This window comes from Salvelinus namaycush, chromosome 12, assembly GCF_016432855.1.
Source record: "Salvelinus namaycush isolate Seneca chromosome 12, SaNama_1.0, whole genome shotgun sequence".
Taxonomy (NCBI): domain Eukaryota; kingdom Metazoa; phylum Chordata; class Actinopteri; order Salmoniformes; family Salmonidae; genus Salvelinus; species Salvelinus namaycush.
In genome coordinates this window covers 31,964,456-32,028,861 of record NC_052318.1, presented here as the reverse complement: position 1 = coordinate 32,028,861, position 64,406 = coordinate 31,964,456, and the positions used below count along the sequence as shown (strand labels likewise).

The following is a 64,406-nucleotide window of genomic DNA, read 5'->3' as shown; positions in this document are numbered from 1 at the left end:
TCATGTAAATATCTATACAATTCCAATCTACAAAATGTATAGAAATTCAATAGGAGAAAAAAAACATTGAAATCCTATAGGATCCTATAGTATTTCAATTCAATGAGCCAATTCGAATCCAATTCGAATCCAATAGAAAAATCATATCAGATTTTGGAAGCAGCCCTATTGGACTCCCATGGGATTATAATCTATATGATTTATATACAATAATCTAATAGAGAGTTTTTTTCAGGTTGCAGGAGTCTGGTGTAGCGGTCTAAGCTCCTGACTCTGGACCTCCTTGATGACGTGTGTTTGATCCCTGGCTCAGCTGACTGTCTGTGCCCTTAACCACTTTCTGTACTCACATCTGTCCTGTCAACCAAATTATTCTGATCTCACAAAAACACATTTTACCCTAGTCTAAAAATCCTATAGGATTCCAATAAAAAAAATCCTATCAGATTTTGGAACCAGTCCCATTTGACTCCTATAATCATTTATGATAGCTTCCAAAATCTGCTAGGATTTTCTTTTGGATTCTAATAGGATTTTTTGGGAGGGGGGGAATCCAATAGGATTTTTGGACTCGGGCAGAATCCTGATTTAACAGCCTGTCAGGAATGGCAATATATTATCCACAAAACATTGTGTTATATACATATCAGTTATGCAAGCTAACAACCAGCATAGATAAAAAGCAAGCTTGCTAGCTAGCTCACAAGACTAGCCAAGTTAGCTGCTTTATTCCTTGCATGCGATTGGCTGTGGTCTTGGGTTCGGCACCCAGCCTGGAAGACAGGGCTGTCTGTCAGGCATCATTCAGGGCTTAAATGTCCCACGAGTGCATAGTGATCAACGCAGCCACAGGGCTACTTGATGAAGTGCATATGAATGAAGGATGCATGGTACTTTTGATTATCTCTTAATCTCCACAAAGAGACCTGTCTTATTCGCGCCCATCTCAGTGAACTAATCGATTGCGGAGGACGAGACTAATTCATTGCGGAGGCCGCAGGGATGGCACAGTCCAGGAAGAAGGGGGGTGTGGCTGCACAATGCACTTCTCTCTCCAGAATGCGCTCTCTCCCGCTAATTTGTGCACGTTCATTGTTTCATAACTTCATTGTGTCAATTGTTTGCGTTTGATTGTTAGTGTCTATCCATTCCGAATTACATAGGCCTATATCACCAGTAGTTAATTTACCATTAATTCCTATAATTTCTAATCTACAGTGTTTGTTTGGTTGTAATGTCTGTTAATGCATTCAATATATTATTATTCTAGATTTTACCGTTCTCATTGTCGGACTGGACATGTGGTTTGCAGAGCGCACAATCTATGCTACACTTGTGATAAACACGTTTTGGTTTTATTCCATTTACGAGTTTTGTCAATTTAGTCATTGTCTTTTGTTTGGAGCCTCCTGTCAATGTGGAGTAAGGATGCACACCTGTTTATGCATAGAAGTAGGCCTATAGGCTACCTGGTTCGTGTGCAAATGTAGGCATATAAATGTTCCCATTTGGGGATCTGATGGTATTTCTGATTGGCTTAATGCACAACCACTAATGAGCTGTGGAGCTTGTTAAAGTCATGTTTTCTTCACCTCAAACAGCAAGCAAACAAAGTCTGTTTTTACATCCATTGAGAATGACAATAATTCCTCAATTTATTTGAAAAATCTTTCCAGCTCTTTCCCTTTTGATAACCACTCAGTATGAAAGGGAAAAATGTCATCCTCTGATCCAGTGGAAACATCATAAAATAGGCCTACCTGATTACTTCTTATCCCTTGAACAAATAGCCTACAGCTTTGTCTATCCCGGGATCCCAATGTTGCATGCAGCTTTAGGCTGGACCCAAGTTAATAGTTGATATGTTTTAAGTTCGTTGCAGACAGTCCATGCATAGCCAATGTGATATTTATTTTTATCAGGATATTTTCTACCTGCAGGCTGAAATGTGTTTATTTGTTGGCTTTATAAGCTATTTCTACAAACTGTAGTTGGCAATGGCAGTAGAATTAACTTTTTAGGTTTGTATAATTTTCATTTAGATTTGGACAGAATTTTAATTAACCATATGACAATGATTTTGAGATACGAAGACATTATTATAAATGAAATGAATCTGTTCCACGAAAATGTGCATATGAAAACCATAACTGGCACACATAACGGTAGAAATGGTAAGATAAATTGGCATTCCACATGAGAAAGTTTACCAACTCCTTGTGTAGCCTATTACCGGCAACTTCAGGAGAGTAATGGCAGAATCTACAAAAGCCAGTAGGAGCGGAAGGAGAATGGTCGGGACAGCTTCAGTTCTCCCTCTTCTTGTGATATTGATCTCTGGTTCCCTCTTGAGTCATTTGTGTGTAATTTCATCAAACAGTGAGCTTAAAGCATCAGACAAGCTCAATAGTTTATTTTATTAAAACACATAGGGTATTGTCTAAATATGGAAAAATAGACGTTCAACATTTTCGACCAATCAATTGGTTGAAAGAACAGACGAAGCGCTGATGGCTTGACTGCTTTTTGCGAGTGTCGGCTCACTTGACCGCAGTGTAAATATCACAGTAGCCACTAGCCAGTAAGCAAAAACTATTTAACAATCCAAGCAACTTTTCTTTTAAAACATAGCTATTACACGGTTGAGTAATGCAACCAAACCATATTACACTCTTGAATAATGCCACCATTCACAAGCATGTGCAGATAATTAAAGGGTTTATTTTCTCCTCCGTACACATTAGCTGACAATACACAGCTAACTCCTGCTAGTCAAGCAGTCAAGCAAAGAAACATAAAAAATACAGTTGAGATTTAAAGGTACAGTGACAATTTCAGAATGTTACAGGCTGTTATTACAATTTCAGGTAAAAACTCAATAAAACAAGTCTTAAAAATAAGGAAAATATATGTACATTTAAGCTGTTTCAAAAACATTGTTCTGCTATTGCAATTTGTACTGTAAGAGTGTTGGCTCAACAATACAATTCTGTTTACACTGTCCTGCTTAGAGGGGGGCAACTGTCAGGCGAGTGTCGTGCGCTACTTCCGGAGGTACTGGTTGAGACGTGACAAGTTTGCAAGTTTACATTGCAGTAATATGTGTAGCCGAGGGTATTTTTGCGTAAAGTCTACTAATTGTGAAGTCCCTCTAAGTTTGTTTCACAAAGCCTATATTTATGGAGTGTGACCAGGCAGCTGGCTGACCCACTTGATTTCAGCAGCCTGCTCCACTCTGCTCTGCCCTGAAACATTTGGATTTATCTGGATTTATGCAACAGGCAGGCCCCTGGAAGTCCTGGCTGTACTCACATTATGGCGACCTTAATACAGATCCACTGGTTCTGCCCATTAAATCTTGCTGGGAATTAGTAGCGACCTCTGATTTACTCTTAACCTTATAAAGAAGTATTGAATCTTTAAATTCCAATTGTGTCCCGATGGTGCCTTGAACATGAACTTAGGTCCCCAGACCCTCATAGTGACCCTTTAACAGTTAAACGATTTCCCTGTAGTTCTACTCCAACATTGCATGTCAGTATATAATTGCATTGTTACTTAACTGTATAATGTTCAACCTACATAATGAATTACGCAAACTCACTCAAACAATCACATGTAGTTTTAGCCTGCTTATTAGTTTTCGAGTCATTACTCATAACCTACAGATGCAGTATCTTAATTTGATCATCCTTTTGTTGCAGGAATTTTCCTGCAGCAGGAAATGCAAACTTGCAGTGTATTTAAGCTTTAAAAAAGCTTCAAAAGTTTGTCATTTGATTTGCCCTAACGAAAAATGCATCAACCCCTACAAAAAAATGTCCATTCATTATAATCCACATAATAATTCATATTTCCTGTTGCTGTAAGATTTTTTCCCCCGGTAGCAATTGGCTCAAATTAAGATCCTACATCTGTACAGATTAATACTGAAGCCAGAATAGCTCCTATTACTGCATTAAGATCTTTGATGGAGTCACCCGATCAATATGAGGGGGGATGGGTGATGGGGGCTGTCTGCCGTGTACCTAACCTGCTTTCGTGTTCCCTCCTTCTACAGGTCTGCTTAATAGCAGCTGATTAATTCAATTTGACTTAAAGCTTAGAGAAAAGGAGAGAAGACAAAAAGAGAAGGCAGTCCAAGACAGATCATCCAAGGATTTTTGCAACCAAACCCATTGTCAATTGACCATGCCTTTGCCTACTACCGCTCGTCAGCCTTTTACTATTTTAAGGAGCGTTGCCTTCCAATATCACTTTGCACTATTTGTTACTGCTTCACTTTGTGATGTAGATGGATGTGTGTAGAGTGTAGATGGATGTGTGTAGAGTGCATTGGTACTCTCATTGCCCTCGATGATCTGACTTTACAGTGCTATTACTAGACTGTATGAAGACCAAATTACACTTTGACCAGAGGCTCATCATGTGTCAAAAGAGTGTGTTCTCTCCTTGCCCTTCGGTCCTGGGTGCTCTCTCTGTGATAGCTATAGCGAAAGGGTCAGTGTCAGGGCTTTGCTATCTGTGGGAGGCTCTATCCCTAAGTGTAACCTTGCTTTGAGGTGATCTCTGTCAGTGCTGTCAGCCTGCCTCACATACTGCTAAGAGGCTTGCAGATAGCGGCCCAGTTTAGCAGGACCCCATCGGACTAATCTTATTAGGTCAACTGGACTCTATCAATCTTAAGATAGAAGAGCACACAGTCATACTACAGACCATGTGGTTAGCACATGACACGTGACACTTGTGATCATACAATCAGAAAGCTGTATGAGAGCATTCTCATGATATGTGTGTGTACGTGTATGAGTGCGTGTGAGATTTTTTTCTATAAGAAGCAATCACAGTCCAATAAACGGTGCCATTCACCCCACCCCTCTGGTTTTTCCAGGAAATCCAGCTGTATAGCAGGCCATTTCCAGATATCCATGTACCTACCATGTACATTGCTGCATCTGTGGACTGGCCTGTGTCAAAAAAATAAAATATATTTTCAGCCCACTATGGGGGACGGACCATCCCACTGGCAAAAACTGGTTGAATCAACATTTTTTCCATGTAATTTCAACCCTAATTGGATTTGAAAACTAATCAACGTCAGGGAATTTCATATTATTTTCACCCAACTTTTTACCTAAATCCAATGACATGGTGATTTTTAATTTTTTCACGTTGAATTTATGACAACTCAACCAAATGTAAATCCAAACTAGACGTTGAACTGACATCTGTGCCCAGTGGGATATGTCTGTTTGCTGATAGCTTTATCACTGTCACCGCCTTGAACTTTGTCCTCGATATACAATGGCATCTTATGAGAGGGTTCTCACAAAACATCCTCTCGTACTAAATACCACTTAAACAATACTAAAGCCCTCTACCTGTACCTTGCATATAAGCTGTTTTTCTTTCCTTAAGCCCCCCTCTCATCCTCAGTTGTCTCCTCTCTCTGCCATTATGTGGGGAGCATCTGTAACCAAAAGGATGCAATCAAGATCTTAAAGTAATTGATTTGGTGTGATGACAAAGGAAGCTATACTTATCCATTTCAGGAAGTGAAATCCCCTTCGCCATGTCTCACAGCCAATCCAATGGAATGGTTGTTAGGCGGTCGTGCGGAGCAAAGAACAGGGGAGTGAACAAGGAGGGACACCAAACCAATCAAAGCCCATCAGAGATTCTTAATTGGGAAAAAGTCTGTCCTCTCCTAGACTCCTCAGTCCTCCTCTCTCCTCCAGTGAACCGGAAACCGATAAGTGGTTGCCATATGTAGGAGAGTGTCAATCATTTTTTCTCCAGTGGAGGATGCTCAGGTGTATCATACCGTGGAAGTTTTGAAATCCACGCACCCCCTTTCAAAAAGCTGTTTAAAAAAAAAAATGCTTATTTTCTTTTTATCAATAAAATGTCTAGCATAACTATACATTTCTTTACACTTATATTTTGGGATTCCACCTCAGTAAATGTAATTTGCCTGATGACGCGCTAGTGGCGAAGTAGTCTCATTTCATACAAGTGCATTTGTTTCTACCTTTCCTCTGCTCGCCTCTTCTCCCCGATTACTTTTTACCTTTTTCAAAAGGAGGCAAGGAGAGGACGGAGGAGACGATGCAAGGAATCGAGGAAATCCAATTGAGATTCTCCCCATGAGATTTGTTTTAGCACGCAATGTCTGTGTCCCTCTAACTTTTCACCACCTGATCAGTCTAACCACTAATGAGCATGTCCAGGTTTACGTTGGGTTATGGCAGCAGTCTGCACTGTTCGTCATAATGACAAAGACATATGTAGCATAATCCAAAACACATATAAGCATGCAAGCTTTCCTGCCTGAACCAACACTGTGTAGAAGATGCACAGCTGTGCACAGGTCATCTAACAGCTTTCCTGCCTGAACCAACACTTTGTAGAAGATGCACAGCTGTGCACAGGTCATCTAACAGTTTTCCTGCCTGAACCAACACTTTGTAGAAGATGCACAGCTGTGCACAGGCCATCTAACATCTTTCTGCTCTGGCACGTTTAGTTCTAGTCGTTTTTCGGTTTGACACTGCCTCCTTGAATAAAACTTCCATTGTTACTCTGGCCTTGGTAGAAGCCACATGATTATCTTTGAGTTCTAAGTTCTTGTAATAAAATAACATTTGTTGTGTGACCCTGGGATAGGTAGAACACATTCCCTTTCTTTCCCCCTCTTTCTCTTCCTTTCTGATCCCTTCTTGCTTTCCCTCCCCCACCGAGCCTTAACTGCACTCTCAGGGCTCCAACACTGTTACTTATGGATTAAAAGCTAAAGCCAGTTGAGAAGTCAAAGCTTCCCTGTCCCCCCAGCCCTTCCCTACCCTTCACCTGCTCTCTTTCACCAACTATCAGTCTATCTATTTGTTACCAGACTGGGTGAATCTCACCCTTCTTCTCACGTCCCGATTAGTCCCTTGCTCCTAGGTTTGGGGCAGGTCCCAGTCCAAAACAGGGGTAGTGACCACAGGGACTAAATTACAGGAAGCCTGTGGATTTTTTTAAACAAGAGAATTCTAAAAACAAGAGGAAATATGTAAAAAAAAAAGAAGAAGCAAAAAACCCCCCACCTTACTTGGATTACTATTTATTTTAAATGTTCATGCCAAGATACTGCACCTGCTCTACTGCTGAATGTCAATCTGCTCATCACCTGGATTCCTGCCATTCAAAGACGGAGAGCATTGATATGGCATTATAGACAAACTACTCCAGGTCAGCAACACTTCCAATCAATATGATTTAGTTGTACTATGTTTCAGTACTAGGTAGCTAGTGTTTTCATTTCAGTACATTCCAACCTAACTTTTATGCTGTTGTGCTGTTTTATGTGGTCAGTGGTTGAAATACTTACAAATTACTTAGAACTTTTCAGGGTAAAGTTTGTGACATTTTTGGGCCCATCTGCACAGGTGTGTGATCAGCATAGGTGTATGGCCAATATCAGCTATGAAAGCTGCAGTGATATCAGGATAGCTGGATTACACCCTAGACTAACATTTCAGATTCATAGAGGAATTTGTTTTTGATGGATTCAATAACCCTAGAGTCACAGCATCACATTTTAGTTGTAAGATCAGTAAATGTCCCCAAGAGACATTGTGCTGGATTTTTCATTCTATATCTATCCAGTATTGCTTTCTTATAATTTGTTTCATAGCTTAAGTCCTCACAGCTAATATCAGTCAATTGAAATCAATGGATTTCAAGTCATAATTTGAATAATATACAACAAACATTTTATATGATGCTTGTGACATCCCTTACTGTAAATTGTACCAGCTTGTTAGCAACTTATTAGCTATTACCACTATTAGCTTTTTAACAATAGCCATGTAGCTTAGCTACTGTTTGTACACTGTGTGTTCACTGTATGTGCTGGCCAGGGTTGAGGTTAATTCCATTTCAATTCCAGTCAATTCAGGAAGTACACTGAAATTCCAACTGTATTTTAATGTCAACATGCTAAGTGAGAAAGTAACGCATTTAACAAGTCCAAATGAAATAAAGTGCAAAACAACTAAGTGCCCCAAATAGAAAGGTCCATACAAAAAATACAAAAACACAAACAAATTTACACGTAAACGATGCCGTATTTGTTCCAAGTGTAAAATCTCCTAAACGACAAACCCAGTAGACTTTGACTCATTGTCCAGACGAATTGCCCTCTTCTTCTCCTTTTCAGTCTTCTTTTCTCCCTTCACCTACTCCTTCTCTCCCACTCTGTCTCTCCTCAGGATCCTCAGTGGCCAGAGAGAGGGGTTGAGGTGGTGGTCATGCTGACTGGCCGTGTCACAGCAGGAGTCACTCTTGTCTCCAGTGAGGAAGTACAGGAGAGCGTTCAGCCAGGCATTGCAGGAAGCCAGTGGCCTAGTGACCTTGTAGCAGATTGAAATTGTCTTCATGGCATTGCAGCCCCCCATGTGACCCCTCCTGAGTAGCAGGAACAGTGTCCGGGTAATGTGGAAAGGGAGGAAGCAGTGCAAACAGGAGAGTGATGGTGACAATGCTTTTGATGGACTTGCGGCTCCTGCGGATGAAATAGGAATGCTGTGAGCTGGAGATGGAGATGGACGTCCTTTCCTTGCGCCCCTCTGACCCCACATTACCTCCCTCCTCGTCTTCTCCCACCTGGGAGCTGGATGGGGAATGCAGGGTCCTAAAGATGGTCCTGACTACCTGGGAGTAGCACCATGCGATGATGGTGAATGGGACGAAGAACCCCAGTAGGTGCAGGACAAGGCCGTACAGGACATAGTCTGCAAACTCTTTATCAATAGCATCATCCCAACAGTTCACAAATGCCTTTGAATCCCCACCGATCCCCTCTCCTCCACACCCCTCCTCTTCAGACCCATTCCCCCACTCCCCTTACCTCCCTCCACCACCTCCTCCTCTCACCACATACCCTGTCTGTGCAAACCTGAAGATGGGACAAGTAAGCACAAACACCACCACCCACACCATGGCACAGGTCCCCTTCACGGCCTTCTTGCTCTCCAGGGTGATGGTCCTCATAGGGTGGCAGATGCCCAGGCAGCGGTGGACGAATATACAAGTGAGGAAGAAGATGGAGCAGTAGAGATTGAAGTAGAACAGGAAACGCACCAGGCGACACATGAAGTCCCCAAACACCCAGTGGTCTCGCAGCACATATCTGGCCACCAGGAATGGCAGGGACAGGCCATACATTAGATCTGTGGCCGCCTGGTTCACCATGTAGATCAGAGAGGTGGTCCAGCGGCGGTGGGTATTGCCATGGCAACAGCCGCAGGACAATGGAGTTGAGCGTCAGGCTGAAGAAGAAGGTGAGGGAGTAGCAGAGAGGGAGGAAGATGTACTTATAGTACTCATCAATACTGCAGGGAGAGAGGGAGAGAGGGTGGCTGGGGTGAAGGAGGAGAAGGTCCCTGTCACAGATGTGCTCTCTGTGGTGTTGGAGGCTTGGCTTATCATCATGGTTGACTGTGGTTGTTTTCCCTTCTTTTGCAGAGTCTCATGTTCCTTTTTCATCACGCGCTCCTTGTGGCAAATTCTTCTGCTTGTTTAGTGTTCCTGTCGTTTGCTCTCTCTCAGGTGCGGTCATCTTCTTATCTTTACTCTGCAGATGGTTTGAGGGAAGGAATATTCTGTGCAAGAGGGAGAAAACAAGTGCTTTAGTTTGGAAATACTCACTAGGAATGTATTTAGCTGATTATGGATAATTCTCGGTCCATTAGCTCTTCAATCAGTAACACACTCTTCCGGAAACTCTCCATTCACCCATGTTACATATCTGATCCACTTTGACCATGAGTACACTGAAGCCCATGTTCTGGAGTACTGTAGATTGATCCACTGTCCAAGAATGTGACATACAGTATTAAAAAGTCTATCCTAAGTGCCAAGAATGCATGTTTTGGAAATGGAACCAATGATAGTGGGTTCTCTTTGTGTGTTGTTGTGCACACTGTGTGTGTTTTCTTTAGATGATTCATGTAAATCACAGCTAAATTAGTTGGAAAATGTTGTTTATGTGATCAATGTTAGCTCCCTCATGTTTATCTTCTATGTTGGGAGTGTTTATCACACAGAACTCTCTCATGGCCTTGGTTAGTTATTCCAGAAGTCTTCTTATTTATATATTTCTAATAACAAGTGGATCTGAACATTTAAAGGAAGACATAGCATCTTGGTGATGGGGAGGGTGCAGCTCAAAGTGTCTTTGTCCCGATCGACACAGGGTCCTACTCCTATGACCTTCGCTGGCACTGTAAATAATTGATATCCATTCAGACAGATATGCAGAACGGAAACCCAATACAAGCAAGCAGCTGCAGGCGCTACTACTGGAATGTTACTGCAACATTGAATTATCAATGCTTCGATTTATGTTTATTGACATTTTTCATGAACCCTTTTGTCAAATCAAAAATGTGTGTAAATTGGGTATTTATATCATTGTAAATCTTACAACAGTAAGGAAAATCCTCATTCATCGTTCTCTGTATGTTTGTGGTGGTGTTGATATTTTTGCGTATTTAATGTGTACAAATATAATATCTTACCTGGTTTTCTGGTGATATGAAAGATTGTCCTTTGTCACTTTAAAATATACCAGCCTGTTTTTTCCCTCTTGCCTTTGTCCTCGTAGCCAGTGAACTCATCAGTAAAACAGTGTTAGCATACAGTAACAGTAACTTTCTCTCACCTTTCACACTATTATTTTATTCCTCTCCTCCTCCTGCTCTCTCTATCTCTCATCTGGTCAGTCATCCCTGAGTCTGTTGCGCAACCATCCTCCTACCTCAGTTTTTCTTTATCCTCATCTCTCCCTCCCTATTCGTCTATTGTTGACCTCTCAATCATTAGTGCTGAGCTAGTCAACTGAAGGTCCCACTGGTACACACAAGTTTACTCGCTCGCACACAAGCACTTAAACTATAGATTTTAACAAATATTGGAAATATTGTATGGTGTGCTAGCAGCAGCAAAGACAAACACAGTGCCAGCACACAACATTAAATAACCTTACAAGGTTTATTGAATGCAAAATTATACATTTAAAAAAAGTGAATAATGAATAATACTTCAGAGATGAAAATGTTCAATGTTACTTCATAGCATTCACCCCTTTCCCATGGCCATGAATCTGCTAAAACAGTTCATTGTTTCATCATACTACAAATACACACGATTATTGGAAGTACCACATATAATAATTGCTAGTTAAGACACAAGAGGTAATAAGGCCAGGAGTTTTTCCTGATCATGTGACTTGAAGAGGAAAGACTCTGGGCCTGGTGTTTGTCCCTGGTGAGGTCACATGGTCAGGAAAATATACCTCGTGTCTTAACTAGCAATTATTATATGTGGTACTTCCAATAATCGTGTGTATTTGTAGTATGATGAAACAATGAACTGTGATAGCAGGACAAAGACAAGAGGGAAGAAACAGGCTGGTATATTTTAAAATGGCAGACAAATGACAATCTTTCATATCACCAGAAAACCAGGTAAGATATTATATTTATTATTAATATCTCAAAAGAGGCCTTTTTGGTTTTGCTTATTTTTACACATTGTTTGGAAGAATATACTTTTCAAACATCACATTCCCAGAGTGGGCTCTCTACCACTTTTGAAGAAATGATAAATGTTATATACTGAACAAAAATATAAACGCAATATGCAACAATTTCAATTATTTTACTGAGTTACATTTCATATAAGGAATTCAGTCAATTTAAATAAATATATTAGGCCCTAATCTATGGATTTCACTTGGGAGCCAGGCCCAGCCAATCAGAGTAAGTTTTCCCCCACAAAAGGGCTTTATTACTGACAGAAATACTCCTCAGCAATCCCACCCTCAGACGATCACGCAGGTAAAGAAGCCAGATGTGGAGGTCCTAGAGAAATTAACATTCAATTCCCTGGCAACAGCTCTAGTGGAAATTCCTGCAATCCCTCAAAACTTGAGACATCTGTGGCATTTTGTTGTGTGACAAAACTACACATTTTAGGGTGGCCTTTTATTGTCCCCAGCACAAGGTTCACCTGTGTAATGTTCATGTTGTTTAATCAGCTTCTTGATATGCCACACCTGTCAGGTGGATGGATTATATTGGCAAAGGATAAACGCTCACTAGTAGGGTTGTAAACAAATATGTGCACAAAATTTTGAGATAATTAAGCATTTTGTGCATATGGAACATTTCTGGGATCTTTTATTTCAGCTCATGAAACATGGGACCAAACCTTTACATGTTGAGTTTATATTATTGTTCACTATACAAAGAAATGTACATTATAGGTAATTAACCAATCACAGCCCTACTGTAGGATTGCACATTCAGCAAATCACCAGCAGAAGGAGTTCCCTTTGAATCATAACTTTAAAAGTAACAGAGAGCCCACTCTGGAAATGTGATGTACTAGTAAAATAGATTGTTTAAAACAATATGTCTAAAACTGAACAAAATCAAAAAGGGTACTTTTGAGATAATATTAATAGTTTTAATATTGAATAAATTAATGTGTAAAATTGTATTTCAGAATGTAATGATAGTCCATATTTTAGAGCTATTAGGGGTATAACGACACCAAGGTGTTGTCATACATAGGATTAAAAAGGGCCTAAAATTGCCCCTTCCATCATGATAAAAAAAGATCTGATTTGTGTTACAAATGTAAAAAGCACATCAAACATCCTTCATCCCAATGAAGTTTCTATGTGAGAATTGCCAGAACAATCTGAGAAACACAAAATATTTTCGGGTTATGCTGGCATGGAGTCAATTGACCAATTGCAGCTTTGTAGTTTCCTATGCTGGTGGTAGTTATAGTTATGGCTGCAAACCAGGTATATCATAAAATACATAATGGCAATACCCACAGGCTTATTGGCACTATGCAGACAATTCCCTTACATCAACAACTACATGAGGCTTATATTATACATCAGAGGATAATTAGCAACAAAGAAACTTCTCTACCAAATTGTTACAGGACAGTTCCCTTTAGCCTGAATATGTAACTCCTTAGCTTGTTTTAGACAGGCTATAAGTGGACAATTCCCTTAAAGTAGTAAGTCAAGGATATTGCAATGTTTACACAATAAAACTTATGTAAAGCTGTATCCCTCATATATGTAAATGATATAACTCATTGAATGTTGGGTTACACTATGGCTGTGAAGGTTCTCCATCTGACACCCCCAAGATAAATAGGACTTTCTTACCACAGGCAAAAGACTATGAGTCAGATATTACTAGAGATGTTTCAAACAACATCACAAATGGCTTAAAACCCTCTTTCTGATATTAAATATTTTTGGTTAAGTGCATGCGTAAGTCAAAACAGGTCCTAATACAGTACGTTCTCCACTAATGATGATGAAGATTATGCTGGTCAAGATCAGGTGGGGATGATGAAGAGAAAGTTATCCATCCATCTGAGAAATATGGATTGTATTATGACACTGGTCCAAGATGTTGCTTATCAGTTGCTCATAATCAACATTTCTCCTTTACGAAAAATCATATTGAGTAGGCTACTATGGCAATACTTCTGATGGTCTCATAGTGGCATATCTGGGCCAAAATCACTTTATCCACTATTGGTCACAATGACTTCATGTCCTGGTACCCTGTCCATGGCAGTGGGGATGTCACATCCGGTGCACCTGTGGGTCAACATTATGTCAGATCCTGTACATCCAGGAGCATGGCATCCTGTTTGGTCCTCAGCTGGTCCCTTATCAACAGGTGACCCACCAACTCAGAGCTCAGGTCTACAAGAATAGAATATAATATTACTAGTATTACTACTATTGTCACATGCAAAGCACAACAACAAGGCACAAATACATAGAGCCAAAAATGCACAAACTGTACAGCAAGCACTCACATGCCAGTGCACTTACTAACAAGTTATTACCATGTAACAACCACTTTTTTCCATGTAATGACCAAGATTTCCATGTAATGACCGCCTACTGACCGTGTATGTCGTGGTTGAGTGAGGTCCTGAGGGAGCTGAGCTGTTGTATTGAGCAGATCTGCAGGTCACAGCATTCCAGATGCTTCCTCTTAGTGATCTCACACAGGCGAGGTGCTGAGACACACACACAGGAATTATTCACACATACCAATCTTCACCTCTCTCTCAGACAATGCTCAGTGTTTTCCTCTATCTCCACAGTTCACACTTACAGTCTCCCTTCTCCATCCTTCTTACCTTCTTCTCTTTCTGTTCAGCGAGCAGCTTGTTTTTAAGCGCACTCAGTGCGGCCCTCACCTCCAGCTTCAGGCCAGAGGGATGGTAACCATGGCTACCTGCCTCTTTAGAACCCTGACAGTAAACAGGAAACACAAAATGGCATGAGTATGGATGCCAGGGTTGGGGTCAATTCCATTTAAATTCCAGTCAATTGAAAAAGTAAACCAAATTCCAATTCCAAATTTTCATAATTGAAAAACATTGAACAGAGTTGGAATTGGAATTTCAGTGTACTTCCTGAATTGACTGGAATTTAAATGGAATTGACCCCAATCCTGATGGATGAATGAATGATACATCGCTGTAGAACAGAGTTCTTCACACCTCGTCCTAGAGTGCCGCAATGTGTGCAGGTTTTTGTCCCAGTCTTGAGCTAGACTATAATACAGGAGGGAATCGCTCACCTCTTTGCCAGCCCCCTCCTCCTTATCATCATCCTCGCTCTCACTGTTGTTGGTGTAGCATAACTGTAGATTTCTGTGGTTGTGGAATCTGTAATAAGAAAAGGAAAAGGCAACAATTGCATGAACAGAAAGAACAGAAATTAGATGGTTTCAGCGAATACAGAATGAAGTTGATAATGAGATTTTTGACATTTGTTACCTAGATGAGAAAACAGTAACTCGACACCTTCCATAGTCCTCCTCCTCCCATTCCTCTCTCCTCCGAAGCCCACCCTGCCTCTCCTCCGCCCAGCTCTCTGACACACTCCCCTGTTCCGACCCACACGTACTCTGAAAGAGAGGAATAGAGGGAGGGATCAGGGATGGAGAGATGACATGGGAGGAGGGAAGGGGTGGCGATTTGTGGTGGTGGGGTATTTAAGAGTGTAAGGGTGTCATTAAACCCATCTCTGCAGTTTTTTTTCAAACAGACAAGTTCAGCTTTAATGCCAGGGGTTCACAGGGTGTTATTCCTATCATCTTATTAACAGAGGTTATTACTGTGATCTCGGGCTCCAGCTTTCAGCCTAATACCAGTAGATGACAGTCACATGTGTAAGGCAAAGAGAGAAGTAGGATGAAGTTACCCCTAGATTCTGATCTAAGGTCAATGTAGTGCTGTTCCCGCAAATTGTTAAGGTCTTGATTTGGGGCAGATAAGCTAATCTCAGATCTGTCGTTAAGGGCAGAGCACGTCTACTCCTTCTCTTTATGCCTTCTGACCTTTGCCCTCTCCCTCCTCTCCTCCTCCTGTTTCTCTAGCTCGGCGATACGCAGGCTCAGGTCCTCCCACTGCATGATGGGTAGGTCCTGATCTTCATCTGAGGACCCTCCGCTCTGATGAAGTCGCCCCACCCCTTCCTCACCAGACAGCTCTGTGCCATCACCCCCCTCCTCCTCTGCTGTCTCTTTCTCTGTATCTCCCTCCATCCTTCACCCTATTGTTGTGGGCAGATGACAGAGAAAGGGATGTCAAGGAAGAGGATTTGATAAATTTTTATTTTAAAGTGATTCAGGTGGGTGGTCTCTGATATATATAAACAAATATATATATATATATATATATATATATATATATATATATATATATATATATATATTTTATCAAAAAGAAGCTGCCAAGATCATTATACAATGTGCACAATCTTACTACAGGATAAAGCGGAGTGTATCAACAATAGGATACCAGGATAGCCTACTCAGGAGAAAAACACAAAGCATTCCTTAGAGAAGTTCGAAAAACACTGACTGAACTGTAGGCGAGGCTAGTCTATTTCGTAATAGTGAATTTTTGTATCTTTCCCATTATCTAAACTCGGAAGTATGCATGCACTAGCCTATACCGGAAAATTCTCAATCTGTTTTAAAAGGTTGCATTTTAAATACTTTTCAGACTCACTCTGACTGTAGAACGAGTGCGCTCAGATTTCTTGCCATGAACGTGCTGCCTGGAACGCGCGCACGACACGTTGAATACAAAGTATCTCTTCTCTTTTGATATAACGCATATGTATGCCACACACACCATGAAAGATTTGTTGTTTACAATTTTAATATTGAGGGGGGCTGGTGGCAAGCGGATACTTTGACTTACCTATTCCAGACCGTGTCCTATTCCCGACATCGAGGTCTCTTTCTCTTGTTAATATCTTATATAATTAGATAACTTTCGGTTTCCCAGTTCTCCGCGGTGTAGGCTATCGTTTTAATAACTCACAATAAGCTATTAACTTCTGATTTAACTCTTCCTTTAAGTTAAGAAAAGACCCTGCCTGCCTTTCTACTGTACCCTTTCCCATTCCTCCCGCCCCTCTCTTTCCTCTGACCCGTTCCCACAGCTTTTTAACCTCTACCTTCTGCAGCCGGGAAAAGATACGCCCGCTTTTCCTACATCCAATGTGCCACTACATCCCTCCATGCCTATCCCTTTTAAATAGCGATGCTTCGGATTCCTGGAAGTGTTGAAATTACATGCGATATCTATTTAAGATTAAAACAATCGGGTGTGGTCTGGCTCTGGTTCTACATTTCGAACTAAAAACAATTGTAAAGGAGGGTTATAAAGGTTAAGAATGTACTCTTAATTAGTGTCCAATTTCAACATTTTGGGATATGACTACTCAAACCAGATGGGAAAACCCGGGAGAGAAAGTCATATTACAGCATTTGGAGCAAAACTGAAACACATACATATCTCAATGTCTTTTAAAATAGCCTGACATGCAGGCCAGATGGCTATTATTACATTCATGTCATTCGAATTATAAAAGAGGGAAATCCTAAATAAACTAAAATAGTCATATTAAAAAAAGTGGACAAATTGGTTTTCTAATATTCCCATGGCATTTTTTTATTTCCTTGGAGCTTGGCAGTTTTGGCATTGGAAATACATTTTGAAAAGTTCATTAAGGAGTGTATTGATATAAAATATCCTACAAATAATTCAATATTGAGAAATCTGACAGAGATATGACATGTTTTCTGTTTACAATAAGTGAAAGAAAAGCTGGTGAGGTACATTTGATATAGGCTAGGCTACTAACATTATCTAAAGAATTGTGGGTGAAATTGCATATATTATTTACATGAGTCCATACATTACAATAAATTATGTCAAAGTAAGATTTCAGTAAAAGGCCTACATCATTCTGTCCATTTATCCAAGGATGCTCAGTCATTTCCTCTCCTCCTATCCTATTCCTAACCTCGACTTTCCTCTCCTCCTCATTCACCAGCATGCAGTTCCTGTTGCTCCCACTGTGTGTCACTGACGAGTCGATAGTTCAGCTGCCGGTAGTTCTGTGGGTGAACCTGTCTCTGCCTCCATACCTCCTCATACAGGCTCTGTGTGACTGGGGGTAGAGGGGCGAACCTCCCAGTCTGAGCTAAGGTCTGGGCATAACCCCACTGTTCCTTGTCCAGCTTCAGCATGTGTCTGAGCTGCACCCCCCTCTCCACCTTCCTCGCCATCTCTCCCTGGGCCTCCTCTTCCATCTCAGCCCGCGATGGCAGGGCCACGGAGCCCTCCAGCACTGCCAGGGCAAACTGGACCTGAGAAAAAGAGGGGAAGAGCGAGAGAGAGAGATTGATAGAGAGAGAGAAAGATGGGAAAGAACAAAAAAGCAATAAGAGAGAGAATGAACAAGATATAGTGAGGGAGGGATGAGGTAGCCAGACATTTTGTTCCACAAAAAATAAGATAATCAACATCACCATCAACCTCACCTGGCAGTGGAAGTGGGGGAAGGGGCAGATTATTTTACAGATGCCTATGATGAAGAGTGAGGGGAATGCTGGGGGCATCAGGAACCTGTAGAGCGGGGTTACCAGGTGCTCCTGAACCTCCAGGCCCAATCGGGCTGGCTCCAGGAAAGGGTAGCTGAAGTTGTAGCCCGTGCAGAGCAGCAGGACCTGGGCCTGTGTAATGGACCCATCCTGGAACCGCAGAGACCCATCCTCCTGGATCTCCTCCACAGGGGTGGCCTGGTGGACTCCATAGGGCAGAGGAAAGGGTAGGGTGGGCTTACCGTGGCTCAGAGTCACCTGGGCGTTGGATCGACCCAGTTCTAGTGAGATGTCAAGTCCTGAGGCCCCAGCGCCCAGCACCACCACTGACTGACCTGAGAAGGGTTCTGGGTGGCGGTATGAGTGACTGTGGATCACTTTGCCTAGAGAGAGAAACAAGGGGATGAGATGAGATACAGCTTCAGAGAAAGAGAGAGATAAAGAGAAATGGCATAAGATAAAAGCCATGAGTTTTTCCTGAACACCTAACCTTGCCCAGACATTTTCCAGTTCAGGTTGCATGGTCAGGAAAATTCTGGGCATGAGATATAGGTAAAGAAAGAGAGGGATAGGGATTGATGACTGTGGTGTACACCTTTAAATCGCTCTAGCCCAGGGATGGATGGGATGTGGGGGTCAGAGTAGTGCCTACAGGGAAAGGAGACAGGGGTTAAGAGTTAAGGGTTAGGGTGTAAAATACATTGTAAATATCTAAAGCACATGCACATCTCTTACCCGCTGCAGATGAACACGGAATCAAAAGTTTCAGTGTTCCGTGATCCAGACTTGTCACCTGACGTCACCTCCCACGTCGTCATTGGTCCTTTACCCTCTGTCACCACAGGGCTCACCTCATCCACCACAGTGCTGAACTAACAAAGAGTGGGGGAGAGATGGGCTTTAGACTCTTGTCCTGTGAAACGGAATAAACATTTTCCTTTTTTCACCTGAAATTGATGAGGGTGGACCTTCCTTCTCTACCCCTGACAGAGGACCATGTGTGTGAGTGGACGGTACCTACCCTAATATGTGGTGTGATGCAGTGGCTCTGGCAGTATCTCTCCAGATACTTCTGTACTTCCTGGTGTGGCAGGAAGGAGGGCAGCTGGGGGTCAAAGGGGAAGTCAGGGAACATCATGACCTCCTTGGGCAGGTTGGTCCTGCATAGAGTTAAGGGAGTGTAAAACATGAGACACACAAAATAAGACCTGGGTCAAGTCAGAGAGAGAGAGAGAGAGAGACACAGAGAGAAAGAGAGAGAGGGTGAGGTTAGTGTTACTGTACCTGAGGTTTCTGTACATGCTGCTGTGAATGGACAGCCCGTTGTCATAGCTACCGGTGCGTTCCTCGTAGAACCATGTGCCGCCCACGTGTTCCGCGAGCTCGTAGACGACGGGTGGGGCAAAGGTGTCTGGGCGGGACAAGATGTGACGTGCGGCACACAGACCTGCAGCTCCCGCGCCCACCACCGCAACTCGCAGCTGCCGCATCCCCACGGTCCTGTGCGAGGACATGACAGACAGACCTGGAATACAATTACATCAGGGACCTATTCAGGAGGGTGTTTATAAAAATACAGCTAGAGAACTGACTAATAACACTAAAGAAAACAACAGACCGGTACTGTGAGACAACACTGAGACCAAATAGACAAATGACTCTGTCGCTGACATACCTACACAACAGACACAAACACTACCCACTGTCTGTCTCACACACTGTCCAACTGGGTAACATTGTATATGATGCCAAACAGATACATCTGAGCTCAAGCGAGAGAATGCACATAATCTAAACATTACAGTGTGTGTTTGAGCTGTGGGGGTTTAGTGGGAGGGGACTGCGGGTGTTTCAAAGTTCACTTACGTGTGAAGCCAAAAACCGCTGTGCGTTGAGCAGGGTTAAAACAATAGAAGAAAAGTAATTTCAACAAAGACAAGAAGGAAAAGTCAAAATACTTAATCTCACAATCCTTCAGCGGTACAACACAGAGTGAAGTGAACATTGATCTCGAGACAAAAAATGGACATTGGGAGAATCTCAATTGTTCCTCCTCACCTCAAATCCCATTGGAGGAGAAGGTCAGAGGGGCGGGACCTCTGTCTTTCTCCTCCAATGGGGTTTGAGAAGGAGGAGAGGAGTATACAATTGAAATCCTACCATTATTTATAGAACATCACGTGACAAAGAGTAGTCATTTTTAGGGAAACGTCATAAACCAGAGGTGTGGCAGACCCAAAACACACAGCCACAAATCTTTGAGATGAACATTTACCGGGTGTTAATAAACAACCATCCACAAATGTATTTTGGAGCAAATTAGACAGAACAATGAGAAATATTTTTTTCAACTTCGCAATAATCCGTGCTGTGACCTTATCAAATTGTTCAACAGCAGTTTTTGTTCAGTAATCTTCCGGTTTTGTGACAACTCAAAACGTTGGTTATATTTTGCGCCATCTTGGTAAGGGACTACGAAATAGATTAAAAAGTATCCAATTACAGTGATACATTCCAAATGCATCATAATTCAGAAATAATACATGTTAATTGTGTGCATGTTTAAGTTTACTAATGTAATACTATTAATTGTACACAATTGATTGAGAAGTTGTTCACGGTCTTTACCCATCTTGGAAATAGATTAATACAAGAAGCATCTCGTCATTAGCAGATTGAGAGCTCTAATCCATCTGTAAAATTTGAAGTGTTATAGATTCTGCGATAGAAATGTTAAGGTAAATTCCGATTGAGTGGACATAAGCACTATTTACCGTGAATGCAGTCGACGCTAAAGTGGGTACATTGCCATCACACTTATCACGCTGTAATGCTTAACTTCATGATGTGAATTGAATAGAGGCCTGAATCAGGGTGACAATTTGTTTTACATACGCTTACAACAGTCCCATATTTTAATGTGTATTATATTTCTCCATAAGTGTTTTTCACTGCTTATATTGTTATTTTAGCTCTTGGTTGCATAATATCCATTACTGACCTTAAGTATCTATCATAGTTTTCTAATACTAACCAAAACTGCTGCCTCACTCTCCCTGAGAAATTAGGAGTAAACAATGCTGTCCATTTCCACCACTGTTCTATTGAGGTCAAACAACAAAGAAACAGCATTTTAACCAAAAGTTGTATTTATTTTCCAAAGCAGAAACATAAATAAGAGCAAAAAGAGACATCCCCATGATCCATATCACAAATACATTTCCAGGAGGCTGAATTGACATTTGAGTCCATGTCCATTCAAGTTCAATCATCCTGTTTTTTTTATGCCACAGATTATCTCTCTCATTTAGCAGTAGCATTGCCATGAGGCAGCTGTTGCTGCTGTTGTTGCTCTGCCAGAGCCTGCTGCAGACGGGTGCGTTTCCGGGAATAGTGCTGCCAGTGCAGTAATTGCTGCTCGTCAATGAACTTGGCACATTGTGCATTCACAAGCTCCTTCCTGAAGTGCTCGTACTGAAGCAGCTCCAGCATGTGCAGGCAGTGGGGGTATCTGCATAACAAGGGAGACATATACAGTGCCTTCAGAAAGTATTCACACCGCTGATCTTTTTCCATATTCTGTTCTGTTACAGCCTGAATTTAAAATGGATTAAATTGAGATAAAATGTGTCACTGGCCTACATATAATTACCCATAATGTCAAAGTGGAATTATGTTTTTCATTTTTTTTAAACAAATTAATAAAAAAATGAAAGCTGAAATGTCTTGAGTCTATAAGTATTCAACTCTTTTGATATCACAAGTAAAGATGTGCTTAACAAGTCACATGGACTCAATGTGTGCAGTAATATTGTTTTACATCAGATTTTTAAATGACTACCTCTTCTATGTACTCCACACATAAAATTATTTGTAAGGTTCCCCACGTCGAGTAATTAATTTAACAGATTCAACCACAAAGACCAGGGATGTTTTCCAATGCCTCGCAAAAAAGGGCACCTATTGGTAGATGTGTAAAAATAAAAAAAAGCTGAAATTGAATATCCATTTGAGCATTGTGAAGTTTTAATTACAATTTAGATGGTTTATCAATACACCCAGTTACTACAGTTGAAGTCGGAAGTTTACATACACTTAGGTTGGAGTCATTAAAACTCGTTTAGTTTTGGCAAGTCGGTTAGGACATCTACTTTGTGCATGACACAAGTAATTTTTCCAACAATTGTTTACAGACAGATTATTTCACTTATAATTTACTATCACAATTCCAGTGGGGCAGAAGTTTACATACACTAAGTTGACTGTGCCTTTAAACAGCCTGGAAAATGTCTGAAAATGATGTCATGGCTTTAGAAGCTTCTGATAGGCTAATTGACATAATTTGAGTCAATTGGAGGTGTACCTGTGGATGTCTTTCAGGGCCTACCGTCAAACTCAGTGCCTCTTTGCTTGACAACATGGGAAAATCAAAAGAAATCAGCAAAGATCTCAGATTTTTTTTTTTGTAGATCTCCACAAGTCTGGTTCATCCTTGTGAGCAATTTCCAAACGCCTGAAAGTACCACGTTCATCTGTGCAAACAATAGTACGCAAGTATAAACACCATGGGACTACACAGCCGTCACACCGCTCAGGAAGGTGACGCGTTCTGTCTCCTAGAGATTAATGTACTTTGGTGCGAAAAGTGCAAATCAATCCCAGAACAACAGCAAAGGACTTTGTGAAGATGCTGGAGGAAACAGGTACAAAAGTACCTATATCCACAGTAAAACAAGTCCTATATCGACATAACCTGAAAGGCCGCTCAGCAAGGAAGAAAACACTACTCCAAAACCGCCATAAAAAATCCAGACTACGGTTTGCAACTGCACATGGGGACAAAGATCTTACTTTTTGGAGAAATGTCCTCTGGTCTGATGAAACAAAAATAGAACTGCTTGGCCATAATGATCATTGTTTTGTTTGGAGGAAAAAGGGGGAGGATTGCAAGTCAAAGAACACCATCCCAACCGTGAAGCACGGTAGTGGCAGCATCATGTTGTGGGGGTGCTTTGCTGCAGGAGGGACTGGTGCACTTCACAAAATAGATAACATCATGAGGGAGGAAGATTGTGGATATATTGAAGCAACATCTCAAGACATCAGTCAGGAAGTTAAAGCTTGGTAGAAAATGGGTCTTCCAAATGGACAATGACCCCAAGCATACTTCCAAAGTTGTGGCAAAATGGCTTAAGGACAACAAAGTCAAAGTATTGGAGTGGCCATCACAAAGCCCTGACCTCAATCCTATAGAACATTTGTGGGCAGAACTGAAAAAGCATGTGCGAGCAAGGAGGCCTACAAACCTGACTCAGTTACACCAGCTCTGTCAGGAGGAATGGGCCAAAATTCACCCAACTTATTGTGGGAAGCTTGTGGAAGGCTACCCGAAACATTTGACCCAAGTAAAACAATTTAAAAGGCAATGCTACCAAATACTAATTGAGTGTATTTAAACTTCTGACCCATTGGGAAAGTGATGAAAGAAATAAAAGCTGAAATTTATCAATCTCTCTATTATTCTGACATTTCACATTCTTAAAATAAAGTGGTGATCCTAACTGACCTAAAACAGTGAATTCTTACTAGGATTAAATGTCAGGAATTGTGAAAAACTGAGTTTAAATATATTTGGCTAAGGGGTATGTAAACTTCCGACTTCAACTGTATATATCATGTTTTGGGTGCCATTTTGATTCTAACAAGGTAATAATGTACTATGGTTGGATTTAAAGCTTCAGCTAATAGTTGAGTTAATTTGTGTTTTCATTCCTCCCTAACACAGAGAACCACCAGGTGATCAACTGTAAGATCCTCTCTGTCACCCAGGTGAGATGATCTGTCAGGATTTATATAGACTCCCTCTGTGAAGTTCTATGCATGGTCCATGTCTTAGTTTATGTTTCTAAACTAGTGTATGGCTCATACAAAGTCATAGCTTTTAATATTTGGTCATTATGTGAAAAATATAATGGTAACGTTTAGGAGATTAATGTTGGTGTTGTTGATCATGATGATGATGATGCGGATGATGATGATGATGGGGGTGAAAGAGGATTCTGGTGATTATGGAGATGTTGGTGATGGTACTGATGGTGTTATCATTCCTCAGATGACCAGACTGGTTCTCCCACGCATGGTTGCAAGGTACATATGCATCATGGTGATATCAATGAAACGTGAATCTTAATGATGTCAATCTATGAAATTGTCCCTTTATTCACCTGTCCTGGCTTTCCCAGAGGGAACGGTCTGATCATCAACATGTCTTCAGAGGCAGGTGCTCAACCACAACCCATGCTGTCTCTCTACTCCGCCACCAAGGTGCCTCTCCCTTTCACTTAACTTTCTCTCACTCAAACAAGACAGGGAATTTTTACCAGGATTAAATGTCAGAAATTGTGAAAAACTGAGTTTAAATGTATCTGGCTAAGGTGTATGTAAACTTCTGACTTCAACTGTACACAGATACAGGCGTCCTTTCTAACTCAGTTGCTGAAGAAAGGAAACCGCTCAGGGATTTCACCATGAGGCCAATAATAACTTTAAAACAGTTACAGAGTTTAATGGCTGTGATTGGAGAAAACTGGATTGATCAACAACATTGTATACTGAACAAAAATATAAAACGCAACATGTTAAGTGTTGGCCCATGTTTCATGAGCTGAAATCATACTCACAAAAAGCTTCTCAAATTTTGTGCACAAATTTGTTTACATCCCTGTTGGTTAGCATTTCTCCTTTGCCAAGATAATCCATACACCTGACAGGTGTGGCATATCAAGAAGCTGATAAAAACAGCACGATCACAGGTGCATCTTGTGCTGGGGACAATAAAGGGCCACTGAAATGTGCAGTTTTGTCAAACAACACAATGCCATAGATATTTCAAGTTGAGGGAGCATGCAATTGGCATACTGAATGCAGAAGTGTCCACCAGAGCTGTTGCCAGAGAATTTAAAGTACATTTCTCTACCATAAGCAGCCTCCAACATCATTTTAGAGAATTTGGCAGTATGTCCAGCTGGCCTCACAACCGCAGACCACTTGTAACCACGCCAGCCCAGGACCTCCACATCCAGCTTCTTAACCTAGCCATCCAGCTCTGATTGAAAGCGGTTCCTTGCCTGCTCCTCTGAGACCAGCCACCAGGACAGCTGATGAAACTGAGGAGTATTTCTGATTATAATAATGCCAATCTAGTTCTGTTATAATCTCCACCCGGCACAGCCAGAAGAGGACTGGCCACCCCTCATAGCCTGGTTCCTCTCTAGGTTTCTTCCTAGGTTTTCGACTTTCTAGGGAGTTTTTCCTAGCCACTGTGCTTCTACACCTGTATTGCTTGCTGTTTTAGGCTGGGTTTCTATACAGCACTTTGTGACATCAGCTGATGTAAGAAGAGCTTTATAAATAAATACATTTGATTGATTGAACTGCACCTCAGATTGCAGGCCAAATAAATGCTTCACAGAGTTCAAGTAACAGACACATCTCAACATCAACTGTTCAGAGGAGACTGCGTGAATCAGGCCTTCATGGTTGAATTGCTGCAAAGAAACCACTACTAAAGGACACCAATAATAAGAAGAGACTTGCTTGGGCCAAGAAACACGAGCAATGGACATTTGACCGGTGGAAATCTGTCGATTGGTCTGACGAGTCCAAATTTGAGATTTTTGGTTCCAACCGCCGTGTCTTTGTGAGACGCAGAGTAGGTGAACTGATGATCTCCGCATGTGTGGTTCCCACCATGGAGGAGGAGGGGTGATGGTATGGGGGTGCTTTGCTGGTGACAATGTGTGATTTATTTAGAATTCAAGGCACACTTAACCATCATGGCTACCACAGCATTCTGCAGCAATACACCATCCCATCTGGTTTGCTCTTAGTGGGACTATCATTTGTTTTTCAACAGGACAATGACCCAACACACCTCCAGGCTGTGCAAGGGCTATTTGACCAAGAAGGAGAGAGATGGAGTGCTGCATCAGATGACCTGGCCTCCATAATCACCCGACCTCAACCCATTTGAGATGGTTTTGGATGACTTTGACTGCAGAGTGAAGGAAAAGCAGCCAACAAGCGCTCAGTACGTGTGGGAACTCTCAAGCTGGTTGAGAGAATGCTAAGTGTGCAAAGCTGTCATCAAGGCAAAGGGTGGCTACTTTGATAAATATAAAATATATTTTGATTTGTTTAACACTTTTTTGGTTACTCCATGATTCCATATGTGTTATTTCCTAGTTTTGATATCTTCACTATTATTATACAATGTAGAAAATAGTAAAAATAAAGAAAAACCCTTGAATGAGTAGGTGTGTTCCAACGTTTGACTGGTACAGTAGATTTTACAAATATTAAAATTGTTCTTCCACTTCGACAGAGTATTTTGTGTAGCTCATTTACCAAAAAAATGACAATTAAATACATTTCAATCCCACTTTGTAACAACATGTGGAAAAAGTAAAGGGGTGTGAATACTTACTGAAGGCACTGTTGTACATACATTATACATATTGTTATACTACTGTGATTGATGTATATGATGCAGAAGGAAAAACAACAGTGAATCTTACTTCAGGAATTTGGCATATTCAGGCTCCTTCCAGTACAGTAGGTACTTCAGGTAGTTCACAAAGGGTTTTTCTCGCAGGTAACCCCTCTGAGCCAGAACTGGAGGGACACAGAGGAACAGAGACGAGTCACAAACAATGCTAGCTATATCTCAAATCAAATCAAATTTTATTGGTCACAGACTTTTCCCCCCCAGATGTTATTGCAGGTGTAGCAAAATGCTCCAACTGTGCAGTAGTATCTAACAATTCACAACAATACACACAAATGTAAAATAATGGAATTAAGAAATATATAAATGTTAGGACGAGCAATGTCGGAGTGGTACTGACTAAAATCCAGTATATACATATGAGATGAGTAAAGCAGTATGTAAACATTATTAAAGTGACTTGTGTTTAATTTTTAAAGTGACCAGTGATATCTGCAGGTTATAGTAACGAGTGTCTTTGGTTGTTCTGAGTGACAGAAAATTGAGGATAAGTTAGCTAGCTAGATAACCCACTCACAGTTCAGATAATTCGGATTGGCCAAGCATTGGATGAACTCCAGCTCTGATTGAAAGCGGTTCCTTGCCTGCTCCTCTGTGAAATTAGACACACAAAACAAGTTAGAGTAACATAACATTACAATTGACTTTGGGGAAAGCAGTTTGCTAGCCAAAACAGATGGCTAGGAAACCATGGGTGTGTCCAGTTCATATGTTGCATTACAGTTTATATCAAACATTTTTCCCCAAAACTGTGCGCACCTTTCTTCAACAGCTTTTGAGGTAAGTTCTCTCTAAATATAGGTGTGACTATATGAAATTGCATAACTCGTACAGCACACCATACACATACGCCTTTTGGGCCACCATAATCACAACGTTCTTCATCTGGTCGAGCAGGACAATACCGTTTCCGTTTACTTAAACGTTACACACCGTTCTGTCGTACTGAACGCGTCCCAGGGATAACTTATTTTATTTTTTGTAACCTTTATTTAACTAGGCAAGTCAGTAAAGAACACATTCTTATTTACAATGACGGCCTACCCCGGCGAAACCAAACGACGCTGGGCCAATTGCGCGCCACCCTATGGGACACCCAATCACAGCCGGTTGTGATACAGCCTGGAATCGAACCAGGGTCTGTAGTGACGCCTCTAAGGCTGAGATGCAGTGCCTTAGACCGCTGCTACAACGTTAGCTCGAGCTACACCAAGATATCAAATGTAGCTTACATTATGTGGACATTAGTCTTAAAAAAAAAAAAAAGCAGCGACAAAACATCCAGTCCGCTAGCCACTTTATAGTTGTTTGTAGCCTACTTTGTCTAACGAGCTAGTTAGCTAACGTTAGATAGCGAGTTGGTTATCTTTATTACCTGATTCCATGACGCCTGCCATTAAAGGTGACTGGGTCTGCACGAAAACAACAGGCTCCTTAAAACGGAAATATGTAAGCTGTTTAAACGAATATATTGTTAGTTTGCTGAATTAATTGTTGTGGTCTGGTCAACAACAAAATCATTTCGATCATGTCGCCATATTTGTCGTAAACTGCAGCAGTTTAACTTTTTACGACAATAGTAGACTGCCATTCTCAAGTTCACCACTAGAGGACAGTATTCGCACAGTCTTCAAATACAGTATGTCTGTCTGATAGGAGAGACTATGTCTGTCTGACAGGAGAGACTTCACAGACTTGTGGAATGCTTTATTTTACATCCAGTACAATCATTTTCACCAAAGCTTACGTTGGACACATCGAAATAAGGCAGGATTTACCACCCTGGAGTCTAGGTTATATGTCGATTTATCTTGATTTGTGATTGATACTATAAGGGCTATCTACATACAGTGCTTTCAGAAAGTATTCACACCCTGACTTTTAACACATTTTCTTGTGTTACAGCCTGCAATTAAAATGAATAAAAGTAGAGATTTTGTGTCACCATAATGTGAAGGTGGAAGTATGTTTTTTAGAAACGTTTACAAATGAATTACAAATTAAAAGCTGAAATGACTTGAGTCAATAAGTATTCAAACCATTTGTTATGGTAAGCCTAAATAAGTTCAGGAGTAATAATTAGTCACATAATAAATTGCAATAAATGTGCTATAATAGTGTTTAACGTGATTTTTTAATGACTACCTCATCTCTGTACCCCTCACATACAATTATCTGTAAGGTCCCTCAGTCGAGCAGTGAATTTCAAACACAGATTAATTTACAAAGACCAGGAAGGTTTTCCAATGACTCACAAAGAAGGGCACCTATTGGTAGCTGGCTAAAAATAAAAAAAGCAGACACTGAATATCCCTTAGAGGATGGTGAAGTTATTAATTACACTTTGGATGGTGTATCAATACATCCAGTCACTACAAAGATACAGGCGTCCTTCCTAACTCCGTTGCTGGAGAGGAAGGAAACCACTCAAGGATTTCACCATGTCAATGGTGGCTTTAAAACAGTTACAGAGTTTAATGGCTGTGATAGGAGAAAACTGCAGATGGATCAACAAAATTGTAGTTACTCCACAATACTAACCTAAATGACAGAGGGAAAAGAAAGAAACTTGTACAGAATAAAAATATTCCAAAACATGCATCCTGTTTGAAATGAAGCATTAAAGTAAAACTGCAAACAATGTGACAAAGAAATTAACTTTATGTCCTGAATACAAAGCGTTATGTTTGGGGTAAATCCAACATAACACATCACTCAGTACAACTATTCATATTGCTAAGAATTGAATGTTCCTGAGTGGCCTAGTTACAGTTTTGACTTAAATCGGCTTGGAAATCTATGGCAAGACTTGAAAATGGCTGTCTAGCAATGATCAACAAACAACTTGACAGAGCTTGAAGAATAAAAAAAAAGAATGAAGTTAAAATATTGTACAATTCAGGTGTGCAAAGCTCCTAGAGACAGCTGTAATCACTGCCAAAGGTGATTCTAACATGTATTGACTTTGTAATTATGTGGTAATTATGTGGTATTATGTGTAGATGGGTGAGACAAAAATCAATGTAATTAATGTTGAATTCAGGCTGTAACACAACAACATGTGGAATAAGGGTATGAATACTTTCTGAAGGCACTGTATCACTGCACACTGCTCCCACTGTAGCACTTCCTCTGGCCCCCTGCTGAGTTGTTTTCCCACAGCTCTACCTGCCCCAGACAGACAGGGCCATAGTTCAATACACCCTCCTGTTCTTACAATCCTCTGAATTATTAAACGTATTTAAAAACTCCTTCAACCAAAGCATCCAATAACTTAACTGCCTGTGAACGATTAATTATACACTTTTGAGATTCTTTGACTGAATGACTTGAATCCCCTGAGGCTATCAGTATGATATAGAGGGTTTGTTATAGTCAGTCATGTTCTCAGACGTGAGTGAATAGATAAGTCATTTCTCTTTTGGCGTCAGTGGACTTTATCCTGTCCTGCGGCGTGTTGTGTGTGTGTGGAGGAATACGCTTCTAAACATTTAGGCTGACTGACTACACACCATATCTCATTCTGTTTGCTTGATGAGGTAACACTGAACATTTTTGTGTGTTTGAGAGAGAGAGTGAGAGAGAGAGAGAGCGAGAGAGAGAGAGGGGCAACAGCAGGCTTCTGTAGTACTGTGCTCAAGCTTTGCCTTCGAGACAGTAACTGTAAATTACTGTTTTGCTGTTCCTCACTAACTTAACAAGGACTTACTACGTTTCAAAACATTTGTCAAGGAATTCTTATCCAAATGATATTTGTGTCTGTCGTACTAATGCATGGTATATACACTGCTCAAAAAAATAAAGGGAACACTTAAACAACACAATGTAACTCCAAGTCAATCACACTTCTGTGAAATCAAACTGTCCACTTAGGAAGCAACACTGATTGACAATAAATTTCACATGCTGTTGTGCAAATGGAATAGACAAAAGGTGGAAATTATAGGCAATTAGCAAGACACCCCCAATAAAGGAGTGATTCTGCAGGTGGTGACCACAGACCACTTCTCAGTTCCTATGCTTCCTGGCTGATGTTTTGGTCACTTTTGAATGCTGGCGGTGCTGTCACTCTAGTGGTAGCATGAGACGGAGTCTACAACCCACACAAGTGGCTCAGGTAGTGCAGCTCATCCAGGACGGCACATCAATGCGAGCTGTGGCAAGAAGGTTTGCTGTGTCTGTCAGCGTAGTGTCCAGAGCATGGAGGCGCTACCAGGAGACAGGCCAGTACATCAGGAGACGTGGAGGAGGCCGTAGGAGGGCAACAACCCAGCAGCAGGACCGCTACCTCCGCCTTTGAGCAGGAGGAGCACTGCCAGAGCCCTGCAAAATGACCTCCATCAGGCCACAAATGTGCATGTGTCAGCATATGGTCTCACAAGGGCTCTGAGGATCTCATCTCGGTACCTAATGGCAGTCAGGCTACGTCTGGCGAGCACATGGAGGGCTGTGCGGCCCCACAAAGAAATGCCACCCCACACCATGACTGACCCACCGCCAAACCGGTCATGCTGGAGGATGTTGCAGGCAGCAGAACGTTCTCCACGGCGTCTCCAGACTCTGTCACGTCTGTCACATGTGCTCATGTGCTCAGTGTGAACCTGCTTTCATCTGTGAAGAGCACAGGGCGCCAGTGGCGAATTTGCCAATATTGGTGTTCTCTGGCAAATGCCAAACGTCCTGCACGGTGTTGGGCTGTAAGCACAACCCCCACCTGTGGACGTCGGGCCCTCATACCACCCTCATGGAGTCTGTTTCTGACCGTTTGAGCAGACACATGCACATTTGTGGCCTGCTGGAGGTCATTTTGCAGGGCTCTGGCAGTGCTCCTCCTGCTCAAAGGCGGAGGTAGCGGTCCTGCTGCTGGGTTGTTGCCCTCCTACGGCCTCCTCCACGTCTCCTGATGTACTGGCCTGTCTCCTGGTAGCGCCTCCATGCTCTGGACACTACGCTGACAGACACAGCAAACCTTCTTGCCACAGCTCGCATTGATGTGCCATCCTGGATGAGCTGCACTACCTGAGCCACTTGTGTGGGTTGTAGACTCCGTCTCATGCTACCACTAGAGTGAGAGCACCGCCAGCATTCAAAAGTGACCAAAACATCAGCCAGGAAGCATAGGAACTGAGAAGTGGTCTGTGGTCACCACCTGCAGAATCACTCCTTTATTGGGGGTGTCTTGCTAATTGCCTATAATTCCCACCTTTTGTCTATTCCATTTGCACAACAGCATGTGAAATTTATTGTCAATCAGTGTTGCTTCCTAAGTGGACAGTTTGATTTCACAGAAGTGTGATTGACTTGGAGTTACATTGTGTTGTTTAAGTGTTCCCTTTATTTTTTTGAGCAGTGTAGTTTGATAGGCTAGTGTGAGAGAAGATGTTTTGTGGTCAACAGAAAGAGACTATGTCCCAGGGACCATATCTGCTCAAACAGTAATCAGCACAACATCAAAAGTCCAGGCTTTATTCAGCAAAAAAACAAAACAAATACAGTACAATGACAAAACCATAATAGGTTGTTATCGGAATGGAAAAAACAACTCTAAACTCTTACAAAAGTCAATCATTTACATTGATAACTATACAAAATATCTAATTAATTACACTTACTGAAAAGCATTTATCATAATTTATGTAATATAACAGAGTTCCCTGTTATGCTTCTACACCTGCATTACTAGCTGTTTGGGGTTTTAGGCTGGGTTTCTGTACAGCACTTCGAGATATTAGCTGATGTACGAAGGGCTATATAAAATAAACTTGATTGATTGATTGATTGAGTTCCCCAACTGGCAGCCCGCAGATGATTTTATTTGTCCCCCAAGTTTTCTGTGCAAAAATTATTATTTTCTTTTTTTGATTGTTGGACATAAAAGACTGAAAATGCCAGAAAATCAGCTCCAAGTGATTTTAATTAGGAAAATCTGTTCCAAAGTATTCCCACGGATAATAGAGCGATATGTGTGATCGTATACAAATGTAAGCAAGGTTTGAAATTATTATGTTTTAGTCAAATATTATATTTGTTTGGGCTTCTGGCAGTCAATTTGTAGTCTCCAAATGATTTGTAATTATGTTCCAGACCCCTGACCATCCACTCAAGAGAAAATTAGCCAGTGGCTAATATTAGTCGATGATCCCTGTAATATAATACAATTATAGAAAATAAATTGATATAACAATATTGTCAGTAATACAAATATAAGTTACAGTATTACAGCATGTCTTGGCTTTGCAAGTTATTTATCATCCCTGTTCCCTAAGGCTCTCTAGTGTCATAACCATATAATATAAGAATAAGTCCTGAACTGTAGAAAATACACTGATAATTAACCAGTACGGTGATGGCACAGCTGGAAACTATCCCAGTGTGTGTGTGTGTGTGTGTGTGTGTGTGTGTGTGCACACACATGTGTTCACCAGACCATAGCAGTGCTCTCATGGCCAGCCTTCTGTTGCCCCAGCGAGGCTTGTAGTGCTGTTGGAGAAAGATCCGTGGTCTCTTGGTAATACTCCCCCTTCCTCATCCCCTTTTGGCATCGGTAGCAGTGCAATGGCAGTACAGGGGCGTATGGTGGTATATTTGGGGTCATTTCCCCCCTCCTCCCCCTGTAGTGATGTTAGCGGTGGTGTTGGCCCAGGAGGGGAAGGTGTCCAGGTTGAACATGGCTCTACCCCAGCTGTTAATGGCCAGGGTGATGCACAGGATCCCGATGATGTTCATCACTATACCCGTTTTAGCCTGTAGGAGAGAGAGGGGGTTAGAGTTGAGTTGGTGGTAGGTTGAGGGGATGGAGGTGAGGGTGGATGAATAAGGTGTAAGGAGGAGGTTTAGGTTTCGGGTTGGGTGGCAGGGTGAAATATATATACATTTTTTTATTTGATTTATTTCACCTTTATTTAACCAGGTAGGCTAGTTGAGAACAAGTTCTCATTTACAACTGCGACCTGGCCAAGATAAAGCAAAGCAGTGAGACACAAACAACAATACAGAGTTACACATGGAATAAACAAAAAAAAGTATATATACAGTGTGTGCAAATGAGGTAAGATAAGGGAGGTAAGGCAATAAATAGGCCATAGTGGCGAAATAATTACAATTTAGCAATTAAACACTGGCGTGATAGATGTGCAGAAGATGAATGTGCAAGTAGAGATACTGGGGTGCAAAGGAGCAAAAAAATAAATAACAGTATGGGGATGAGGTAGTTGGATGGGCCATTTACAGGTGGGCTATGTACAGGTGCAGTGATCTGTGAGCTGCTCTGACAGGGGGTGACCAGTGAAATATAACTGCTGGAGCGCGTGCTACGGGTGGGTGCTGCTATGGTGACCAGTGAGCTGAGATAAGGCGGGGATTTACCTAGCAAAGACTTATAGATGACCTGGAGCCAGTGGGTTTGGCGACGAATATGAAGCGAGGGCCAGCCAACGAGAGCATACAGGTCGCAGTGGTGGGTAGTATATGGGGCTTTGGTGACAAAACGGATAGCACTGTGGGAGACTGCATCCAATTTGCTGAGCAGAGTGTTGGAGGCTATTTTGTAAATGACATCGCTGAAGTCAAGGATCAGTAGGATAGTCAGTTTTACGAGGGTATGTTTGGCAGCATGAGTGAAGGATGCTTTGTTGCGAAGTAGGAAGCCAATTCTAGATTTAATTTTGAATTGGAGATGCTTAATGTGAGTCTGGAAGGAGAGTTTACAGTCAAACCAGACACCTAGGTATTTGTAGTTGTCCACATATTCTAAGTCAGAACCGTCCAGAGTAGTGATGCTGGACCGGCGGGCAGGTGCGGGCAGCGAATGGTTGGAGAGCATGCATTTAGTTTTACTTGCATTTAAGAGCAGTTGAAGGCCATGGAAGAGAGTTGTATGGCATTGAAGCTCATCTGGAGGTTAGTTAACACAGTGTCCAAAAAAGGACCAGAAGTATACAGAATGGTGTCGTCTGTGCAGAGGTGGATCAGAGAATCACCAGCAGCACGAGCGACATCAGGGATGTATACAGAGAAAAGAGTCGGCCTGAGAATTGAACCCTGTGGCACTCCTATAGAGACTGGCAGAGGTCCGGACAACAGGCCCTCCGATTTGACTCTGTCTGAAAAGTACAGTAGGTACCTATGGTAGCCTATCTCTCACCATGTCTGACACCTTCAGGTATCCATAAGAGAACACGATGGCATTAGGAGGCGTGGCCACAGGCAGCATGAAGGCAAAAGATGCACTGAGGGTGCAGGGTACCATCACATACAGCGGGTTCAACCCTATGGACTGGGACTGCAATAGAACACACACATATTAACCAACACACACTCGCACTTACGTGCATACGAATGCATGCACATGAGCACACACAAGTAGTACTATCCTGTAATGTGGATGTGAATAGGATGAATAAGAGTGTGTTTGCATGTGGCTCTGTGTGCTGGATCAGTTATCAAAGCTTCTCTTCACTGAATCAACAGAGCTGAGAGCTCTACACAGTGCTGCTACAGTCTCACTGTCTGCTCTCTAATGTGACCTATGTGTGTGTGTGTGTGTGTGTGTGTGTGTGTGTGTGTGTGTGTGTGTGTGTGTGTGTGTGTGTGTGTGTGTGTGTGTGTGTGTGTGTGTGTGTGTGTGTGTGTGTGTGTGTGTGTGTGTGTGTGTGTGTGTGTGTGAGAACCTCTTAAGTGATAGGCCTGGCTCAGATCCCCTATTGACCAGCTCTATTCAGTACATTTACATTTACATTTAAGTCATTTAGCAGACGCTCTTATCCAGAGCGACTTACAAATTGGTGCATTCACCTTATGATATCCCAATACATTCCAATTTCATCAAGAGGAAACTTGATCCCAGAATGAGGGTGCAGAGGGAGTGTCTGTGTGAGAGGGAGGGGTAGAAAGAGAGACTGTGTGTGTGTGTGTGTGTGTGTGTACCATGGAGGCGAGGATGGGCAGGAAGAGTGTAGCGGTAGCCACGTTGCTGGCACACTCAGTGAAGGTGGCGATGAGGAGACAGAGGATGACAGCGATGGCCCAGGGAGGGACGGAGCAGAAAGGCATCATCTGATCACCCAGCCACCGCGACAGACCAGACACCTAGATGGATACACACACACATATTGAAGCTTACACACACACACACACACACACACACACACACACACACACACACACACACACACACACACACACACACACACACACACACACACACACACACACACACACACACACACACACCTCGCTGCCCTTAGCCAGTGCGAAGCCTCCTCCTAGCAGCAGTACAATGCTCCAGGGCATCTTCATCTGGGTCACCTGCCAGGTCAGCAGGGCAGGGGCGGGGCCGCGGGGGGGCTGGGGCTCTGACGGGAGGGGGCACACACATGTCAAGCATTGTCTACTGCAGAGGTTTACAAACTTTTTGGCCCCAGACCCCATTTTGATATCTGAAAATTCTCACAACCTAAACTATGTGAAAAAAGAAATATACTTAACAGCCAATGTTTACTTTATTTGCAGCTATGGCAGTCAATTGAATATTAGTCTGACATAATGTATCTTATCAGACCACTAATGAGATGGGTGTGCTTGATGCATGTTGCGTCGGAGCTTCTCAAAGCCTGGGTCGACTGTGCACGCACACCTCATCTCTGCTGTCATATCCAACCTGGATCAATATTTGGTTTTAATGCAGACGAGAGCACTGAATCTGGCTTCACACAGATATAGCCTACCATGAATTTTTGGTGCTTTCAAAGTCAAATCATGATGTCAGTGATCTTAAGGTTGGAAAGTCAGAGCTCTAGAAAGAGGCCAGAGTTCTCGAGTTGGAATTCTGAGTTGGAGTTTCAAAAAGGGTTTTCACAGTCGGAGCTCATGTCTTTCCGAGTTGTCAGTTGTTTTGAACACAGCATTAATGCTCAGAGGAAAAAGGCAAGGTATTCCCTTTGAGTCAGGAACCAAAACTCCTGTGTTGTGACCCGTGAATGCATTCGGTCACATGACAACTCGATCATTTGTATGATTTCACTTACCGGCATGTCAACTGAGCCAGGATCACAGTCAAACGGATTGGGAAGTAGGTCCCAAAGTGTTTTTCCAAGCGTTGGAGGTGAGCAGTCATCACTCTTGTGGGACACTTACTGATGCTGTTTTCTGTTATTTTCTTTTCATTAGACAGAAAATCAACCAAACTCTACCATAAAGGCCTGATTGGTGGAGTGCTGCAGAGATGGTTGTCCTCGAAAGTCTCCCATCTCCACAGAGGAACTCTAGAGCTCTGTCAGAGTGACCATCGGGTTCTTGGTCACCTCCTTGACCAAGGCCCTTCTCCCCCAATTGCTCAGTTTGGACGGCTCTTGGAAGAGTCTTGGTGGTTCCAAACTTCTCCCATTTAAGAATGATTGAGGGCACTGTGTTCTTGGGGACATTCAATGCTGCAGAAATGTTTTGCTACCCTTCCCCAGATATGTGCCTCGACACAATCCTGTCTCGGAGCGCTACGGACAATTCCTTTGACCTCATGGCTTGGTTTATGCTGTGACATGCACTGTCAACTGTGGGACCTTTTATAGACAGTGCCTTTCCAAATCAAGCCCAATCAATCAAATTTACCACAGGTGGACTCCAATGAAGTTGTAGGAACATCTCAAGGATGATCAATGGAAACACGAGTTCAATTTCGAGTCGCATAGCAAGGGGTCTGAATACTAATGTAAATAAGGTATTTCTGTTTTATATTTGTAATACATTGGACATTTTTTTAGAAAAACCTGTCTTTGCTTTGTCATTATGGGGTATTGTGTGTAGATTGCTGAGGATTTTTATTTATTTTATCCATTTTAGAATTTGGCTGTAACATAACATTTAAAAAAATTCAAGGGGTCTGAATACTTTCTGAAGGCACTGTATAATCTTTTGCCGCAAGTTGCTCTCGGTGTATCATACAATGCGTCTATATGGCAGAGGGAGACACATTCAAAACTAGACTGCAGAGGCCTGCCTACCGTCCCGCCATAGATGGAGCCTCATCTGTGCAAAAGCCTACCATTCGAATCTGTTTTTCATCAATATAGCTCCGCAGCACACTGAACATCCCCTGTGCTGTTTCATGCTCGGGAATCGTGAGACAGAACAATATGTCCTGACATGTAGCAAACAAAAGTCAATGCATCTTGGCCCTCACAGTTAACATCTATTTGGAGACCATAAGCTGGGGAGTCGTTCAGTTAGAGCATTCATTTTTGGTTTAACAGTGTTATCTGACAAAGGTATTGATGTGAGTTTTGGTGCCTCCCCACACATTGTTTTCGCCATATCAATTGCGGCCAGCAATATCAAAGTCTCTGCAATAGTGTGTGGTGTCATAGCGTAGCGGACCTAGTCATTCACAGTGGGAATGATTCAAGTGTAACGGTCAAGTGCGACCTTTTCCCATGATTTAAGGGCTCGCTCTCGTTGAATTTGATATTATTTTGTCAGGCTTTTGGAAATTCTCCCGCGACTCCATTTTCATATCAGGAGCCCTAGTTTGGGAACCACTGGTCTACAGTGTATGTGTGTTGTGTGTGTGTTTATGAATGCGTGTGTGTGTATCACCTGTGTCAAATCTCTGTGTTCTCCAGAAGCAGAGGTAGCGGGGGGGCTCAGAGGGCAAGACGAACAGCAGCATGGCAACAAACACTGCCACTGTGGCATCAGTTACAAACCTGGAGAGGGAGAGGTGGAGGGTTTAGGAGAGGATGGTTAGCGGTTAGGTGTTAGACTGTGTGGGGTTAGGGGGCAGCAGGGTAGGGGAATACAGGGGTTAGGAGTTGGGTAAAGGTGCAGAGGGAGGCCGGGGAGGGGCCCTCCAATCCTTTTTTGAACACTAACTAATTCTTACCCAATGGCAATGTGATGACAGAGGTGATTGACGTAAAGGACAGAGCATGTTTGATGACCTTAGCCCCAGTTTGATCCAGGATTCTGTTAGAATCAATGCCTGTTTCCATGGTGATGTGCCCATTCATAAATTGACAGATGTCACATATGCCCCATGTGTTAGGCAGGTCACATGACCAGATAAGAGAGAAGGGCATTTCCATGTAAAGGACCCATGTGCACCAACATGCATGTAAAGTTCATAGGAGCATGTCACATTGCGTGTCAAATGAAAGCTAACAGTCTATATTTTTGAGAAATTAAGGCATATATACATTTTTATACTACCTATCCCGTTCAGCTCATAGCAGATTTGTTTTATCTTTCTGTCGTCTGGTGGTCAAAGCAAGACTATGAAAACAGTCTCGACAACCCCTCCCCACTCTCACTCTCACTCTGTTTCTCTGCCGTTCTCTCTCTCTCTCTCCAGGTAATGCCACCTCTCCTGGCTCTTACTGACACCTACCATGACACCCTACCACCTACCCTATTTCCATTTACTTTATCAAGCATCCTCACCCACTGAGCACCGACCAACACCCGACGTTCATGGATGTTGAAAAGGAGTTGAAATTTGGTCAGTCCTCCCTGTCCGGACCAGATCTGAAACAATTCTAGAATTCTAGAGAAAAGTACTGTATACTACAGTAGAGCACACACGCGTAGAGTACAGTATAATGTACTGTTGGACTCTACTGTGTTGTACTGTGATATCCAAACTTTTGAAACAGATGTTTAGATTGTTTCAGGATTTGGTCTGGTCCAACCAAATGTGGTCTTGTTTGAGGGCGGAGCTCTTTACAATCAAAGCCAGTGTGTAGAATAATAAGGAAGGGGGATACCTCGTCAGTTGTACAACTGAATGCACTCAACTGAAATGTGTCTTCCTCATTTAACCCAACCCCTCTGAATCAGAGAGGTGCAAAGGGCTGCCATAATTGACATCTTTGGCGCCCGGGGAATAGTGGGTTAGCTGCCTTGCTCAGGGGCAGAACGACAGATTTTTACCTAGTCAGCTTGGGGATTCGATCCAGCAGCCTTTCGGTTACTGGCCCAACACTCTAACCACTAGGCTACCTATTTTTTTTATTTATTTAAACATTTTACCTTTATTTAACTAGGCAAGTCAGTAATACCCCAAAATGCAAAAAATATTATATAATTATATCCATAATTATGAATTCCTGTATAGTACAGATCATGGACCCATGATGTAATTCCGTTACTGAAATTGTCACCTACTGTAGTTCAATAACCATTTTATAATTTCTAACTCCAGGTGTCATGTCATAGCTGACACCCCATTCTTTCTGCAGGAGTCTTTGAATCTTAATTCGGAGCAGACATTTAAAGGGGCAATATACAGAAATCGCTCCACCATTTCTCAGTTTATTTGACCAAACAAGCAATGTATTGTATAGAGAATCATTGTACCATCTAAACCGCTGTGAAATATATTTTCAATAACCAAAAATACTGTATTTTCAGCTTTTTGAAGTTGGAAAAAGCGAATGTAAAAGAGACAAAAATTAAACTTAAGAACGGGAAGCATAGAAAAGTACACATAGAACAGATCTACCGCTTCTTAGACTTCCTTTCAATGAGATTGACAAATCTATAACTCACATTCTATGTGAATTTGGTGGGGTCGCCCAAAAAGTTTTTGGAAATGGTGGTCGCATAAACAACTGAGGGAGAGTTTACCGTAATTCTGTTACCAAACTTTGCATTTGCACAGGTCTTCCAGTAAATGGGTTTTTGTGAAATTTTCTGTGTAAATTGTACAAAGTAGTCTTTGAAATCAATTATTTTTGTTTGGCATACATTTGAAAGTTAATCTGAGTCAAAGCGTAATTGCGTTATCGTGGAATTGCCCAGAATGTAGTGTGTGCCTCTCCTGCCCATCGATCTGTTTGTCATAAAGAAGTGTGCTTTTGTCTCTCATTCACTCTAGTGAGATCATGTTTCCCGGACTCTGTGTGCTGGTTGCAGCGTATGTGTGTGCCAGTGAGAGTGTGTGTACGTGTACACGTGTGTGTTCCTGTGTGTCAAAGTTCAGAACACGTGTATTGATGCAACACAGATGGTTTACTCTCTGAACGACATATTTTGTCCGTCTGTGTTTGTTTTATCCTGTTCCCCATGTCCTGACATTTGGTCTAATGGAAGGTTCTGGGACTAAAGACAACTCAGGTCACCTATCCTTCAGATCAGGCTGGTGTTACTGTGCATGTTTCTGCATATTTCCACTTGCTAGTGTGTGTCTGTGTGGTTGAGTGTGTATGGTGTGTACAGTATTTCACTGTGGCGTGTGCTACATACGGTGCGTTGGCATTGAAGACGTGGGTTGCCCATCCATCGATGAAGCCTGGGCTTCGTGTGAACCAAAGCACCACCAGCAGGATGAAGAGCCCCAGGACACTCAGCTCTCCATAAGACATGGGCCCCAGACGACGATGCTCCTCACGGATCAAATCATATGCCGCAAACTCCTTCTCTGACTGCACAGCACCACAGCCCCACGTACGCTTCAGACTGGAGAGGAGGAGTGGGAGACAGGGAGACAGGGAGACAGGGGTGAGAGAAAGAGAGACTGAGTGAGAGAGAGAGAGATTATTTACAATAATAAGTCAGATAAGAAGCAGAGTGAGTGAGAGAGACATTACCCCTATTTTGCCTATGCAAACCTTTACATATATCATGTCATGGTTGAACTGAGAGGGAGGAGAGAGTAGAGTTAAAATAATGCACTGTGATGCTCTGGCCAGGTCACTCACTTGAAGCCGATGAAGACGAGCTGGAGCCAGAGCCAGGCCAGCGTCAGCATCAGCAGCATGGTGGGGAAGGCAAAGGCGAACCATGAGGCAAAGTTAATGACGTCACCGTTCTGAGGGAAGAGTCTGACAGTGGGCTTCTATTAACAACATAACTTCTCAAAAATGTTAAACATCAAATGTCAGTTGATCAACATGATGTGTTCAGAACCCCATATCTATGTTTATAGCGACGGGATATACTGTACATACACTAACATATGTGAGGTGTGTGTCTGTGAGAGGTACATATGTGTGTGTATCTGTGTGTATGCGTGTGTGTGGTACATACTGGCTCATCTGCCCTGTGAGGACGAGGTTGGGTCCGGTGCCAGTTAGAGTGGCAGTGCCGCCGATGCTGGCAGCGTAACACACACACAACGTCAGGCCTTTACACATCTTCATCCTCTCCTTCTCCTCTTCCTCCCCAACCTGCGCCTCTGCTTCAGTCCCTTCCTTCAAGACCATGGACACCATCACTGTATACAGAGAGGAAGGAGGAGAAAATAGCACTATATATTGGAGAAGTTTGGGAATCAGGACTACCAAGAGGTCATGGCCAAAGTTGTTAACTAGGCAGGCTATAGTTTTCCTGTTGCCTATAGACATTTAGCCTATGTCTATAATTGTCTGAAATCGCCATTTAACTGTGTTATGGTGTGTTGGTGAAAGAGCAGTGCTCCAGCCTCACCCAGACCCCAGCCCCCTGCCCTGGCCTCTGCCCCCAGCCCAGTGCCCTGCACCTCACCTGGCTTCCCATCAGTCAGAGAGTTGTCCTGAGGAACGGGTTTGTCTGGGGAGTCCAGTTTATCTTTTGAGGCTAGTTTCTCCAGTGGGATGTGATTGTCCTGGATCATAAGTGTGTCCTGTGGGGTCGAACTGTTCTCCAGTTTTTCCTCAGGAGTCGTACCATTCTCCTGGCTCTGAGGGGTGGGCAGAGGGTTCTCCCCCTTTCGTGGGCTGTTGAGCTGCTCCAGGACGGCCTGGACAATGGGGACCATCATAGCTGTGGTGGCTGTGTTACTGATCCACATGGACAGGAAGGCTGTCACACCCATGAACCCTAGCATCAGACTGGTGGGAACAGCGGAGAAGGGGAGGGTGTATCAGAGTCAGAAAAGAAAATAGGAAGTGGAGAAGGAGGAAAGCATGCTAGGCTTTAGCTCAGTGGGCTGACAATCATGATTTGATACTTGAACAACTGATAGACAGACACCTGTGATTTGCTACTCACAGGGCAGGCCGCATCCCCACAACGAGTAGAACTCTGAGGGCGATGCGCTTGTGAAGATTCCACTTCTCCACGGCAACAGCCATCATTAGCCCGCCAACAAACAGCATGTTGGTGTCCTTCAGGTACTGCATACACACCTGATACACACACGTGAGAGATTGTCTTTGAGTGTGAGCATGTGTGCGCGTGTGTGTGAGCGTGTGTGAGGGAAGCGTACCTGCTTGGACTCCATGATGCCAAACAGAGGGAAGAGGACAGCGGGCAGGAGAGCAGTCACAGCCAGCGGCAGTACCTCAGTACACCAGTACACTGCCATCAGGGCTATCACATAGGCACAGCCTGCCTCCTGCAGCACACACATTTACAATACTTGATTTAGATCCATATAGCTGTACAGAGAACCCAAATATTCTAGAGGTCAAAAGGACAAACACCCACACACACACAAAAGAACTAAAGCACATGGTAGTGCCATTGTATCAATATTGATCTGTGATGTGAATTTGTGAATCTCAAGTAATGTAAACTTGAACTTCAACACCCTATGGTGTGATGAGGACATGTTCCTTAGTCTTCAATGCCCTGGCACTGAAACACTGAGCTTACAAGAATATAAGACCTCCTGGGGCAGGTTTTATGTCACTCTCACAAGAGTAGACTACTAAGTAGGCCTAATACCTAAAATTGGTCTACTGTCTGTCAGCACAGCAGGAGAAAGCATGGTCAGGTGACAATAACACACTCTCTCCGAAACCAAAGTCTTTGCAATGTGTATTTTTCTGATATATTAATATTTATATTTAAAGGGTCCAGCTGGGCCTTCTACTTTAGTTACATAGGGATGGCACATGCTGTGGAGACCCCTGAGATCCAGTTGCCAGGGTTACCCGGTCAATCAGTGTGGGATCTGGGATGTTTTTTCAGATTCTACATATCTCTATGGATACTTCTGGGAATCACCGACTATATCAACACTGACGAATGGTTATCATGGTTCATCAGCACTGGCTACAGAAATGGTCAGATTAATACTGCAATTGAGAAAATTCTAAACAAAATGAGACATGACCTTTTTCAAGGTCAGTCTCGCAAAAAGAAGCATTCTTGCGTTCTAACTACCCGCTATTCAAAGTGCTCTGAACAAATTAAGGGAATCGTTCACAAACATTGGCACATTCTAAGATCCGATGATGATAGTATCAGTAATGTGTCTTCAGACCTTCCCATGGTCGTATTCTCGCGGGGCAGAAACCTTAGAGATCAGTTGGTAAACTCTGATTTACCACCCCAAGATATCCCTGCACAATGTGTATTTGCGCCCCTATTGGATGGAAACTACAAATGTAATGGCTGTGCTCAATGCAATGGCACTTATAAATGTAGATCCTTCAAACACCCCCAAACAGGGAAACAGATCCCAATCAAAGGTGTTATCACGTGCTCCACTAAGGCAGTTATTTATCTTATAACTTCTCCTTGAGGTAAAAATGATGTGGGTAAAACAAAGCGTGAATTAAAAGTACGTATCTCAGAGCATCGTAGCACCATTAGGTGCAAAAACTTACCCAGTTGCTGCCCACTTTTTGGAAGCAAACCACTCGATTTCGTCTCTACGTTATATTGGCATCGAACATTTCACCCTCCCTAGGAGAGGGGGTGACCTCGACAATGTATTGTTAAAACGAGAGGCTGCCTAGATCTTTAATTTAAAGACCCTTGCTCCCTTCGGTCTCAACGTAGACTTTAATCTGAAGCCATTCTTGTGATTATTGTGATTTTGCTATTGTAAATGTTTGTAGGCTTATGTAGCCAAATTGTATCTATGATCATACGCTATCCATTTATGTTTTTTTGTATGCTATTTTAATATATGAGAATTAACCAATGATATCAGGCCACACCCGGCCATGATTACAGACACCTGTGTGTGTCTTTTGACACTATATAAATGAGTCATCCTGCAGTGTTTGTCATTATACCCTGATGAAGACAGCTTGTCTGTTGAAACGTTGGACATCAAATTTTTGCATCTGAGCTCCTAGAGTTTTTTTTGGGGGGTGGCACAAGGGGAGTGTGGCAGAGTCAGGTTGGAGACCTGAGCCAACTCCCCGTGCTTACCGTGGCGAGCATGTGACTGGTCAGGCCCCGTGCTATGGGGTGATGTGCACGGTGTCCCCAGTGCGCACTCATAGCCCGGTGCGCTATATTCCAGCTCTTCGTATCTGCCGGGCTAGGGTGAGCATCCAGCCAGGAAGGATTGTGCCAGCCCTGCTCTCCAGACCTCCAATACGTCTCTACGGCCCTTGATATCCTGCGCCGGCTCTGCGCACTGTGTCTCCAGTACGTCTGCACAGCCCAGTGCGTCCTGTGCCTGCGCCCCGCACGTGCAGGGCCAAAGTCACCATCCAGCCAGGACGGGTTGTGCAGGCTCTTAGCTCGAGACCTCCAGTGCACCTCCACGGCCCAGTGTATCCGGTGCCTGTGCTAAGAACTAATCCTCCTGCATGTCTTCCCAGCCTGGTGAGTCCTGTGCCTGCTCCTAGAGCCAGGCCTCCTGTGTGTCTCTCCACTCCAGTGATGATCCATGGCACGAAGCCTCCAGTGATGATCCATGGCAAGAGCCTCCAGTGATGATCCATGGCACGAAGCCTCCAGTGATGATCCATGGCACGAAGCCTCCAGTGGTGATCCATGGCACAAAGCCTTCAGTGATGATCCATGGCACGAAGCCTCCAGTGATGATCCATGGCACGAAGCCTCCAGTGATGATCCATGGCACGAAGCCTCCAGTGATGATCCATGGCAAGAAGCCTCCGGTGATGATCCATGGCACGAAGCCTCCAGTGATGATCTATGGCACGAAGCCTCCAGTGATGATCCATGGCAAGAAGCCTCCAGTGGGGATCCATGGCACGAAGCCTCCAGTGATGATCCATGGCACAAAGCCTCCAGTGATGATCCATGGCACGAGGCCTCCAGTGATGATCCATGGCACGAAGCCTCCAGTGATAATCCATGGCACGAAGCCTCCAGGGGTGAGACATGGCACGAAGCCTCCAACGAGGGTCTCCAGTCCGGAGCATCCAGCGACGGTCTCCAGCCCGGAACCTCCAGAGACGGCCTCCAGCCCGGAGCCTCCCGAGACGGCCTCCAGCCCGGAGCCTCCCGAGACGGCCTCCAGCCCGGAGCCTCCAGAGTCGCCCTTCAGTCCGGAGCTTCCAGCGGCGCCCTTCAGTCCGGAGCTTCCAGCGGCGCCCTTCAGTCCGGAGCTTCCAGAGGCGCCCTTCAGTCCGGAGCCTCCAGAGGCGCCCTTCAGTCCGGAGCCTCCAGAGGCGCCCTTCAGTCCGGAGCCTCCAGAGGCGCCCTTCAGTCCGGAGCCTCCAGAGGCGCCCTTCAGTCCGGAGCCTCCAGAGGCGCCCTTCAGTCCGGAGCCTCCAGAGGCGCCCTTCAGTCCGGAGCCTCCAGAGGCGCCCTTCAGTCCGGAGCCTCCAGAGGCGCCCTTCAGTCCGGAGCCTCCAGAGGCGCCCTTCAGTCTGGAGCTTCCAGAGACACCCTCCAGTCCGGAGCTCCCAACAAGGGTCCCCAGTCCGGACCCCACAACGAGGGTCCCCAGTACGGGGTCCGCTACGAGGGTCCCCGCTCTAGAGGTGCCACCTAAGTGGGCCAAGCCAGAGGTGGAGCGGGGTCTATGTCCCGCACCAGAGCCGCCACCGCGGTGAAATGCCCACCCAAACCCTCCCCTATAGGTTCAGGTTTTGCGGCCGGAGTCCGCACCTTTGGGGGGGGGACTGTCACGCCCTGACCGTAGAGAGCTTTTTATGTCTCTATTTTGGTTTGGTCAGGGTGTGATTTGGGTGGGCATTCTATGTTCTTTTTTCTATGATTTGTATTTCTGTGTGTTTGGCCGGGTGTGGTTCTCAATCAGTGGCAGCTGTCTATCGTTGTCTGATTGAGAACCATACTTAGGTTTCCTTTTCCCACCTGTCTGTGTGGGTAGTTGTCTATGTGCTGTTGCCTGTCAGCACTCATTTTTGTATAGCTTCACGGTTCGTTTGTTATTTTGTTAGTTTGTTTAGTGTTCGTTCTTTAAATAAATTAGTATGTACGCATCCCACGCTGCGCCTTGGTCTCCTCTCTTTGACGGCCGTGACAGTGTGGCTCTCCTTAATTTTTTTAAGCATTCCACTCTGCTAGCCAGCACCTCGCCTAAATAGGTGTGCGTTTCTTTCGCGTCTAGGTTTTAGTATTTTAACCTGTGTGTCATGTCTGGTGGGGATAGACAAAAATCAATATGCGCACGATGACGCACGAGGAGGCACACAGACGCAAGCGCGGAGCCGGTTGGGTCAGCATGTTAAAGAGCGGAATTTCCATTTTCTGAATTTCCAGAATAAACGAAGTTCATCTCGTACAAGACCGAGTCAATGGCTCTGGAGAAGTCGCAATCAGACGGCGGTGACACCTTGAATGGAGAGTGAACTGTGCTGCCTGCCACTGGAGGACCTGCTCATCTCCCCTTGTTGACAAACCCCCTCTCTCTGCTCAAGCTATGTGGATCCCTCTTGACGGTCTCCCCATCTTTTGGAGGCTTGAAACACCCAAAACGTTCAACTCTAGGTGACAATTTTTGTAGTCCAGACCTACTCTCTGTTCTGTAACTACATCTTTCATTTGATGATTGTTTATTTTTATTTTCAAGACTTTGAGATTTTTTCTGTAATGAAAAGCGCTATAGAAGCTGAATAAATTATAATTGTTATTATTATGAGTCTGAGAGAAAATATTTGCAGTTTTAAAGCAAATTTCCTGTAATAAAAAAAATCATATTTTTTGACGTGTTCATATGCTATCGGGGGCCCGACCTCCGAGGGGGACCCCAATGCCCCCCACTCCTTGGGTGCTACGCCAGTGTGTGCGTGGGGAAATTAGAACTATAGCAATACATGTTTACGCCAAAATCAGCATGCGTCAGGTGAACAAAATAATTCTGATTTAATTTATGAAATATCTAACAAGACGATAGACTACTAGTAGGGTGCTAGTGAAATATTTAAAATCATCATTCAGATAGCCTACTCTTTGTGTAGAAAGCAGAAAGAGTAGGCCTAGATGGGGTCAAGAGGAGGTAGGGACCCCTGGAATAAGTCTATTCGACAACTTTGGCGCATACCGTGGTTCCGATCAGCAGAGGTAGTGGGAGGAGGAGGAACGGTGTGCAGAACAGAATCACCCCATCCTTGAACATCCACATCGCCTGGAGCGAGGACACCATCCTCTCCCGGTCAGAGAATACAGAGAATTACAGTTGCGCACGTCTGGACTCACTCCGGGAAGAAAGCAAAAATGATGAGGGAAAGGGTGAGCGAACTCAGATACCTCCAGCTTTACACTGGGTACAGGACTGCACATGACATCTTTCTCTCTCTCGCTCCCTCTCTCTCTCTATGTTTTTGTGTGTGTGTGTGTGTGTGAGACAGAGAGTCAACACTTTTGTGTGGCATTCATACTTAAATATTAACTTCTTTAATGTGTTTACTCACACACTGTAGTCCTGGTGCAAGTTAATCTTAAACTCTTAGAAAAATAAATGTTTGAAAAGTCATATTGTGCACTTAACTTTATAAAACTTAATTTACATTTTTAAGATTGAATTTGAATCTGCTCATTGATGCAGCTTTGTTAGGATTTATCACAATTGTTGAATCTCTCACAAGAAAGTGACATATTAAGACTAGAAGGCAGTGATTTGACATATTATTAGCAGGCAGTGATTTGTTTTGGACACCCATGTAATTCAAATCCTGTCATATCACATTGGAGTTTGGAGGGCAGGGTGAGAGAGAGAGCGAGAGAAGGTATAAACTGAGAGCGACATAAGGGGACAGATAGATGGGATTTCCTTTGAACAGCAGTGGGTGCTGGCAAACCAACCTGTCTTTGGGAGTAAAGTTACACTCCCCATAACACACACACACACACACACACACACACACACACACACACACACACACACACACACACACACACACACACACACACACACACACACACACACACACACACACACACACACACACACACACACACACACAGAGACAATTTGACTTCAGATCCTACACTGCCACCGTATGGCAATTTTTTTGTTTACTTACACTCAGTCCTTAACATGATACCTCCCTTCAAATAGCCCAGATGTTTTGAGAAATTAGAGTTAAAACACAGAAATGCACAAATATGAAATCTGATTATTTTGCTTAAATTTGATTGGAACATGGAGGACCACTTGCAGGTCATTCTTCATACAACATATGTGGGGGACAATCATCTTCCTTTCCTGCGTTCCAGGACCAGGGTTTACATTTGAAAAAGGCTACATCCAGGCTACTTGTTCTGTGCAGCCAGCTATTGATTGCAAGTAAAGGTCAAAAATCAGTTATGCAGAGAGTCTATGATTCTCCTACCTGTATACATAACACAATCCATCGGCTCGTGAGGTAAGGTGGGGGCTGTGAATGGGGTCCTTTTATGCTTCCCTAATGGGAGGCAGTAAACAAACAGTCACTGCAAAACACCCCAAAGGGGCTGAGCAGGTGATGCCCTGATTCACAGGTGCATTTTGGGTTTGCAATGGTAGTGCCAAGTTCTTGCATCGGTGTAGGGCTGGAATGGGGCAGTCCATGCAAGAAAAACAATATCTCCCACCGCCTACTCTATTTTCCCTAAAGAGACAGTGGACTAGAATTATGCCAAAAAATCATGTTATATCAACTCTGATTCATATAGAACGTTCTACAGTGCTTATTCTGGGTTTCCTCCATTAGGGCCAATAGAGGGAGCCACAGTGCTGTAATGCTAAAGGTCATACATGTGTTAATGTTAATGTAACATATCAACTGTCATGGTCACAGCCACTTCAGTGGGCAGACATTTGAAAGTTGACACTATCGTAGAGCTATCTGTGAGGGTTTCCAAACTCTTTCTAGGAAAATGTGTTTGTAGGTCAGCAAAAATAATATCACAATCCAAACGGCAACCCCCATCCTCCTCTGAGAAAAATATAGAGGTCCTTACTAGACGGTAGATATTAAGATTCTGATGGACATTTAAAAAATGCATATTTCATCCTCCCTAAGGGATACCACTGATCTGATGAGAGCAGAAAGGTGAACATATTGTGCTACTGGCAACTTTTACATTTATTACACCTGTTAAATGTTTCAGATGAGTGACATTTCTAAGGAATGAGGGGAGAAAGGCTCTTATAAAGGCAGGTTTGACCTGTGGGTCACATATCTACATATTTACATTTTCTGGTTGTGTAGTGGCTCTGCTGAATCAATTCAGAGTTGAACATTAACTGGGCAATGAGGGGGCTGACAGTGTAGAGTACTGGGCACTACAGGATCCAGCTAGGGTAACACTCACCGTGCCTGTCTGACTCTCTATCTGTCTTTATCCTAATCCTATTTGCCTATATCACCTATCCCCTGACCAAACATCGGCTGGGTAAGTTTTCTCCACCTCGATTCACTTGGAAGGGATAGTATCTGATGTTGGGCAGTCAGTAGGTTTTTTGACACAGTGCATGAAACCATATAATTCTAGTATAGTAAGTGCTCTTTATTTAAAGCATGATTTGGAACATGATTTAGATGTATGGCTGTAGCTATTAGTTTACTAGTGATATAATAATAGCACAAACTGTTTAAAATCAAATTGAATCTTAAAAAAAGACAAAAGAGCCCTTTGTAAATTTAAATGTACACTCAAATCACCAATCAAGACATCACTACTACCACTATTTCTACTACGTCTATGAATGCTAGTGATTCTAAGCAGAGTCATAGACATATATATATATATATATATATATATATATATAAACACGAATACTACCATTGCATCCATAGAGAACCCATTGCAGTCGTGAGGCCAGTGTTTGCTGTTTGTGGACTTTAGCAGTGAAACAGAAACCTTTGGCCCTCTGACAAACAGTTGATCCCAGAGCAAAACACCACACATCTCTGCAGTGTAGAACCAGGCCTAAAGCAATGCCACACTGACTACTAGCCAAGCATGCTTTTGATTGGCTCTCATTTCCTCTCAACCTATCAGTGTTTGCTGGTGTTGCCATGTCCAGCAACAATATGTACTCTTTTATTGCTCTGTAAAAGTGAGGGGTTCAGTAATTCTTATGCATTGATAATCACTGTTATTGAATCTTAAATATTTAAGTTATTGGCTGTGTTCTAGAGGATCAAAACCGTAATGTATCATGGGCAAATTGTGACTGACTGACTGATCTACAAATAATAATGAGTAGTTATTTATGATGCAAGGTTTTTTGTCGGCAGTCGCTTGTACTGTCGAATGCAATGTCGAACAAGCCCATAGTGACAGGGTAGGAACCATAGTTTCGGTCCATGTTTCCCAGGGGACTCTAATTGGTGTTAAACATGTGAAATGTATAAAAGCAGAGATACTGTACAGTATATGATGACGAGACGGTCTTGTCTCCGCCCTAACAATGGGCGTTGTTGTCCCAAAGGTGGGAAGGCATATGGTCTGCTTATCGCTGTATTCCCAAGTACACAGATTTTAACGGGAGTGGACCCTCTCGCTTCGCCTCTTCCTCTCTGATAAAAGCACCCCATAGTCCTTTTCAGGGGTGTATTTATTACGGAAACCCTTTACCGTTTAAAAACCAAACGAAAGCAAACAGAGCAAACGGAACAAAACGGGGAGGGACCTACCTATATTTGTCCAATAGAAACTCCTGTTTTTGTTGCAAAACATTTTCCCTTTAGAGTAAATAGTTTCTGTTGCAAAATGTTTTGCAACAGACTAAACGTTTCGCATCAGAATCCATTGGGAGAATCCCAATTGGATTGCTCGCCTCCTCTCCTCCAGCTGGAGAGAGGAAACAAATGCGTTTTTATTAAATGAGACTCCATTTCTACTCTTTCGCATCACCAGGCAAATTACATTTACAGGGATGGAATCCTAAAATAAATGTGTAAAGTGATAAAAACTAATTTAGCTTTTAAAGATAAAAGGATAAGTGGCATATTGTTTTCTAAAAGTGTGCATGCTTTACTCCTTTGAGAAGAAAACAGCTGATTCAAAGGGGGGTGGTGTATTTTAAAACACTTCCGTGCTACCTGCTGTGAGGATACTCCTGTACATCCTCTGTCGAAGTAGGTGATCGAAGAGGGGCGCAGACACTTGTTTTCGCCTATTAAAGAATTCAAAGAGGACAGACTTTTGCCCAATTGACAATCTCCCAGAGTGTTTGCACAGACTGTGCAGCGTGGTTGCTGTCTAGTTTTATTTCTATGAGAAACCATTTTGTGAACATGCTCATGCTGTCTGTGAAGAAATGTTTGGGGTGTGGTCCATTGTTCTGAAAAGTTGTTTCCAGTTGATTTGTGTTGGGAGAGGCTTTGCTCGCTTCTGGGTCCAAGCACTGTTGCTAGCGCCCTCCCTTAAGGAAAGTATTGGTTGTCACTGTTTTTTGGTCACTGTGTGTAGCCTAACTAGGTCAATACAGTCCTGTGAAATCTAGTTGGGTGAAATCACTGTTGCACTTTAGAAGGAACTGAGATCTAACAAGCCTTTTGTGTTCATGTCAAAGTATTTTGTATGTGTATCTATTTCTAAACAAGCAAACCTTAGTCATTTAATAAACTTTTTACATCTGCCTCAGACTATTTCCCTTAAATGGTCCTAGATAGAACCTGTATCTTTGAATATATGTTATATTATTGTACAGGTTTCTTTGTTCTGTATTGCAGGCTAGCTGTTGGGATATGAAGCTGCATCTGCCTGTACTCCTGCTGCTCTGCCTCTGTTGGCTGGGACTGACTGTAAGAGGGCCAACCATAACCTCACCCCAAACACATCAACCTTCCTTAAATATCTAACCATAAATTAGAAAAGTATTGACTACAAGGCTTTTAAAGCACCCTAACCCTACCCTAGTTTCTACAGTCCAACCCTAGTGTCTCTCTCTCTCTCTCTCTCTCTCTCTCTCTCTCTCTCTCTCTCTCTCTCTCTCTCAGGATGAGACTGGTACGGTAGCTACTGAGGACCACTCTTGCGGGGAGCAGGTGTTCAGCCAGGAGGCCCGGTGGTCAGTAGGGGGTGCTGTAGAGAGACTGGGCAGGCAGCTACTGGACAGCCTGCAGACAGGGCCAGAGCAGCCCAACGTCATCATATCACCCCTCAGCGTGGCCCTTGCACTAGCACAGCTCACACTGGGTGAGGCACGTGTGTGTGTGTGTGTGTGTGTGAGAGAGAGAGAGAGAGAGACATGTATAATGTCAATAGTGAGTATGTACCTGTGAGATTGTAAGTGTATGCCTGTGTCTGCTTATGACTGTTATTAACTTTTGTCTCAAAGAATTAATGTAATCAAAACATGGTCATTGCCTCCTTGTGATGCCCCTATCAGGAGCTCGTAACGAGACACAGAAGTTGCTGCTAAGTTCACTACACGCCCACACCGTGCCCTGCTACCATGAATCCCTGGGCAGCCTGCTCCAACACCTCACCAACACCTCCCTACAGGTGGCCACACGCATGTACCTGCGCCCAGGTGAGTGTGTGTGTGTGTGTGTGTGTTTGTGTTTATGTGTATATTTCAGTGTTGCAGCTCTGTGCCAGAAAATGGCAGTCTACTGACATAATTATAAAGCAAACCCATTCTAACTGCCTTTGTTAATGCAGTAAAGGTCTGACAATGTTTTGGACTCTTTTGGTGTATATTTATATGTGTTATATATTTGTTTCTCTCTTTCTCTCTCAGAGTTTGAGGTGTACCAGTCCTTTGTTGCAGAATCCGTGCGTAGCTACAAATCAGAGCCTGCCCCCTTGATCTCAGTGGAAGATGTCAACCAATGGGTGGAAGACACCACCAAAGGTCACATGACCAATTTCCTGCCCAGTATTCCGCATGATGTGGTGCTCATGCTTATCAATGCTGTGCATTTCAAAGGTAAGCCCTTTCACTCCTTGTTTAAAATAACGTATTTGAAACTGTATACAAGTGTCTACTTTTTACAATTGTGTGGCTTGTTCTCCTGTTGTCACTGGTAGGTGAGTGGGAGGCTCGCTTCGATCCTCAGCTCACACAGAAGGATGTCTTCTACCTGGACAATAAGAACTTTGTCCATGTAGACATGATGCGGTCAGCCAAGTATCCACTGAGCCTGTTAGAAGACGGGGAGCTTGGGGCTCAGGTGAGCTGGGCCAGCTGTATGTGTTCTGTCGTCTGCTTCTGTCTCCATCCTCCCTTTCTATCTTTTCACACACAACACTTTCTACTGGAGACTTGTTTTGAAAAGTCCTTGCTGTTGAAACGTAGACAGTAAAACGTATTGTTCTCTCTACCACTCTCTCACCTCCATTCTCTTTCTCTCAATCTCTCTACAGTGCAGTTGGTGCAGTCTCCCTCTCTAAAATGTTTCTCTCCACCCCCCTTCTGTGTTTGCAGGTTGCACGTTTTCCATTTAAGGGAAACACCAGCTTTCTGGTAGTTATGCCGTTGCCAGGAAGAGGAAACGTTTCATCGCTGGTGGCCAAGCTGAATATCTCTGACCTGTACAGACGTCTACCTCAGGAGAGGACCATGCAGGTCCAACTGCCCAAGTTCACCCTGCAGTACCGCCAAGAGCTACAGGAGGCGCTGACCAGCATGGGTGAGAACAGAAGTAGTGTCAGAAATGACCTAGGGCAACAGCACTAGGTCTGGGAATCATGTCTGATTCTCTTGGCCAATTCTGAGAAGGTGATTTTCGAGACAGACAACTCTCCCAACAAATCACTTGTTTTGGTAGGTGGGGTTTAAAAAGAATCCCCTCAGAAATATGACGGACACACAATGTGGATGCAGATAGCTAGGGTAATTTTAGCCACAGCCAGTCAGTGGTTTTAAGCTTGTAATGCTAACGTTATGGCGCATGCAAACTACTCACTTGTGAAATACACTCATTGAAAATATCCTCCTCCAGCTCCATCTAGCTAGCTACAGCTCCGCTCTTTCCTCTCTGCCAAACTGACGTTGGTCCTAGTACAGACGTGTATGCTGGAACATTGGTACGTTCTGGGAGGCAACCCACCTGTCTAGAAACTAGCACAGAAAGTTAAATAGTTTTGGCCAGGAGTTTTTCCTATGTCAGATCATGTGGTCTGGAAAAACTTGAGTCATAGTTTAAGCCCTAGTCATAGTTTAAGTGAGCTATAAATGGACAGGCAGGGCCAGCCCTAGCCTTTTGGGGGCCCTAAGCATTAGCTATCTAGTGTCTGCTTGGTGGCTGAACCAGTCTCAAATCAATCCAGATTAAATGAAAGGCAGGGATGCTACCGTATGGCCAGTCAAACAAGCTTGGACTAGGCTGCTCGCTGGAACAAGTTCGCTCAGGTGATCGAGCATGGTTTGCCATAGTAGCCAGTAGCTAACGAGAGCAGAATGATTTTCAGAATTAGGAACTAGTGTTAGGTGGATGGGCAAAATCTTGATTTTTAGAGATGAGTTCCACGCCATCTACAAGAGAGATCGGTTAAGGGACGTACATCACGTAGGAGTGAATCCTTCTGATTTGAGACAATGGGGCCCCCCTACCTCGCGGGCAAAACATTATAGTGGTCCCCTACTTGACGGCGAAGAGAACATTTTAGGTTTAAAGTACATTTTCAGCAATTCCACACATTTTGCCCTGGGGTGGAGAGAAAATGTTGCAATTTTGTAACAAATTTCATGCAATTTTACTCGTTTTGCCATGTGGCTGAGAGACATTTGTGCAGTTTAAATTAAATTTCCTGTAATTCTACACATTTTTATTTATGCCATGTTAATATGATATCTGATTGAGAGTGACTAACAAAATCAATGGGGGCCCCCTGGAGTTCAGGGCCCCTGGGCATGTGCCCTGCGTGCCCTGTCGGTATACAGCCATGATTACTACAAGTTTAGATAGCTGACTAATTTACCAACCTAAAAATGATTAGCTGACATGTATAATTGAGTGACTGACCTATCAAGCAATAAACTGCTGAGGCACAACTACATTTAGAAATAGCACGTTGTGTATTCTACTATTCTGTCAATCAAAATCTCTCTTATCTCTCTCTCTCAGGTCTGGGCTCTTTGTTCTCTAGTCCTAATCTGTCCGGTGTCTCAGAGGTTCCTCTGCAGGTGTCCAGCATGCGTCACGCCTGCGGGGTGGAGTTGAGTGAGGAAGGGGCCGAAGCATCTGCAGCCACCTCCATCACCATCATGCGCTCTGTTCCCATCTTTTCTGTAAACTCCCCCTTCCTGTTCGCCCTGGTAGACCACGCCTCCCTCGCTCCAATCTTCCTGGGCACCGTCACTAACCCAGCCCCTGACGCCAGCCCCATGCAGATCGACAGTCCCCTTGGCGATGATCCCAATGGCAACAGGACCCAAAGTGACAGCTCTCATAGCAACAGCAATGTACAGAACGATGGTCCCCATAGTAACAACAACGTACAGAGCGACAGTCCCCATAACAGTAACAACGTACAGAGTGACCAGCCACAAAGTGAGAGAATGCAGTGTGGCGTCCCTGTCGGGGGGGAGGAGCAACAACAGCCACTGAATGAAGTAGAGGGAAACCCCAACGCCCAAGTGGAGGGGCAAGGATCCAGTTCCTGTGCCAATCCCTCTCTTACAGTTCCTTCCTAAACCAACACTGATGCCCAGCTTGCCCCAACCCATCTCTCACTGTTCTGTCCTGAGCAACACTGCCCGACCAGCCGGTCCCATATGGAGCCCAGCCCTCACATAGCAAAACCCTATCCCAATCTATTGACACAGTTCCCAGTCCAGAATCAACCCCAGCCCCTACCCCTAGACACCTGACAACTTCTCACAGTCCCTCCCCTCCCCAGTGAATGCCCCTGATTACAACCCAATGATTTAGGAGAGACCATGGACCTGTCCTATACTATAGTGTGTGCAGATTAACACTCAAATGTGATGCTATTTTTACACTTGGCTGTGCACTGTCTGTCTTACAGTATTTGTTGTGTTTTGTTGTGATGTCTTACTTTGTCATTTGGATGATTCCCACCTCTGGTATTGATTAAAGAAATTAAGTCTCAACGTTTTAGTGAATGGTGGATGTGATCATGTGAATGAGCAGGACTGGATTTTTTATATAACAACAGGGGAGTCTATTTCATTTTCAATGGATTTAGATTTAGGCTTATACCTCACAACCTATAATTTAACTATTTTCTCCAGCACATTCATGCAATTAAAAACTGACTTATTTAAGATTTGTTATAACATTTCAGGTCAATTGCTTGCGCGTCAAATTTAACATACCACCGTTCATTTGGGGCAGTGAGGGAGGACCATGGATGCGCCTTGCGCTCAAAACAGCCATCCAGATTCTTGCCGAACCCAACAGGCTACGTCAGAGAAGGGCGGGTAAAAGTTGGCTTCACGGCTGTGTGCATCGTCCTGGTACAGTCAGCACTCCACCGGAGACACGACTGCTAGAGACATACGTACAGGCGACGTGGACCATAACCGCTTGGAAAGGTCAGTACCTTTATGCATCATATGCAGAGTTGGGGAGTAATGTATTACAAAAAAACAAACTGTAATCCGTTACGTTACCAGCAGTAACATTGTAATCAGATTTACAGATACTTTTGAAAATCTATATGATTACTTCTGGGATTACTTTTCAATTTATAAAGGATGTTTGTGCTAAAAAAATATCAGACACCTTTCTCTTTTCTCAATGACATTCAAATCAGCATTGAAAAAAGGCACAAGTTTAAGTTTGTTATGCCTGAGCAAGTCTGACCACAGATCAGAGACCACTATGACGATACACCAGGGTCATTCCTACTATGCGGTGCCTTTTCTGTCCCCAGTAAATATTACTTATTATTTAGTGTAAAATCTGCATTCCAAAGGGCTTTAAATATAAGGTTAGGTGCATAGCCGCGGGAAGTATGGGTGCTGAGGGTGCTGCAGCACCCCCTGAAAAATCGTAATAAAATAAATATATTTACTAGTCCTGTATTAGCGACTGATATAGCCATCTGTAACGCAGGCAGAAACATATATTCAGCACCGTAGGTTACTTTCTAAAATGTAATCCGTTACAGTCAATAGTTACCTGTCCAAAATTGTAATCAGTAACGTAATTTTAGGATTACCCAAACTCTGTAATGTAATCTGATTACTTTCAGATTACTTTCCCCTTAACAGATGCAGGCTAGCATTTTTTCGGCATGAATCTTGTTCTGGGGGCAGCTCTACAGAGTGATCACTAGCTGGCACAGCCACAAAGTCATTCAATCTAATCCTAATCTTAACCCTAACATTAACCACACTGATAACCCCTAATGCCTAACCCTAACCTTAAATTAAGACCAAAAAGCTATTTTCTTTCATACATTTTTACAATACAGACAATTTTGTCGCTGCAGCTGGCCCATCTAACGGAAATCGCTCAGTTCTGCCTCAAGGACAAGACTCATCCCAATAAACATCAACCTGCTTAAGAGCCATTAGAAGAAGACAATAATTCATATTACCAATTGAACATCCATTGCAGGATAAATCAATATTAAAGTTTACATAGCTGGCCATAAATAGATGTTGGATTTTACTATGGGTTGTTATGTACATAAATAGATGTTGGATTTTACTATGGGTTGTTATGTACATAAATAGATGTTGGATTTTACTATGGGTTGTTATGTACATAAATAGATGTTGGATTTTACTATGGGTTGTTATGTACATAAATATATGTTGGATTTTACTATGGGTTGTTATGTACATAAATATATGTTGGATTTTACTAAGGGTTGTTATGTACATAAATATATGTTGGATTTTACTATGGGTTGTTATGTGGCTTCTTCTAACCCATTGCTTTCTACAACAGATAATAATACAGTTAGGATGTCTTTACATTATTGCTTTGAGTTGAAAAATAAATGCTGCTCTCAGAATGGCATGCTTTGAGTACTACTGAAAAGCGCTTGTATCCCATATGCTGCATTTGATAGAGGCCTGTTGTTCATGTTTTTGTTGGTGACATCTTGATCATTTACAACTGTTTAAGTCTATCAAAAGTGTGTGAGTTGTGTCCGTAAGGCCTATGTGGTCTTCTTATATTAAACTTGTTTTGACAGTATGTAAATACCAAGGGTGAGTTTAGAAGGAACTCCCTCAAACTTTTATTCCATAGGTTGGGATCCGCACTATGTGTTGCAAGAGTGTTTTATACTGGCTGTCCACTGGGGCATATTCATTATGCCTATTCTGTTGCAAAACGGAAGCAAATGGAACGAACCGTGGAGGGACCTACCTGAATTTGTCTAATAGAAACTCTTGTTTTTCTCTGTATGCTTCTGTTTGGTTCTTAAACGGTAAACGGTTTCCTTAATGAATACACCCCTGGCCGCAAAAACAATGATTGACAGGCAGCTTAAACTTCTTCAATTCAACCATTATTTTGTTAAAATACACATATACATTTGTGAACAGCCATCCACATTCACATCATCCACAATCCGAAAATAGTTAAATGAGAGAGCAGCAGTGCGATTCACATCATTGCGTTATGTAGACTACATTTCAATAATCAGTGATATCCGTATCGCCGTAGACTACACCACTGCTGTCATCCTTACCTCCAAGCGTTTATTCAAGTTGGATAATCTTTGGATGCCGACAGCAGTCGCACCATTGGAAGGCACAGCTTGGACTGTAACCTACAAAAGCCTATTCCTGCTCTTTTCCTGCGATCCATCAAACGCATTTGGTGTGTCATCATTGTGGTCTCTGATTGTGGTCAGACTCTCTGATTGTGTCTTTTTTTAATGCTGATTTATATGTCATTGAGAAACTAGAAAGGTGTCATATTTTTTTCATAAACATCCTTTCTGAATTTAAAAGTAATCCTAGAAGTAATCATCTGTATTTTTTTAAGTATCTGGAATCTGATTACAATATTCTTGCTGGTAAAGTATCTGATTACGTTTTGTAATCCGTTACGGATTAGCCTACATGTAATCCGTTACTCACCAACCCTTTAAATGGGATAACTTGAACTCTTGATCAGGATTGACATTTTAATACTTGTCTGTAAAACAGAGTTACATAGTGTGACTATACATTTTTTTCCCTTTCTTTCCGAGCACTTTATTGACTGGTTCATCTGCCGGCCTTTGGGCTACCTCAGGATGTGCAAGGAACTCTAAAACACTATATATTTTCAGAAATGTTGGTATATGAGCTTTTATTGGTGTATTTTTTTCACTATCTAATCATCGCACGGGTTTGTTCAATGACAGACATGTATTTGTTTAAAATATCACTTAATGGTTTCATTTCAAAGAGACAAATAATCATGTTTTTTGCAAAATGCTATATATCCGACGCACTCTCAGAGAAATAAGTAGTAGGCTACTGCTAGGTTTTAAACTGTAAAATGTAACAAATAACTACATCTGTTTATAAAGAAATGTACAGATATAAATTTTTACATCAATATTGATAAATAAAATACAAAAACAATTCAATACAGTAATACTGTATATCAAACATTTACATTTGACATTTTAATAATTTAGCAGATGCTCTTATCCAGAGCGACTTACAGGAAGTACATTCATCTTAAGATAGCTAGGTGAGACAACCACATATCACAGTCGAATATACAGGATACGTACATTAGATTCCAGCTAATGCAGCGTTTTGCAAAAAATATCTAAAATCAAAAAAAAAAAAAAAGATAACAGCAATATTTTACACACGCATGAAGGTACCCATAAGCAATCATTTCTGATGAAAAAACACAAATGTGAGAAAGTGATCGATATAGCGTTTTGGAAATAAACTCTTCATTTGTGGGTTGAAAATGTGTGTAGATCAAGAGGACTGTGTGACCTACAGCCAATATCTACTGTACCATTTTCCATTTTATTTTGGCTTAAATTCATCATGCTTGTGATTGTGAATGGTAGAGGACGGCCTCAGTGCAGAGAGAAGGAAGATCTCTCTCTGTGGGTTTGGCTGGCTGCTTTGGGTTGGAACTCAGAGATCAAGTGTCTGGTTTAACCATCAGGCCTGCAGAGAGAAAAATGAGAGGGGGAGGAGAAGACGAAAGGAATTGAGAGGAGAAGTGTGTGGTCTGAGGTCAGTTATGGATGTTTTTTTCATCCGGGAAACCAGGAGAACCTTAATGACAACCAGATGTGCAGGGAAAAAGAGAGTATGTGTGTGTGTGGGTTAAATAGAAAGAATGTGAGAGAGAGGGAGAAAGAAAGAGGGAAAGAAACCTCTGATCTCCACCTCCTGTGACCCTTCAGCTTCTCCCTGCTCTGTCTGCTCACCTCTCTGTATGACTCTATTCACTCCACTAAGCTCATTACCAATACTAGCTGTGCTAGTGTGGCTAGCTAGTAAACAGGTGTGAACTTCACAGCAGCCTGCCTCTGCTTGTGTTGTGCGTTAGCTACACTCTGTGTGTGAGTGGAGAGCCAGAAGTTTAGGATATATTATATGGTTAAGTCTATACTTAGTAAGAGGATGTAATGGAGCTCAGTCTGAACACACAAAGGTCTACACATCTCCAATTAGTAGAGCAAGAAGAGAAGAGGGAGAAGAGAGATGCTGACAGAGCTAGAGCGATAGAGAGACAGACAGAGAGACCTTATTGAGAACTCATTGCTCCATCACACCCTGCTGAGCAGGTGAGATGGAAGGACTTACTGTAAGTTAAAACCACATTTTCCCACAAGAGCCCTGGCCTGCAGGGAATCACCCTCACAAACTGAAAGTCTGACTCACACTCTATGGGCCAGTTTCCCAGACACAGATTAAGCCTAGTTCTGGATGTATGTTTGTATAATAATGTATGTGTAATTGATTGTGTGCTTGTGTTGCAGGATGATGTGGACGACCCTATTGGTGTGCCTGGGGGCCCTCCTCTCCCTCTCTTATGCTCAGTTGGTGAGACCACTCCACATCTCTGTTTTCATACTGCTTTCTTTTTCTCATACTTTCATGTCTCTTTATATGCGCTCCATCCCTTTGGCTTTCTTATGCAGAGAGATGACATGTATAATCTCTCTCCTCATCCTCTAGTAGTTTATCTCTCTATTTTTATCATTCTTCATGAACTAGCCATGCCATTAACCCTCCTCTCTTTTTTCCTGTCTTTGGATCAACCAATCCTGTGCAGTCGGAGACAGAGGGGGCGGGAGGGGAAGAGGAAGCTGTGGAGCTCTTTACCACGCCCAGAGCCAAGATGGCTGCCGCCACCTCTGACTTTGGCTACAACCTTTTCCGAGCCCTGGCGGGTCGCGACCCGAAGACCAACGTATTCTTGGCCCCCATCAGCATCTCTGCAGTGCTCACTCAGCTCTCCATGGGTTAGTTAGCCTCAGCACTGTTATACTCTATATCATTGTCTGCTATTTATCTGGTATTTACCCCCCCCCCCCTTCTCTCTCGCTCAGGAGCGTCTCCGGATCGTTCAGAGAGGTGGTTGTACAGAGCTCTAAGGTATCACACCCTGCAGGACCCTCAGCTCCACGACACTCTCAGGGACCTACTGGCCTCACTCAGAGCACCTGGCAAAGGCATCAGCATCGCTGCACGCATCTACCTGGCCCGCAGTGAGTGTGTATAACCATACATGTGTCTCTGTGATACTTTGAACAGTCTGTGTGTATTTTGATTGTGTGTATGTTTGTTGACCTGTGTGTGTATGTGTGTGTATTTGTGTGTGTGTGTGTGTAACTCTCTAGGACTGCGTCTGAAGCCGGAATATTTTGGAGTGGTGGAAAAGCAGTATGGGGTGCGGCCCAAGACTCTGATGGGCGGGGCTAAAGATGTGAATGAGATCAATGATTGGGTCAAACAGCAGACGGGTGGCAAGGTCGACCGCTTCATGTCCAAACCCTTGGGACGGAACTCTGGTGTGGTCCCTCTCGGTGCTGCCTACTTCAAAGGTAAGGACAGTCTGTCTGCGGTTCAATTCTCTACCCTTATCCCCAAAGTCTTGCACTCGTTTATGGGGTGTAGTTTGTAAAATGCTGTGTTTGTGTGTAGGGAAGTGGATAACTCGGTTCAGTCAGAGTGGAGTGATGGAGGACTTCCAGCTTGATGGAGAGGTGCCCGCCCGCATTCCCATGATGCAACAGGACAATTACCCAGTGAAGATGGGAGTTGACCCAGACCTGGGCTGCACAGTGAGTACAGATGCAGAAATGTAACTTTTTTCAATGGTTATTACTTTCTTAAACAGCCAGTTATGAAAGTTTGCCTCAGGGAAAACATCTATTGAGCCCCTCCTTCCCTCTCCCTTTCTCTCCAGATTGCTCAGATCCAGATGCAGGATGACATCAGCATGTTTGTGTTCCTTCCTGATGATGTCACTCAGAACATGACCCTGGTGGAGGAGAGCCTGACGGCTGAATTTGTTCAGGACCTCTCCATGACCCTTCACCCCATGCATGCGGCCCTTACACTACCTGTCCTAAAATTCAGCTACTCCACTGACCTCTTGCCACTGCTCTCTGACCTGGGTGAGTGCCTGTACCTCTCTCCCTCTCTCTTCATCTTGCTCTCCTCTGTCTTCACATCTCTCACATCCTCTCTCTCCATCTCTCCAGGTCTTGCCGAATTTCTGGCAGACACAGACCTGACTAAGATCACGGCTCAGACGGTGAAGCTTGGCAGCCTCAATCATAAGGTTGTTATGGAGATGGCCCCAGAGGGCACCCAGTATGCCAGCTCCAGCCACGTCCACACGCCCCTGTCGTACCGCGTGGACCGCCCCTTCCTGTTCCTGGTGAGGGATGAGGCCTCGGGGGCACTGCTCTTCATTGGCAGGGTGGTGAACCCACGCAAACTGAGGATATAAGCGCGCACACGTTTGTTTTACTATTATTGTGGGGACCAAACAATTGATTTCCATTAAAAATCCTATTTTCCCTAACCCCTAACCTTAATTGTAACCTTAACCCCAAAGCCTGAAATAGATATCCTTTGTGGTCCCCACGAGGATAGTTAACACACACACACCAGGTCCTAGGAGAGGATCAGCTATTGTTAAGCTAAATGTCTCATAAAAGCACAGAGAGGGTGGACAAGCGGCTAGATTCCGCTGTGGATCAGATAATACAGTTGGTTAATCGTGTAGGAATACCATGTATACCATTTAGGCCAATAGTCTAAACACTCACTGATATTCCTTGAATTCTCAAGTTGTTTTCAGGAAAAGGAATTTGAAAAATAAAGCGAACTGGATGGAATATGGGGAAAAATGCACCAAATAATTTTTTAATCTTCAACATAGAAATGCTACCAAAAATAATTTGAATTTCTTACGATGTTGAAACCAAACAGCCAAATCATGTTTATCTTACTGACATGCTTCTAAGAGGCACAGGCAATACTTTATGCTTTAACCAAAGAAAATACTCTTCACATTATTGTATATTGCGATGCAAGAAATAAACATTTAAGTTTTAAGTCTGTCTGACTGTCTGTGTCTGTCTGACTTCGGTGAGGGAGTTGGATAACTTTATCCAGTTGACATACTGTAGCTGTTTTCAGTAAAGGGTTGGGTTGATTTGGCAAGAAATTGGACTCTTGGCTATTCTTTCTTTAGCTATTGTGCTGGGAAATTAAATTACAGTACTGACACATACTTTTCTCATTCTTCTATGCACTTCAGTCTCTTTCAAATGAAACATAGCTGAGCAGTGTGTGCCTGTGTTTAGTATGTTTGCGTCGACTCAAGACTGTAGTTTGAAATTACTTTGATGAATTTTCCACATTTGGGAAGTGATTCCTGTGGCCATGG

At 43.0% G+C, this 64,406-nt stretch overlaps 5 protein-coding genes, 2 long non-coding RNA genes and 1 pseudogene across 11 annotated transcripts; 3 read left to right on the top strand and 5 right to left on the bottom strand.

Annotated features, from left to right (window-relative positions):
- Positions 1 to 7,977: 7,977 nt before the first annotated feature.
- On the bottom strand, positions 7,978 to 9,829 carry LOC120057480 (annotated as a pseudogene).
- Positions 9,830 to 12,033: 2,204 nt separating this feature from the next.
- On the bottom strand, positions 12,034 to 16,530 carry LOC120056529. Its single transcript, XR_005477808.1, has 6 exons — positions 16,318 to 16,530; positions 14,884 to 15,014; positions 14,685 to 14,772; positions 14,239 to 14,352; positions 14,002 to 14,115; positions 12,034 to 13,792 (listed from the first exon to the last, which is right to left on the bottom strand). It is a non-coding gene; the product is annotated as an uncharacterized LOC120056529 (long non-coding RNA).
- Positions 16,531 to 17,057: 527 nt separating this feature from the next.
- LOC120056528 (flavin-containing monooxygenase FMO GS-OX4) lies at positions 17,058 to 20,035 on the bottom strand. Of its 3 annotated transcripts, none has more exons than XM_039004706.1 (7): positions 19,875 to 20,035; positions 19,293 to 19,533; positions 19,030 to 19,168; positions 18,744 to 18,880; positions 18,604 to 18,656; positions 17,949 to 18,391; positions 17,058 to 17,774 (listed from the first exon to the last, which is right to left on the bottom strand). In XM_039004706.1, exons 1-7 carry the CDS (start codon positions 20,011 to 20,013, stop codon positions 17,448 to 17,450), a joined length of 1,479 nt encoding a protein of 492 aa, XP_038860634.1. In that variant the 5' UTR covers positions 20,014 to 20,035; the 3' UTR covers positions 17,058 to 17,447. The 3 variants fall into 3 exon arrangements, with proteins under 3 accessions (XP_038860634.1, XP_038860637.1, XP_038860636.1); XM_039004709.1 differs by having other exon boundaries at positions 19,293 to 19,508; positions 19,875 to 19,989; XM_039004708.1 differs by lacking the exon at positions 19,875 to 20,035 and adding an exon at positions 19,684 to 19,800.
- Positions 20,036 to 21,139: 1,104 nt separating this feature from the next.
- Positions 21,140 to 28,128, bottom strand: med31 (mediator complex subunit 31). The gene is made up of 4 exons (XM_039004705.1): positions 27,950 to 28,128; positions 27,092 to 27,166; positions 26,585 to 26,681; positions 21,140 to 21,519 (listed from the first exon to the last, which is right to left on the bottom strand). Exons 1-4 carry the CDS (start codon positions 27,969 to 27,971, stop codon positions 21,312 to 21,314), a joined length of 402 nt encoding a protein of 133 aa, XP_038860633.1. The 5' UTR covers positions 27,972 to 28,128; the 3' UTR covers positions 21,140 to 21,311.
- Positions 23,800 to 24,333, top strand: LOC120056527. Its single transcript, XR_005477807.1, has 3 exons — positions 23,800 to 23,837; positions 24,121 to 24,155; positions 24,251 to 24,333. It is a non-coding gene; the product is annotated as an uncharacterized LOC120056527 (long non-coding RNA).
- A 3,896-nt stretch (positions 28,129 to 32,024) lies between the features above and the next one.
- LOC120057097 (solute carrier family 13 member 5-like) lies at positions 32,025 to 48,006 on the bottom strand. The gene is made up of 12 exons (XM_039005510.1): positions 47,705 to 48,006; positions 42,752 to 42,880; positions 42,535 to 42,671; positions 42,049 to 42,374; positions 41,593 to 41,779; positions 41,265 to 41,387; positions 40,810 to 41,022; positions 38,164 to 38,273; positions 35,806 to 35,927; positions 35,500 to 35,661; positions 34,718 to 34,855; positions 32,025 to 33,318 (listed from the first exon to the last, which is right to left on the bottom strand). The coding sequence occupies exons 1-12, from the start codon at positions 47,804 to 47,806 to the stop codon at positions 33,166 to 33,168; spliced, it is 1,902 nt and encodes a 633-aa protein (XP_038861438.1). The 5' UTR covers positions 47,807 to 48,006; the 3' UTR covers positions 32,025 to 33,165.
- LOC120057098 (alpha-2-antiplasmin-like) lies at positions 47,741 to 56,659 on the top strand. Of its 3 annotated transcripts, none has more exons than XM_039005511.1 (8): positions 47,741 to 47,892; positions 52,329 to 52,400; positions 52,596 to 52,794; positions 52,988 to 53,131; positions 53,342 to 53,530; positions 53,632 to 53,774; positions 54,029 to 54,233; positions 55,671 to 56,659. In XM_039005511.1, the coding sequence occupies exons 1-8, from the start codon at positions 47,878 to 47,880 to the stop codon at positions 56,237 to 56,239; spliced, it is 1,536 nt and encodes a 511-aa protein (XP_038861439.1). In that variant the 5' UTR covers positions 47,741 to 47,877; the 3' UTR covers positions 56,240 to 56,659. The 3 variants fall into 3 exon arrangements, with proteins under 3 accessions (XP_038861439.1, XP_038861440.1, XP_038861442.1); XM_039005512.1 differs by lacking the exon at positions 47,741 to 47,892 and adding an exon at positions 49,895 to 50,040; XM_039005514.1 differs by lacking the exon at positions 47,741 to 47,892 and adding an exon at positions 49,895 to 50,040 and having other exon boundaries at positions 52,307 to 52,400.
- A 125-nt stretch (positions 56,660 to 56,784) lies between these two features.
- On the top strand, positions 56,785 to 64,077 carry serpinf1 (serpin peptidase inhibitor, clade F (alpha-2 antiplasmin, pigment epithelium derived factor), member 1). The gene is made up of 8 exons (XM_039005515.1): positions 56,785 to 57,103; positions 61,480 to 61,543; positions 61,776 to 61,965; positions 62,053 to 62,211; positions 62,344 to 62,547; positions 62,648 to 62,787; positions 62,913 to 63,123; positions 63,211 to 64,077. The coding sequence occupies exons 2-8, from the start codon at positions 61,481 to 61,483 to the stop codon at positions 63,459 to 63,461; spliced, it is 1,218 nt and encodes a 405-aa protein (XP_038861443.1). The 5' UTR covers positions 56,785 to 57,103; position 61,480; the 3' UTR covers positions 63,462 to 64,077.
- The last annotated feature ends 329 nt before the right edge of the window (positions 64,078 to 64,406 follow it).

What these genes read in the sequence shown, in the direction of transcription:
- LOC120056528 (XM_039004706.1), bottom strand. Translation starts at nt 20,013, where the DNA reads ATGTTCACTTCACTCTGTGTTGTACCGCTGAAGGATTGTGAGATTAAG. An exon ending in AGCATGTACAGAAACCTCAG is followed by an intron (nt 19,169 to 19,292) that starts GTACAGTAACAC and finishes AACTCTATGCAG; the next exon opens with GACCAACCTGCCCAAGGAGG. An exon ending in TCCCCCACTTCCACTGCCAG is followed by an intron (nt 17,775 to 17,948) that starts GTGAGGTTGATG and finishes TCTTTTTCTCAG; the next exon opens with GTCCAGTTTGCCCTGGCAGT.
- med31 (XM_039004705.1), bottom strand. Translation starts at nt 27,971, where the DNA reads ATGGCAGGCGTCATGGAATCAG. An exon ending in CAATCCGAATTATCTGAACT is followed by an intron (nt 26,682 to 27,091) that starts GTGAGTGGGTTA and finishes GTGTCCCTCCAG; the next exon opens with TTCTGGCTCAGAGGGGTTAC. An exon ending in GAATATGCCAAATTCCTGAA is followed by an intron (nt 21,520 to 26,584) that starts GTAAGATTCACT and finishes CTTGTTATGCAG; the next exon opens with ATACCCCCACTGCCTGCACA.
- LOC120057097 (XM_039005510.1), bottom strand. Translation starts at nt 47,806, where the DNA reads ATGGTGTCCTCGCTCCAGGCGATGTGGATGTTCAAGGATGGGGTGATT. An exon ending in CTCGTCTTCATCGGCTTCAA is followed by an intron (nt 41,023 to 41,264) that starts GTGAGTGACCTG and finishes CCTCCTCTCCAG; the next exon opens with TCTGAAGCGTACGTGGGGCT. An exon ending in AACACAGAGATTTGACACAG is followed by an intron (nt 35,928 to 38,163) that starts GTGATACACACA and finishes CCCTCCCGTCAG; the next exon opens with AGCCCCAGCCCCCCCGCGGC.
- LOC120057098 (XM_039005511.1), top strand. An exon ending in ACGCATGTACCTGCGCCCAG is followed by an intron (nt 53,132 to 53,341) that starts GTGAGTGTGTGT and finishes TTTCTCTCTCAG; the next exon opens with AGTTTGAGGTGTACCAGTCC. An exon ending in CAATGCTGTGCATTTCAAAG is followed by an intron (nt 53,531 to 53,631) that starts GTAAGCCCTTTC and finishes TGTCACTGGTAG; the next exon opens with GTGAGTGGGAGGCTCGCTTC.
- serpinf1 (XM_039005515.1), top strand. Translation starts at nt 61,481, where the DNA reads ATGATGTGGACGACCCTATTGGTGTGCCTGGGGGCCCTCCTCTCCCTC. An exon ending in ACGCATCTACCTGGCCCGCA is followed by an intron (nt 62,212 to 62,343) that starts GTGAGTGTGTAT and finishes GTAACTCTCTAG; the next exon opens with GACTGCGTCTGAAGCCGGAA. An exon ending in CGGTGCTGCCTACTTCAAAG is followed by an intron (nt 62,548 to 62,647) that starts GTAAGGACAGTC and finishes GTTTGTGTGTAG; the next exon opens with GGAAGTGGATAACTCGGTTC.